Raw genomic sequence first — 58,721 nt, 5'->3', positions numbered from 1 at the left:
TTTAAGTTTTAGATTGTGCTCCCAGCCTCACCATTCCAATTTTAGAGATGGTGACTTAATGCAGTTTCACAGCTCAACGTCCTTGCGTGTTCTGCAGGTTCCAAACCCCTGGCCGAGATTGAGCCAGACCACCCACACCTTTAAAAGTACCAACAGCAGAGGTGCTGAAAGGGTTACAGGACCGCCGGGGAGTATGGGTAAAGCAAACCAGAAGCCACCATTTCAATTCCAGAGCAGGAAACGACTGTAATAACATAACATTGTCAAAGGGCTAGCTGGAAATAAACAATCTACAGTGATATTCTGGTGTATTATTCATAATAACAAATGTAAACAGGGAGAAATAATGGTTCAGCAGTGTATGAGTTCTATAATTGGTGCCTAATCCTGTCGCTCCCAATAACTCAAGGCTGTGCTGACGGATAATGGGACAGAAACCTACTGTGTTAGGTGTTTTGATGATGTTGTAATATGTTGTGTGTAAGGAAGGAATGAAAGGGGTTTCAACACAGACCTGCACATATAGACACTAATAAAATGTTGAACCAGGATCCATAATATTGCTTTCCATGTTAATGCATGTGCTCTACACCATGAGTCCCACTATTGGGAATTACATTAGAAATCTATTGCACCCAACCCTTGACCTAACACCATCTGGTAGAAACAAAACTTTAGAAAAGTAAAGTGTTTCATTTGAAGGTTTTACAGCTCTGGGGAGTGCAATAGAAAGAGGGCGGCATCATTCCTTGCCCTGACTTCATCCTTGAGAGTTGAAAGAGAGGTACAGACTAGAAAGTGAGGTGCAGAAATGGGGGGGACGGGGACGGGGGCGATGACACGAGAGAGAGGGGCAGAGAGGTAACAACACCAAAAGGGGATTAGCATCAGGACCCCAACCCCCCCCCCATTAAATGAACACAACAAAATCCTCTCAGTCATCCAGAGAAGAAAAAGAAAATCTCATATGTTCATGCATCCAGACTCCAGGTGTTTGAGCTTCTGAGCCATAGAAATATAATGTCTAGAATGGACATTCCCATCTAAATCAATGGTCCGTAATGTGCAAGTGACTCTTTCAATGCTCTTCACTTCAGTGCCTCAGTGATCTGTTATTGAACATGGCGTCCCAGAAAATATCTCACGCTCAGCATGTCTTAACCACAATGGCTTTGTTGGGACAAAAAAGGCATAAAACATGCTGGAAAATTCTAGTAATTTCATAATACTAAAGTCTATAATAACTAAATGTATATTCCATGTTGTCTCACGAAAGACGTTACCCAGTGCCGGATCATTCTGACCTGACAGAATGTGCTCAATAAAGAAACAAACATTCACATTAGACCATTGTGAGCGGGGGAATGACTCATTGCTCATACAATGTGTCCACTGAGGTGTGTTATGCACACTCCTCATTTAATATTTCCGTGAGGTTGAGTATGAGTTTACCTCAGACATCCATATAATATGGGAGGAATCTATTCCGCACCATTGGCATAAAGGTACGCCTGAAACGTCCCTCACAGGAGCAGAAGCTTCAACTTGACAGTGGACACATACATACATAATTAACCCGTCTAAAAAAAAATAATGAATATTTCATTTCAAAGCATTTCATCTCCAAACATCAAAACCCCCTCACTGCACTGACATAATGAGCATGATTCTGCAGCCTAAATCCTTTTTATTTGCGTAAGGAGAACACTGCCAGGGGAATATTTTCTAAGATCATCCTCCGTCAGTGGTTCCCAATCTGTGGTCCGGGGGTACCGCAAGTGGTCCAGAATTTTAACGTTTTATTTTTAAATCCCAGAAAATAACCTGGTACTCATTGTATTATCACCCATTTAATGTACTTTTCACAATAACAATTGTTCAGTTGAAAATGTCTCAATTAGAGGAAAAGGATGAAAAAGTATGAAATGGACCACACCCACTTACTGGACAAGAGTGTCTGGAAAATGTACAAGTAAATGTAATAATCGGCAATAGAATGATTCCTTTACTGCGAAGATTTATTACATTTCATGGGCAAGTCCAATGCAATGTAATAACAGTTACTCGACTTGGCAAATAGTGATCCTCAATAGGTTAACCCTCTTGGGCATGGAGTTCACCAGAGCTTCACAGGTTGCCACTGGAGTCCTCTTCCACTCCTCCATGACGACATCACAGATCTGGTGGATGTCAGAAACCTTGCGCTCCTCCACCTTCCGTTTGAGGATGCCCCACAGATGCTCATTACGGTTTAAGTTGGCCAGTCCATCACCTTTACCCTCAGCTTCTTTAGCAAGGCAGTGGTCGTCTTGGAGGTGTGTTTGGGGTCGTTATCATGTTGGAATACTGCCCTGTGGGCCAGTCTCCGAAGGGAGGGAATCATGCTCTGCTTCAGTATGTCACAGTACATGTTGGCATTCATGGTTCCCTCAATGAACTGTAGCTCCCCAGTGCCGGCAGCACTCATGCAGCCCCAGACCATAACACTCCCACCACCATGCTTGACTGTAGGCAAGACACACTTGTCTTTGTACTCCTCACCTGGTTGCTGCCACACACACTTGACACCATCTGAACCAAATAAGTTTATCTTGGTCTCATCAGACCACAGGACATGGTTCCAGTAATCCATGTCCTTAGTCTGTTTGTCTTCAGCAAACTGTTTGTGGGCTTTCTTGGGCATCATCTTTAGAAAAGGCTTCCTTCTGGGACGGCAGACCAATTTGATGCTGTGCAATGAAATGGTCTGAGCACTGACAGGCTGACCCCCCACCCTTTCAGATCCTCAGATAGTTCTTTGCTATGAGGTGCCATGTTGAACTTCCAGTGACCAGTATGAGGGAGTGTGAGAGCGATAACACCAAATTTAACACACCTGCTCCCCATTCACACCTGAGAACTTGTAACACTAACGAGTCACATGACACCAGGGAGGGAAAATGGCTAATTGGGCCCAATTTGGACATTTTCACTTAGGGGTATATTCACTTTTGTTGCCAGCGGTTTAGGCATTAATGGCTGTGTGTTGAGTTATTTTGAGGGGACAGCAAATGTACACTGTTATACAAGCTGTACACTCACTACTTTACACTACTCACTACTGTAGCAAAGTTTCATTTCTTCAGTGTTGTCACATGAAAAGATATAAACAAATATTTGCAAAAATGTGAGGAGTGCACTCACTTTTGTGAGATACTGTAGCTTCCCAAGAGCCGTTGACTGTGATTTGATGGTCACAGGGACAGAAAGGTTTGGGGACTGCTGCAAAGCTACTTAAAAATGAATAAGAAATGTAACCTGTTACAGTGAATGAAATGAATGGCTGATGCATATATAGGCCACGGCAGAGGCGTCGCTAGGATCCCAATACATTTGGGGCTTAGCCCACCCTCCCTTCCCGCCCTGGACTGAAAGTACAGGGTTTTGAATGTACATGAGGAAAATTCAGATGTACATGCTAGCGGGCTACACTTATACATTGTCATAATGTGCGATCTGAATTATAGATGAATAGATTAGGGGATATTTTTTTATTATCATTTTTTTGGTCAATTTGAGATCCGGGGCTAACGACGCCACTGGGCCATGGCATTCAGCGTTAGTACTTCAGCTTGGAGAGGGTAGAGTAGTGGTGCATTATGAAGCGGAGAGAAATACACTGCAGGATGTCTGCTTGCATGTGACTGTTAATTGAAATACCTGACTTAATGGGCAAACTAAATGGCCAAACCACCTGTCTCTTTCTGTCTCACTCTTTCTTTAACCTATCCCTCCATCCATGACAGCCACTTTGTTATTTCCAACCAAGCGCCTGAAAGGGTTTCTGTGAGCCAATCAATACTGTCATTACCAGAGCACAGCCCATTCTTAATTCTATTTAGTGATGAAGCAAAGATTCAGGTATTGATCCCAAAAAGTAGTGCAGTACCACCATACTTCTCTGCATTTTCAAGTGTATTGTGCATATGCACACAACCTTCAAATGGCCGCTTTTCTCAACATGGTAATGTTAAATACAGAAACACCCTCAGGAATCTAATCATTTTAAATGATCACATTGATTAGTAATTTGTTCGGCAACAATAATCAGTCTGATGGAAGAAAAAAAATACACGAATACAGCGTCAGTATTTTATTTTGAAATCATTCACCAATGTTTTTGTTCACTTCCGGCTTGGGGTGATGCGAAATATTGATAAGTCGCTTCTGGATCACAATCAGCAAGAAAGATAACAACACAGCAACACATCGTTCATTATACAATACCTGCTACTCTGTTGCTGCAAAACGACATCCTATTGGAAGTACACCCCGGTTTGGCCTGTGATATGTGTATTTGATTGTAGAATTTCTAACACCATATTTTGTTTCTGAGACTGAGAGAACATATGTGTGTGTGTGTGTGCATCCTTGCTTGTATAGTATATATATTTGAAAGGGGATTCCTCAGCAGCAGGGCAGCCCTAATGTGTTTTTCTCAGCCTGAGACTGTGAAAAGCCCCCCTCTCCCTTATTATGCCTCACAGCAATGAGAAACACCACCTGCCAGGGACCATTCACCACAGCCTGTGACGGCGGTTAACAGAACAGGACATGTGTAGCCCGAAGTGACTGTGATCGCAGCAAAACTAACAACGTCACGCCTGAATACTTCCAGGAAGTCAACAGTGTACTGTTCTGAACCATCAGGGAGATGCCAAGTACCCAGAAACTGTGAATGTGTGTGTGTGTGTGTGTGTGTGTTTTGTTACAGAAGCAATGATAGACTTTTTAATTTAAATTGCTCCTCCTTGTCCAACTACTACTGCTACTATTATACAGCTGGAAAATCAGGCTTCTTCTTATTTGATATAACCTACTAAATTATGTAATATCAACTAAAACGAATAATGTGGGTCCAACTACAAAAAACAATGCCTATGGTAAATCCATCAAATTCTATGATAGGCTGGTAATGGGATATACACTATATTATACATGCAAATTTTTTTAAAAGCTGTCCATCAACGAATGTTCACATGCTGACTGAATGTAAAACAACTGAAATAGTTTTTTGTCATCATACATACTATTACCACTATTTGAAAGCGTTAAACGCAGCGGACCACCCCTTTATCTTGACAACATTGGAGGGTTACATTTCAACGCCGCTGATTGGCTACATTTGACGAGATAAGCCATACCATTTGACTGGAAAAGGGGGTTTTGTTATCTGTGCATTTGCAACAGATGATATTCTTAAAAAGAATGCATTGAACACAATGTAATGAAAACATACTACGTTTTCAGTGTCGATTTGGGTCAGTTTTAAAAGTTCACATTTCACGAACATTTGCACTGAGAGAGAGTCGACTTAATACTCAAACCCCGCCTTCCTCGGCTTCAGGTACAGCTCAAAATGGCTGTAGAGCAACAGTTATGAAGATCGGCCGTTCTACAAAAAATTAATATGTCGCAATTTACAAATTAACGAAGAAAGCTACAAAGGATACAGGTGAGATGTCTAAAACTACCTCGGCAATTTCATCCAAGCACTTTGCTCTTTTGAATAGGAATATGAAACCCACGGGCTTGCAGTACAATGGTATTACGATTGTAATTTCAGCCAATAAGAATGTGATAGAGCATTTGCAGGCTTTGGCCTTTCCATAACATTGTATATCATCGAAAGCATAAACTGGTAGTGCACTGATACAAGTGTTTATGTAGACATCCGGAAATGCAACTAATATTTGCTTTCACACCATTTAAGGACAGCTCTATGTGCATTTGTTTTCGTCCATGCCTTTGTATTAGTAGACAAATGTATGAGCTCACGTTATATACAGTAGGGCTACTAATGGTTCACTATCGGCTTCTGATCAAGTCAACATAAAACAGATTAGCTAAAGCTTTAGACATTCTTAGTAGGGAAAAACCTTTATGATAGCAAGTATGTATTTAGGTTGTTTAATGCATGGCAAAGTTCTAGTCTACAACTTCTTGCTATCTGGTATCTGATAATACAGATGGACAAATTAATGGAAACACCAAATGGAAAAGGGCTTTTACTCTGAAGTAATAAAAAAACTACACATTTGGTTGATTGCCAATTAGCAACATAGGTATCAGCTATAAAATGCCTCTGACAATCAGCACTTTGATGTTTGAATTTTCAAAGCAACATCAGACAACTGAGTTCTAAAGAGGCCAAATTGATGGTGTCTGAATGATTTAATGTGTCTAAGGGAACAGTCTCAAAAATCATGACCGAATATGCCGAACATGGACAAATTGCATTGGCAAAAAGGAGCAGAGGTTGCAAGTTGGCACTGATGTACTAGAATACACAGATCGTATAAGATTGTAGTTGCTGAATGCACAAAAAGCAGAGCCTAGAAAATTATACAGAAATGAATCGGCACCTCTGTGACCCAGTCTCAACAAAGGCTGCATGTTGTGAGCAGGGCTGCCATTCTGAAATCCTATACAATGTCAATCCACAAAGACACATTATTTGAGGTGAAGAGTGCAAAACCTGCACCCCAATACCGTCTGAGTCATCTTTCACCCCAATTCTTACATCCGGATGGGTTTACGTTTGGAGAAAGCTGAAGTATACGTTCAACTCACAATGTCTGCTGGCAACTGTTAAACGTGGTGGGGCATACGTAAAGGTTCGGGCAGCCATCTCGTGGGTGTCTTCTGGTCCAATGATTGCTCTGCATGGTTGTATAACATGCAAGCACTGAGGCCCTCTTACATGACCCTGTGCCCCCTATGGTGCAAACACATGATGTGTTGCCTCATGTTCCAATATTCCAGGATGATTATGCCCCATACGCACTGCCAAACAAATTCAAGAGTGGTATTATGAATACCAGGATGATGTCAGTCGCCTTCCATGGCCTCCCTAATCACCAGATCAGAACATCATTGCACCTTTATGGGATGTTCTGGAGTGCAGTGTGCAAAGTAGATTTCCATCTCCTTCATCCCTCAAACAACTGGTGGCTTTTTGAGTAATGGTGCAAAGTCCCACTAAACGCTTGGAGCTCTTCTGATGGCAGAAGGTGGCCCTACTCCTTGATATAAATGCGTTGTTAGGTATTTCCAATATTTTGTCCACCAGTAGCTAGTTAACTCCCAAGTGTCACGGTTAAAGTGGCAAGTTGAATCATTACAGAAAAAGCTCCCCTCTCTCTCTAAATTTCTCTCTCACTCAAAGTGAATATTATTGTATTTCCTAATCCATCAGAAGGAAAGAACAGCATGTCGTCATGGTAGTAGGCCTACATGTCAGGTGCACACAGAACATGCGCACTCAGTGATTCTGAGGACATGGGGTGATTCACTCATTGTGGTAGATTTATGATGGCAGTGTCGAGACGGGAACAGTTTCCATTAAAGAGCCATCTCATTCAGTATCATAGGCCAAGAGAAAAAGGTGTCTTCTTCCGTGGTTGTTGTGCTCAAGGCGAATTTCCTTACCAAATGTAGGTTTGTATGAAATCTATGTTGCCCTGTGGGATTTAATTGAACCCCTTTTAATTTGACTGAACCTATTCAAAACTGTTTGCCCATGGTAGAAGTAGTCAGAACCTGAATGCCGAAACATTCTGGAGATTGGTGTTTAAAGTTGACTCTTTAAGCTTTGGTGGTACCGTGTCGATGCCCACTGAATGATGTGTCTTAACAATGGAGGACACCCGAACACCACTGATTATGTGAAATAGTGTTTTGGTGTTCAGGTCCACTGAATGCCACAGGTGTAAAAACAACACCTGGGCTCATTTCCCAACATCCGGTTTTCAGAGGAAAAGGATGTTTGTTTGAAGTCGCTATATCTCTAAAAACTGAATTAATCCTGTTTCAGCCAGCAGCACAAACTTGTGCGGTCTGTTTTATTCAAATCAAAACATGTGCAGCCAGGATGTGCTTGAAATGGATATATACAGTGATGACTCCGCTATTAATTTATGATGCAAAGAAAATCCTAATGTGCAAGGTTTTCTTAATTGTGCTCAGTGGATGTCACATACAGCCAATGGTGTACCACTGTGAAGGAACTCCTTTGGTTTTGTGTGATTAACCAAGTCCAATATGGGACAGTCTTTTCAGGGGAAGTGTGGGATTCTGATCCAGTGTAAACACCGTTGGAAAGATGTTGGGCGTTTACTTTGGCATGTAAGGAGCTACAATGTGGTTTCACATGTGGCGAGGAGGAGGCGGAGGAGGATGAGAGGGTTGAGGTGGTGGGGAAGAAGGTTGAGAATGAGAGGAAGGAACAGAGGGATACAGTGGTGGGGGAGAGGGTTTAGGAGTGCAGAGAAGGGTGAAAGAAACATGGCTGTTTATTTAACATTGTCTCTTTATCGTAACCATGTTGATATCACTCAGTGGTTGTAAGGCAGAAGGGAGATCTTGTGCTAAACTACTGACTCTCTGCCGTCCTAAGTCCCAACTCAAAGTGGAAGATGCCTCCCTGGAATGGGCCTGCCATTTTGCTCAGTATTTAGCCCTCCTCTGTGCGATTTTTGAACGTGACCATTGTATTTTACTATGTTATCCCATCATCAGTGTGAGACAAAAGTTGTCCAGACTGACCCTAAAATGTATAGATTGTCATTGAAGGTGTTTTCTGAGTAATTTTGTGTGATCCAGCCCTGACTTATTCGAAGGGCCTTATTCAGGCCAGAGGAACACCTTGTATGAAGGAGTTCTGAGGGACCGTGCCGATCTGGTACAAGGAAAGTGCATATAAGTCTGAATAATGGATAATGTCCATATTGTGGATATGAGAGGATACGGTGCAGGTACATTAGGCTAGTGAATGTTTTATTCGCTTGTTGGGCCTTGTTCTTCCTAGGTAAAAATGCATGAAAATTGAGGTCTGGACGTTTTGCGTCAGGGGGTGTACTTCGGATGAGAGTTTGTGAACTGTGGACAATGTTTCATGTTCTGACAAGAATGTGTGTTTGTATGTGGATAAGGCTGGGCAATGGGATGGCATAATCTGCTAACGACAAGGTTAGACTGCTGTTCTCAAAGATCTCACTCTCTGACATCATTCCATGCCAAACTAAACCTTACCATGTGCTTCCATGAATCCAGTTGGTGTAAATGTTACCATGACAAGATAAACGTGTAGGCTACTTGTAATATTTATTTTTGTTTTGTAATTGCATTGTGCTAGGTGCTTTCGATCCCCCCTACAATTTTTTATAATGCTCAAAATATTAACAAATTGTTGAATAAGACTGGATGAGAATCAACATTTTCATGTTCAGTTCACTCAAGGTGGTGAAATCTGCAATCTAGTCACAGAGTTTCAATGCTAAATGATTGTTAGGTTAGATGAACAATAAAAACAGTTCTGAAACTCTTGGAACTTGGAAATGCTGTGCATTTTGTTGACTTAAGGCCTATGTTTTTTTTGCCTTCAATCTACACACTACCCCATACTGAAAAATAATAAAATGTATTAAAAATGAAGAGTTAAAAATGTAATGTTGACTTACACATTAACGTTATGACCACCTGCCTAATATTTTGTAGGTCCACCTTATGCCGCTAAAACAGCCCTGACCTGTCAAGGTATGGACTCCACTAGACCTCTGAAGGTGTGCTGTGGTATCTGGCACCAAGACTTTAGCCGCAGATCGTTTAAGTCCTGTAAGTTGAGAGGTGGGGCCTCAATGGATCGGATTTGTTTGTCCAACTCTTCCTACAGATGTTCTTTTGGATTGAGATCTGGGGAATTCGGAGACCAAGCCAAAACCTTGAACTCATTGTTGTGTTCTTCAAACCATTCCTGAACCATTTTTGCTTTGTGGCAGGGCGCATTATCCTGCTGAAAGTGGCCAGTGCCATCAGGGAATACCGTTGCCATGAAAGGGTGCACATGGTCTGCAACAATGCTTAGGTAGGTGGTGTGTGTCAAAGTAACATCCACGTGAATGGCAGAACCTAAGGTTTCCCAGCAGAACATTGCCCAAAGCGTCACACTGCCTCCGCCAGCATGCCTCCTTCCCATAGTGCCTCCTGGTGCCATGTGTTCTCCAGGTAAGTGACACAAATGCACCCGGCCATCCATGTGATGTAAAAGGAAATTTGGTTCATCAGACCAGGCCAACTTCGTCCATTGCTCTGTGGTCCAGTTCTGATGCTCACGTGACCAATGTAAGCGCTTTCAGCAGTGGACAAAGGTCAGCATGGTAAGCTACGCAGCCCCATACGCAACAATCTGTGACGCATTGTGTGTTCTGACACCTTTCTATCAGTACCAACGTTAACTTTTTCAGCGATTTGAGCTACATTAGCTTGTCTTTTGGATCGGACCACACGGGCCAGTCTTCGCTCCCCACGTGCATCAATGAGCCTTGGCCACCCTGTCGCCGGTTCACCGCTTTTCCTTCCTCTGACCACTTTTGATAGGTACTGACCACTGCAGACCAGAAGCACCCCACAAGGGCTGCAGATCCTTACGCTTGCCCATTTTTCCTGCTTCTAACACATCAACTTTGAGGACAGAATGTTCACTTGCTGCCTAATATAACCCACCCACTGACCGATGCCATGATAACGAGATTATCAGTGTTATTCACTTCATCTGTCAGTGGTCATAATGTTATGGCTGATCGGTTTAAGGACAATATCATACAATGGTAAGTATTCAGATAATTTATTTAGTACTGTGTAGAAACACCGATGGGAGCAATCACAGCTTTGTGTCTACTTTGGTACTCTACCAGTTTTGCATGCCTGGATTTGGAGAAATGTATATAGTATTTTTTTTTTTCTACTCATTCTTCCATGCAGATCCTCTCAAGCTCTGTCAGATGGTGGCTGTCCGTGAACTGTGATCTTCAGTTCTCCCTAGAAGTTCATTGTGTTTCAAGTGAGGGCTTTGGCTGAGCCATTCAAGGTCACCTAAAGAATTGTCCGGGTGCATGTGTGTGTGTTTTAGGTCTTTCTATACTCATGGGGACCAAATGTCTTTTTTCAGGTCCCCATGAGGCAAAAGTCAATTTCCGGCTCGGGCTTAATTTTACTTTTAGAATTGGGCGTTTCTTTAAGGTCCAGGTGTTGTTGGTTACGTTTAGGGTTAAGGTTAGGCATTCCATCTAGGTAAAGTTTAGGCATACCTGTTACTTTATTGAGGTTAGGTTTAGGGTTAAGATTATACATTTTTATTTTCAGGTCCCCATGAGGATAGCCAAACAAACGCGTGTGGGTTCGTGTGTGAGTGGCCAAAAGTATACATTTTATAAATGAAGTCCATAAGACAATGTGGTGAAAGTGCAGGTGTCTAAATACTTTTCAAAGGCACTGCATATCAGTTTACTTCTCAGGAAAAATTCTTCAACAGTCTTACTAGTTCTCAGTTAGATTTAGTATATTTGTGATTTTAGTGAACTATACCTTTTAACAAGTGTGTACTGAACATAAATATATTTGATATTCTTCATTAAAAAGACTGAAGGGTATTCTTTGTCCCATAAAGCTTAGTTGGTAAAACATTGTGCTTGCACTGCCAGCATTCCGGGTTCGATTTGACAAAAGTGAAAATGTATGTACTCACCACAGTGTATTTCTGGATTAGCATGTGCTAAGTTATTAAATGTAAATGTATTCCCTTTATTTAATCATTAAGTATTTCCACCTTTCTGTTATAGTGGAAATAATTGTAACCGCCTGTGCTGTTACAATAAGAATCATATTACTAAACCCAGGTTGACATTTCAGAATCCTAAGGCCATGAAAGAAACAGATTTACAAATGTGTCAGGTTTTTGATAGTCTGCAGATCAGTTACCCTTAAGGTGAGAACCTTATTGGGTTATGAAAGACAGATTCACTTCAAAACAGTTCTGAGGTCTGGGAGTTAAACTTTGATGCTCAATATCTTAGAAATATGCTTTGTGCAGATATAACCACCAAGGTCTCAAGAAGTCAAGGGATTACATGTAAGGAGAAGCAGAAAGACGATATCTTGTTTAGTTAGGATAGGATTCAGGTCAACATTGGTCCATATGGGCTAATAGAGAGACACAATAATAGCCTACACATGCTGGGCTTTCCCCGTCTAAATCCTCTATGTTGTACTTATTCGTATTTTTTTTTAAATCTATGCCTGTTAAGTCAATCGATGGCGTGAGCAATGGAGAAAGCGTAGAGCGAGTCCTAGCTCATTTTATGTGGGCTTTTTCTATTTAAAAATCAGTCTTTGCTGTGGCATGGCATGCGGTAAGGTTGAAATCCAAGCCCACTCCCTGTCATGTCTCTGAGTACCTCCCTAGCCCAGCTGTGGGCGCGGCACGTGTCTTCTCAGGGGTAGAAGGGGGACGTTATGTTTACTTTCATCCTCATGTCTCCAGGACCCCCCCTCTCTCTTCTCCGCTCCTCCATCTCCTGTCTCCTCTCTCCCCCCTCTGTCTCTTGCTCATTACGTCTCTCCCCTCTCCGTCCATCCTCCTGCTATGATTCAGGCGTCAGGGTAGCTTACCCTCCCTCGCATCCAGTTGGATCAGGTTACCCTGCCATTACTCAGACGTTCCCCGGCGCGGGTGCTGTGTGTCAGGGGGTGGGGAGCCTGCCCTGCCGCATGCCTCACCGGCCCAGTCCCAGACCACAGACGCCCATGGCCAGCGGATCCTCTCAAGCTCCGGCACAGCCGCCTGTAGTTTGGCAAATGGCATTTTCTCATGGTTCATGTTTTCAGTGCACTGTGCTTGAGTCAAATTTTTCCATGTGCTTTTGTAAAAACGTTCTTATTTCGCACAGTGTTTCGCAGCTCAAGTAGGCTGAGACGGGGCGACACCGAATCTCGGCGTTGCAGTGGCATTCGAAGACACCGCCGCACGTTGAGGACAGCACAACAAGGGCCCGGCTTTCAATGAACCACCAGTCAGATTTGTGAACCTCATAGTTTTATGGTTGTGTAATGTCAGGTCCCTTGACGAGTGAAATGTCTTGTTAAACCCTACACCGTTCTACTCCCATAAAAGTGAGTGATGTTGGCCATAGATTGAGGCCATCTCACCACTCCAATGAGAGCGGTCCTGCTGCAGTGCTCTAGGGTTGCAGCTAAGGAAATGTGGGATATGATGGCTTTTGGTCGGTCCGGACAGAGGCTGCTTGTTGAAAGCGTGACTCTGCTGGATTTTCACTGGCCGATCTTTATCGGCTGATAAATGGAAGCTGAATGGAACTGTGAGCGCCGGCCCGAAGATGCTGTGGTGTGTGCGTGAGTCTGAGCGATTTTAGGTTACGTCCAGGTCAGACGACAACTGGGCCATCCATTCTGCGACGCTGGAGGGAGTTTCTTCTGGGTTACCCTCAGTAAGACTCTCGTCAGCTGAGCTCCGTTCTCGTCTTCGGTTAAGTCCGTCACTGACAAGTAGCGCGCAACTTCAACAGCCGAGCTGCACCGACAGCGATGTCATAGGGTACCGCAGCCGCACTTCCTGGTTACAGGGCGACTGGTTACTTCCTGGTTACAGGGGGACTGCCAAACGGGCCTAATCCAAAGGAATCAAAGAGCGAAGCCATGTTGCGTCGTTTGGGAGAGGGAGGGCTCGGGCAGTGATATGCTCATTCCCTGTCTCTCTCGTTGTGTCCTATAGTAATTAGACATCTGTGTTTGGGAGTAATTGCGTAGTAGCAGGATGGAAGGAGACGGTTCCTGCGCCGAAGGGGCTGACGTTCTGTCACAGACAAAACAATGGGGCAGCAGGCAGACTCACCGCTTGTTTATTATAGTCCGTTTCATTGCCTCCCCTGTCTTCCCTCCGTGTGTTTGTGTGTTCGCGGTGCAGCCTAATGTGTCGCAAAGCTGCATTATCTGGATTTAAAGATGGGGTCCGGAATATATAGCACAACCTATACCCTGGACTTCTTTATGTCATGAGGAGTTTCGCTTGACCGCAGGACGATTATTTGCTCTCTCAGATCTTAGAATTTATTGGTGGCAAGGAGATCTTGTTTTTCTCTGATCTCGGTCCAGAATAATGCCTGATTGCAGTGCTGATCTTTCTGCTGATGATTAGAAACCAGGCTGTTAATGTCACCGAATGATAACGACAGTTTAATAGTTAAAAAATGCTGCATCTGAATGTTTTCGGAAGACATTTTCAGATAATAGCTGGGCCTTTCCTTGTTTTGGCCTTATTGTGATAATTCCCTGGGTCTTGGTGTTAATGGATGATGAAAGTCTGTGGTCACTCTTTTTATGGCCTTTTGTTGCAGTCAGACTCATTCTGTAGAGAGAGCGACTGTAGTCCCTCAGATCCAGTACCTGGCATGTTGGTTCAGCCTTCCTCTGTGAGTGAGAGAGCTGGCAATGCATTAAGGCAGGCCTTCAGCTACAACCCAGTTCAATTTGGACACGCTAAGCCTTCTACAGCTCACAGGAGACCTCTAAATTACTGCTTTTCACAACCAGAAAAGTGCTTCAGATGTTTTAGAAGTTTGCTATGTTTTTCCTGTCTCAGAGGCAACAAACATTTTGACTGACACACACACACACACACACACACACACACGGTAAAGGTATGAGACCAACCTTGGCAGTAGTAAAAGGTTCGGGGTTAATGTTAATCTGCTGTAATCCATTATTTGGTAGGTTTTAGAGCAGAGATAGTGAGGTTCAGCATGTACCTGTCAGAACTAAATGATTGCTCATTTCCTGCGGGGAGGGGGGGGCTGGAGTAATAGCATACAGCTGTCTCAGCCGGACTTCACCTTTCTCCTCCTGGATTTGCTCTCCCTCTCTTTCTTGTCTTTCCAGTCTCCGTTTTGGGCAAATTTTGCCGGATGGATTTGTCTTAAATGTTAATGTGTCGCTCAGTTCTCTGCGTACGTTCATGTATATACAGCTGACTGATGTGAGCGGACACTGCCCCTGTCCCTGGCTCTACGTAACTAATTGATTTCACGCTAATAAAGTACACTTAAAACAAACTCCTAGGTCTTATGTTGGCTATGTTGATGAGCGTTGTGACCTTACCAGGCCATCTGCTGTTATCGGTTCCACCCGGCGCAGCCAGAGGGGTCCTAGCCACCACCTGGAGCCTGGCTCTAGGTTTCCATTTGGTTCTGACCCTTTCTAGGGAGATTTTCCCAGCCACAGGGATTCAATGTCCTATCAGAGCTTGTGCAAGACACCTTAACATATCGCCCAGCTCTGCATCTGCAAAGATGTAGGTCACAGAAATATTTATATACCACATTACTTCTAAATAGTAACACATTTAAAAGCATGTTCATCTTTTTGGTTAAAATATATTTTTGGGGTCCGGTAAAACAAAATCAGTTGCTGGCTGAAGCCAATGCAATATTACCACAATAGGTTGTTGCTGATATGTATTGCAATTGTCATACTCCGATATGTATTGTGATTTCATACTCTGGTTGTTGGCAGTTTGATGTTCCAATACATTTGCTTACTGAATATCTGCTGCAGAGGTACTAGAGAGCCATAATCTAACTTTTTAATTCTGTTATTTTACCATGTAATTATGCACTTTTTTTTTTTCTTTTACAGCAACAACCTGGAAGCAATTAAGGTTAACTCTCTTGCTCAGGTACAGAACGACTGCGGTTTTTCACCTTGTCTGCTCGGGTGTTAGAATCAGCGACCTCTCGTTTACCCAACACTTTTAACTGAGGAAGAAATGTTGGTTCCCTATATAAAAAAAGGGGACAACAAGCTGTGAAACATGGAACAGGTATAGCCATCTAGCCCGAAAATACATTATGCTATTACCACTGTAAAGACCTTGAGTATGTCTTATCCTGGCCCTCCCCATATCAACCCACAAAACCTAGTATGACACACTTCTAGGTCATAGCTTCACTAGTAAAGTGAGTTTTTGTAACCTACCTAAACATATCTCATTCTGTATTACTGAGAGCCTGTACTACTGCAACCTAGTACGCACATAAGAAGGGCAACCCAACCCATCTGACCGGTTCATTTACAGAATTAATAACAAATAGATTTGCTGAACACCTATTGCTCTTATGCCTATTCCTATTTTTCCTATGGCCACTTTCCTCTTGATTAGCTAAATGCTTCATTGATCTGCCAGGGGAAATGTTATGTGGCGGTAGGACCATATCACAGGCTCTGTTTCAAGCATTAAACAGGAAGTATGTTGCCTGCCTCACCACAAGCCGGCCCTATTTCATCGGAAAACGATAAACGTAAATCCAGAGAATGTGACCGTCCTATAAGTCTGCAGAAGTGGACACGGAAAAGCTGATTCGTTCACGTTTCCAAGCCACTGGAATTAGAGATGGGCTATTATTACAGATCTTCTATGTGCTGAAGGTGGGCTTTTTCCTCCAAATGTCAGCAAAAGACCGAATTGAAAATAAGTGTAAATCTGAGAGGATGCAGGGCTACATTTTCCCCGGCCTCCGATTTATGTCAAACCGACATGACTCATGTTTTCCCTACGAATCACAGCTAATTAAGAAAGTAATTAAGATTGTCATCTTTGCAGAGACAGACTGTTTTCATAAGATAGAGAGCGCCAAAAGTTCCATTGTCTATAAATTCAAATCAAGTTTCAAAAGGATATCCCTACCTCATTCACGAATTAAACCGCAAGAATCCCCTTTTCACTTTCTGTTCTGTCCATTCCTGTGTCATCCAGACAGGACATCTTTTGAAGATAGCAAGCCAATGTTACGCCCCAGTAAAATTCGCTCTATGGACTCACTGAATAACTGTTCCTAATGCATTCGTTATACTGTTCAACTCAATTTAATTCATTTCATTAAATTGTCATTCCAAGGACACACTTCAATCCATCTACCATAGTCCTATATACCCCAAACCATTTTATAACCAAACCGTATGGTTATCTCATCCATAATCCTAATGTGCTAAATGATAGATTAACAAATGTATTTGGGAGCTGTTTATAGGGCATTCCTTCTGTATTATCATCGCTATGCTCTGCCAAAAGAACCTCATGCTGTCCTTCCTGAATGAATCTGTCTGCTGTTTGTCTCAGTGCTATATAGTCAATTTCAGGGTTGTAGGGAATTCCAATAGGTATGCAGCCTAAGTTTTCTCTGTAGGGATCTACTTGATCATGCAAAACCTAGCAATGTCTTTGGCATGATTGCATCAATGATGCAAATGTGATCCTGTAAATCGTCTTTATTGTGATTTTGGCAATGTAATCAGTATGCCTGTAATGTCTTTGTCATGGCACAGCAGGCAGATTTACTCCAGTCTTAAGTATTAACATTGTACAGTGAGTGCTTCCTTACTAAAGTCTTATATATTTTTTTTTAAGTTCTTTTTGGGTGCTTTCTGTAGTGTGTTTTGCTTTCAAGTGTGCTGTGTACACACTGCTGTATCTATCCCACAGAAGAACAATTGTATATTTTGTCTGAGGTGCAAGAGTGGTGTGAAGTTACTGGTTGAGAAGAAAAAGTGATAAAATACCTAGGCTACTAGGCTCAATCTGAAACCACATTTTTATAAAAAGAATTGACACCGACATTATTTTCATTGTTACAAGTTATTGAACGTCAGAAGTAAGCTTGACAAAATGAATGCGGCATTCAAGAGAAAGCAGCGCCCAAGCTTGTGTGGTCACACAAGGCTCATTAGTGTTTCACAAATCTTTTTTGGAAGAAATAGTTGTGATTTTTAAAGCGCACCAAAAATGTACCATTGATATTTTCCATGTGTTTGTGATGTTTAATTACATATCTGTAGTACAAATCCAAATTTCAAACAAGTAGTGGCAGCAACAAAATGTGTGCATAGCCTTCCAGAGTGTAGTGTTAAAAGCTTATTACTTGTGCAAAAACATTGGAATGTGAAAGAAAGTCAGCCGGACCCCTACTGGGACAATCAATGCCGTAGGAAACACTGCCTCAGGTTGTCAATATTTCACATTTTCTTAATGGTTTGGTTTCTGAATGATACCACTTTAACCTCTAGTTCATTTGTCTTTATTTTTAACTCTGCTAAAATCCCCTAGCCTGGGGCATTTAAAATTGTGGCTCCCACTTTCTATATGATTTTTGTTTTCTTTTTATTGCCTGTTGCACACTGATTCCCCTGTGTTACAGTAAGTACTGTCACATGACTTTCTTAGCATTGGGCTACTTGGAGCAGGACTTACTGATGATAAGTGTTCTCTGCCTGGTTTACAAAGAAAACCTCTGTTTCCTGAAATGTCTTATGCAATTTGTGTCGTTCAGTAAAGTGCCAGAACATTTTCCCTATATGACTTGACAAAAAACACATTGTATATGTAAGGACTCCAAACCAATAGAACAAATTTAATAAATAATACAAATACAAGCCATTAGGGAATATCATATAGGCTGCATTACATTTACTATACATTCATACACATTCACCTTTCCATAACAAAGCAACCGCAAATCTTAGGGGCTACATTAACCAGTCTAATGTAAAGTGCTAACCCAGCTCAATATCTATATTTTTCTCTGTTCTAATGTTAGTACCTATAAATGCTGACAGGCTTTAATTCACATTAGTTCGCATTTAGAAATAACTTGAATTCCCTGTAGTTTTCCTCTTGCTTTTCCTTTCTTTTCTCTGGCAGGCAGGAAAGGGTTACTTTCTGTGTTTCCTGGCATATTCCCAGTGCTCTTGCTATGTTCTGATTGCCTTCTTGATGTTAAACATTCCCAGGCTCCTATAACCTTCTAGCTAGCCTACACTGGCCAAGAGTTGTCCCAGGTGAACGAGTGGGCGAACCTCCTGCTTTTTAAGGATAAAATCTGCCTTTTTTTTGCGGGGGGTAGGTGGATTGTGAAAGCATTCTCTTTTATTGCATGAATTCCTTAAAACCATTCCATGGGAAAGCATGTTTCTTGAGCTATGTTTCGTTGAATTGGCTTATGTTGACAGTTTTGTTGAACTATACCTTAAATAAGTCCAGGTTTTTGTGAAAACAAGCAATGTAGTACAACACTAGTAGCATACACTGTCACATACTGAAGTCTGTGCGGTTTTAAAAACATCTAGGGTTAATGTGGTAGAGCCCAATGATGAAGAGCCACTCATTGACTCAGCCAAGAACTGTCAAAATGAAAAATGGGTTGCATTGACTAGCTAGCCTAACAGAGAGAGGTTCTTCTGACAGAGCAGAAACACATTTTTGCATATGTCTGACAGTCAATAGAAAATTGACAAAAATGTAAGCGTGACGTATGGCTATGCTAAATTTCAGTAGAGGTCAATTTAATGCGCAATGTAGGGGATAAACGAAGGATGCTGTCATTGTCGCACAGTCAAAAAGCATTTTAACGAAGTCGATTTTAGTCAAATCCGTCATGATTAATTTATTGTAACAGGCACAGAATGTGGTTAATCAAGTCTGATTTTGATATGTTTCTGTTTTCGCTGCATTAAATTTGGAAGCTCTTCCTGTCAAGTTTAGAAGTGACTGCTAAATTTTACATCACATTCCTTTAACCTGGTAGCAAATAGCTAGCATACAGATATCGGTGGTGGTAGTCAAAGTAGTCTTCAGATGTAATGCAGTTCATTGGATACAATGACATGAACCAACATTATTTTGGAATTGACCTCATACTATGATATTATCTCAGAAGTCTTTCTCCCATGGCTTTTTATGCCTATGTGTTTCCATCATGTTTCTGTTGCTTTTGTGGAGTTCCATTTACCTCAACCGCATCTATAGATAATCTAAACCAGAGACTCCAACTGGACTAAAGAGCAGATCATCCTTGAGAAACCCAGGTTCCTCTGCAATTTGAGACAGCTAAACTACATTTCTTTCTGCGTCTTAACATTTCCTGAGGTCTCATTCCCACGTTCGTTCGTTCTTTCCGCCAACTGCATTTTTTTCCCACGCTGCTCCTTCTCTCTTGGGACACCTGATGGACGGAACTACGGACATATTTGGGCTGTGCTAACGTTGTTTTGTATGACTTAAGTAAACAACCGGAGGATCGTTTCGGCATGGACCGCGGACCTCACCCAGGACCCGACCTGCCAAGGAAGCCTGCCTATATTTAGCTCAGTGATGATCTAGCTAATTGCCCTAATCATTTCCAGGCTCCCGGAGCAGCAAACTGACTGCAGAGACCAGAACACTGACTGCTGCCTTGACACGATCTCAGGGCTCTGCAAACGTGAGAAGCAGATTACACCCTCCTACATTTCCATCCTTTGTATGTGATCAAAATATACATCCCTCCCGCCTTGCATATAACTGACCCACGTAGGCATCATTAAGAATGACGGTATTGCAGGCCTTGTGGGCTTGCTCTATTCTTGCTAGCTGACTGCCAACGTACGGCCTGCAATGTGGTGGTTTGCTGGTTCTGGTTGCAAAGTTTACTTACCGCTGTAGTTTTTTCTCCCCCGTCCCCGCCCCCCTTCCGTGTGTTGGGTTACAGCAGTGTTTCCTGTGTGGTTCCTGTCCCCGCTCTCGCCCCGGTGAAGCCACGGACACATGAGCGTCAGGGTCAGTGGGTGAGGGGTTGTGGAGGGAAGAGTGAAGAGGGAGAATTCCGAGTGGCGGCCTTGCCTGGAGCCTTCTAAAGCCCCAGGAAGGAGGGTTTCCTTCCTGGTCCTTCTCTCACAGGAACTCTGGTAAACCTGCGGCCTGCCAGGCTTTTCCAAGGGCATGATACCTGCCTGCTGGTAGCATGATTTTTTACGTGTATATCTTAATTTTTGATGAATAACAAATACATTTCATGCTTTATTGTACAGGAATGTGAAGAAATATTGAGCGTTTTTTGGTGAAAGAGCATTAGGCTGGATTTGAATCCAAGCTGCAGCAGTGCATGTGCACCAGAGGCAGTGGCTTACCTCAGGACACTTGAACCTACGTGTTAAGTCATTTTTAGCCCCTTTTTACCAGCTTTTGCCTCTTCCCCAATTTCATCACAATAAATTGTGCATATGGCCCATGCGCGCCAAGCCGTTTTGACTCTTTGTGTTCTGCTCATCCAACCAAGCCGTCACATTGGTCAATGTGTGTGAAGGCACGCTTACTCACCTGACCACCTCGGTTAGCTTTCCTGAGCCGCCTGAGGGAATTGCTAGAAAGCGATGAGACCAGGAAATCCCTGCTGATGAGGCCTCCTCCTTCACATGCCAATAGGCTAGCCAATATGCATTGCCCATGGATCTTCCCAGCCTCTCGTCAGCTAGCGGCACAGTTAAGAGAGCACCTGTGACCACTACACAGCCTGGAAAGCACCGCCCTAGAGTTTGATTTCCCCTAGGTCATGTTGTCTGAATAAATGTCCTTTTCCTTTTCTACAACAGACTGTATTACGTCCTTACTTACGGCCGTACCCGGCTTCTCCAGGCATATCACCTTCCCTCATGCTCAGTACTGTGTGGTACATCAGAGCTGTCAAAAAGAGGAATGCCTTAGGCTAGGGGAGGAAGGAGGGAGGGAGAGAGTAAACTGTTTGTCAGCTTTTTCAAGCCTAGAAATTGATTCTACTCTCCTCTGCTCCTCATCCTAATGACAAGCTAATCCCCCTCTCCTGTTCTTCTCCTCCTCCTCCAATATAGAGGCCTCTTCTGTTTTGTTTTTTTCTACCCAGCTCCCCCCGCCTTGCGCTGAAAATTAGCAGAGATGTGGAGTCTGCTCTTGCAAGCAATCAATTCTCTGTGCTAACTCTCTCAAAAAAAGGTCACCTGTGGCAATAGGGACAGAGGCGGTTAAGGAACTCCAATGCTGCATCTCCTGCCAATTTCTGTTTAAGTAATTAAATAAGTGGCATCGGCTTGGTGAGTGAGCTGAATGAAACGTCAAAATATTGATATTTAGGTGATGTGATTTTAGGGCATTTGTTATGTGGCACGACAGAAGCACTGAGATGGCAGGTGTACGGGCAGAGAGTTGGGCTGGTCAATGGGTAGATGGGCAGGGAGACAGGCCGGCAGGCAGCATAGGACGCTGTGTGGAGGGATTAAGAGTGGCTGTGCCAGCCAGGAGGTACTTAAATGATATTAGTAGTGATCTGGTTATTTATGAGGCTGTAAGTTATTCATGCCCCTTGCTGGCTATCCGTCACAGCTTGAGCTGAGTGCTTTGACTGGAGCCAATTATAACCGGCTAAATACTGCCGTCCACTGCACAGCACTACCTGAAAATCATCTGCTGTCTTCACTACTAGTTTATCACCCGTCTGCATCTGGCGGTGGCCTTATGCTCTGCAACCAGCTTGCTGAGAGGAAACGTTTTTAAACTGGGGGAAGTAGTATCACAGTCTGATAAGAGGTTTTAGTTTTCAAGAACAGCTCATTCTGTCTTTGTCTTATTTTCTAGGTGTGGTAGTAGTTGATTCTTCCCGTATCAAATTTACCCATAAGCCTCCTCTCCGAGTTTGCACTCCCCCTCACCTTTTAGCTGACCCGGCTGCTAGGTTTGCATCTGAGGTGTGTTGGAATGTTACAGATCCAGTGACGTGTTATAGGCCTCAAACTTCATCCTGCCCTCTATAACACAGCCCCCCACCTCACCTCCGGAAAGAAGATCGTACTTCACAGGGGCAGCTCAAAGGCCTGAGGAGGGAGAGCACGTGTTGCAGCCATGGAGAAGGCATGTAAGCCTCTACCAATAAAGGGCCCCCACCAAGATGGAGTTAAAAACACAAACTGGCTTTTGACCTTTCACCCTTTCTGAAAGGTAGGCGTCCTATTACCAGAGACAGCGAGTAGACGTTCAAAAAACAACACTAAAACACTTTTGTTAGCCAAGGGATGGAAGAGGAGGTTAATTTAGTTGAATTAGGCCTGAGTGTAACAGTACATACCACCTCACACGTGCACACAAATGTGTGTGTCTGCTCAGATGTGTTGGCCACTGGGCCAGCTGCGTGATGGGAGTCTGGCAGCGTACGAGGTCTCCGGTCTCTGTACGGCAGCGATACGGTTATTGCTTGGAGCTCCTTGTACCTCGGGGATTAAGAGAACTGGCCAGGGTGGTCCAGAGTCTGATCTCGGTCCAGGCTTTAATGAGCCAAGGCTTAATCTACCAGAACGGGACAGAGTGAAGAGACACTGCTGCTGAAGTACATCACTGGGACATGAAACATCGGTTAGGTTTGACAGTCGATACTCCAGACTCCATGTCTCTGTCTATTGGCATCATATTTAGCACGGAGGGCTTGGATGCTCTCTGGATTCACACTGAATTGACTGACTACCACAGAGACTCTCTGCCTGCCTGTCTCTCTGCCTGCCTGTCTGTCACTGTGTTTCTATCTTGCTCACTCTTCTGTCCTTGCTTCAACTCTCTCCCTGTCTCCTCCTCCCTTTCTCTCCCGTGTCTCTGTTCGGCATGTCTCCTCAGATCTGTGGGGCTTGGAGAGTTGTTGTATCTGGGAGTCCTTGGGAACCGTGAGGGTCTCTGTGGGATCAATTTAAAAAGGAAGCGCTTGTCTCTCCTCTCATCCTCCTCTCCTCTCCTGGCCGGGCCCTCCTGGCTGATTGGTTCCGCTTGCCAGGAACACAGGCTTTTGATCTCTCCCACTTTAAGTTTTCAGAGGTTGGCTCTCCAAGTCGTGTCTTCATAATCCAACACAGTTTCTGCTCCACTTTAGGGTGTCCCTGGGTTTGCACCTGTCTGAGGCTAGTTGGAATGTTCTAGATGTTGTTTTTGTATTGGGTGGTACATCTCTGAGTCTATTGCTGTTTGTGTGAAGACAAGATGTACCTTTTCTAGGTAGATGGTTGTTGGGTTAAATCTGTGTTTCTACACACATTTGGACATATGAATGGTATATCCAGTGGAACTTGAAGAATGTAACCTGTAACTGTCTTACCCAATCCGAACCCAAAAAAGCTGTTTTAAAGATGCATTCTGATATTTTGGCCACTGGTTAAAGTGACGCTGTTCAGACAAAAGAAGTGTCCTCAAATTGTGTGCTATGGCATGTGCCCCATGTGATCAGAACTGATCGCATTTAAACTTGAATTTAAGTGTTATCCAGAGCAGCTTAAAGTAGTGAGTGCATATATTTTCATGCTTTTTCTTTCTTGGACTCCCATGGGAACTGAACCCAGAACCATGGCTTTGCAAGTGCCTTGCATGACCAACTGAGCTGTACAGTACCAAGTTGTAAATGTAAATAAACATTTGTAGTCTCAACATGGTTAATACTTTTTATATAGTGTTAATCTCTAAAACACAGAAGTAAAATCTTATTTGGTCAGCTACATGTTACTTCTGTATTTTATAGACTCTGCCCACTGGAGATGGATATAATTAAAATCAAAACACAAACTGGCTTTTGACCTTTCACTTCTCAGAAAGTTAATCTTCATGTTACCAAAAGAACAGAGACAGATGGTAGCAATTAGAGAACTGTTTGCTAAAGCACTTCTTAATGCAAGGAATGGAACAGGAGGTGAATTAGATTAATTTGGCCTATGTGTACTTAGTCAGACGCACATACACATACGCTCTGATCTGACTTGTTGGCTACTGGGCGAGCTGCGTGTTGAGGACAGCAGTGATACATGGTTATAACTAGGGGTGAGAATTTTTTTTCGAATTGTTGACATTTCAACGAGGATGGAATTTATCGAAGTTAATCAAATTTTCGAAAGTTACAAAAAACAAATGTACCACCGACTGACTCACTTGGTGGCAGTAATAACGTGTTATTTCTTATAAATTAAACAAATCTGGCTAAAACCAAGTACATTAAATTATCACGGCTAGTGAAAGCATACCTGTGCATCCCGGCAACATCTGTACCGGCTGAAAGGGTTTTCTCAACTGCCGACCTGAATGTCAACAGACAGCGTAAGTCTGATCGTTTACTCCCGGAGCACTTGGACATGCACATTTTTTAAGGAACTGTACATAAAAAAAATTGCTGGCTATAAGGTCTAATACATTTAGTTTTTTGTTGTTATGGCCTGAAAACATTGACACAAGACGTTAGCTAATGTAAGGCAATTCATACATCCCAGCTAACAATTTTCCGTTGTCACAATGTTGTTACGACGTTATCCTGCGACCGAAATTGGGTAGCAGCTACGTTGTCACAACCGGAAAAGTGAAACTTTTCTTGTTGTGGCTACAACGTAACTAATTCACGTTGTCAGTTGGTCGCTAGCATGTCGTAGCAACGTAGTATTCATAAGGTTGTCGGTTGATAATCGCGAATCTCAGGCATCCTATCCAGTTGACCATTTATTGCAAAAATATTTATATTCATACGTACAGCTAAGTTCATTTCTGTCCAGTCAACATCTTGACAGTTTTCTCCAACCTTGTGTTTACCTGCTCCAACCTTTCCATGAAATCTTAAATGTGCACAACACATTTCAGCAGGATTCTACTCCAACGTTTAGTTTCACAGTGAGGTATTATGTATAAATATTATACAATTATTTTATCAACCCCTTGCCAGATATAATGGACAGACATTTTCTCCTAGCAAATTACATGACACATCCTGTAATATACAAGAGCCCCATATATAGCTATATATATATATACATTTACAAACAAACCAGAACATTTATTTAATTAAAAAAATATTTTATCACCCACCTCACACTCCCAAGTCGGTCAACAGCACAGAAATTAAAATCAGAACTGTGTGGAACTTCATAACCATCAGGAAGGATAAAGTAGCAAATCTAGTTAACTCCAATGAAACTGTAGGTCTTCAGTGGCAATAGCCATGATAAACAGTTTTTTTTTTTCCCGCCAGTAGAGTTCTATCCTTCTCCAATCATTGTTCCAGCTATCAACTGATCAAATTTAGAAATACTATCAAAATACCATTTTACAAATAATTAAAATATAAGAACACAAGCCAATATGAATGATTTACTCTTCATTGGGTTATTTTCTTTCAAATGGTGAACAAGTGTGAAATCATGAAGATAAGGGGAAAAAATAACAATAAATTTAAACAAACTATTATCCAACTGACAAAATACGATCACACAAGCAAAGACCGTCACTTTACTCTTCCTAGTGGTCACAAATAAGTCTGAGTTGTCTTCAATTCTGTCTTCACCTTCCTCTGTCGTTGGGGCACCTGGACATGGACAATGAAAATCTGTTTAAAAACAGTATAAAATAGAGTCAACCATTTGATGACTTTTACAATTTTGTCAAATATCTTGTTGAATCCTTACTTTTGGAACTCATAGGAAAAATCCTTACATTTGAGTACTTGTGAGGTGAAGCGATGTTCATCTAAAAAAAAGTCAACCAACCAAGCTAGTTAGTAGTTGACTTACTGTACTGTAGCTTGCTAACGTTTGAGCTAATGTTAGTTGGGTTCTAAGACAGTACTGTAATTCGATGGGTACTACCAAAGTGATTTTAGCTATGACAGATAGTTATCTGCTTTGTAAAGAAGTTAAATACGCTAACCTGAGAGTCCTTGTCCAAAAATTGACGGTGCTCCAGAAATGATGTCGGCTTAACGAACTAAACTGATGTTTGTTTAAAGTAGTAGTACAGTACCGTTTGCTAGCTGCAGTAGCTAGTTAGCCAGGTATACCTTAAGAAAACTTGCGCTACCTGCAGTAGTTAGGTATATTACAGTACTATAATGTAGGCTACATGACTATATTAGAAAATAACTACATTGGAAAATTGCTAGATTAGAAAAGGAAAGTATGATTAACATCAATGATTATAATATTTCTAAATAGCAATAACTACTAATGACAGTAGCAGAATAGTACTGGTGAAAACTCACAGACATGAAAAAATCAGAACATAAATCAGAATTATCTTAAACTGCAGTAAAATAAACGTGCTATAGCCACTGGTAATGTCTACTGAGATACTGTTAACTTCTGAAGACAATTTAGGAGCACAAACTACAACAAACAGGAAATGGCGGGACGCTCAAGGTGTGGCACATCAGCGCGTGCACAGTTTACAATTTGTGTACATATTCCGTCTGTATTGTGGGAGATTATATAGAACTATTTGAATTGGTCTGAATTGCTGTGATTGGGGAATTCTTGTGATTCTGAAGATCTTCAGTTGAACTTTGAAATATTTGGAATACGTGGTTTCCAATGTGGTGACCGTAATGACATTGTAAGCAGTGTGTTCTAGCAACGAAAATAGGAGTTCATATTTCCCGGTTGTAGTTACGTAAGATCGTTACCAAACTGGTATGAATGTATTTACATTTTCAGTATGTCCTGTAATTACGTTTCTGCTACATTCTGAGCAGGTAATGAAGATTACCAATTATGTGGTCATTCATTTCCTTTAGATAACGTTAGCAGTGTTGCCAACTTCTCAGTAAGGAAAGTCGCTGTCCTAAAAGTCGCTAAATGACGCCATCGCCTAATTTGCATAATTTCCCATCAGCATCATGAATGGATATTTTTATTTTTTTAACATACAAAACTCTCTTTGGGGAAAATAATATACATGCGTATTTACAAATGTTGTCATGTACATGAAATAATCACCTGAGCAAAAAACGAATATAAAAAGAACAACAAATTAAAAAAGGGGCGCTATTTAAGTCAAAATCAAAAGGCTAGAAAAAAAATAAACATGTAGGGTGACACACAAGGGGAGATATCATGGTCATGGATTAAGAGAACTGCACCAACTGCAGGTGATGGACGCTGCCTGTAGGAGAGGAATAACGTCGTAGGAGAGATGAAAAGTGAGTAAAAACACCCTAAATATGTTTAGAACTACAAATTAATTCTTCTGTTGATTCATTATTTTTTTAAACCAACCCTCCTCCTTGGGACTGGCAAAAGTTACCCAAAAGAGACACTTTGGCGGAGCGCATGCGCAATTAATTTTCAATCTGGACGCAGAGGAGTTAACATCTCCTGCTCTGACAGCAGCTCGGAGGAACTGCTGTGCGAGGACTGGACCGCCTATGAGTGCTTTCAGATGGGGGAGGGGCCAATGGCGGCACCCACTGCTCGTTGAGAAGAGTAAGAACAAGTCTCCAATAACACCACAAAAAGTCGCTAGATTTATCGCTAGTCGCTTTTTTGAAAAAAAGTCACTAAGGGGGTCTGAAAAGTCGCTAAATCTAGTGACAAAGTTGCTAAGTTGGCAACACTGAACGTTGGAGTTACGTAGGATTGTTACCATATCAGTACGCAAGTAGTTACCTTGTCAGTACGTCGTGTAATTACGCCCCTGCGACGTGCTGAGGAGGTAAGGTAATTATGTGGTCATGATAACGTTGCCACAACGTTTTGAGAAGGTAATGTTATGACCTTACCAATCCATAACGTCACGGTTGGTCGTGGTTACGTAATGTGTTATCTCTGCGCTGATTCATGGGATACAGTGCATGTTTTTTGAGACCTTTAGATAATTTGCAATTGTAATTAATGGTAAAGCTTATAACAACAATTAGAAATAAATCCCTTGTTATAAAATACTAAAGACTTGACAGGCCTATGCATTAGGTTATTTGCTGCTGTTATGGCATTTCTGAATTTGAATGTCTCCCGAGTAAAAGTATATCTAGCCCAATTATTTATACTTAAACATTGAGGTTGCGAAACTAAATTTTTAAATAAAACGCTTAATTTATTGCATAACATATTACAATTTAAATTAATTAGTTTTCAATTAGGACCGCTCTCTTTGGCACAAGTGGGTGGGGAAGACTCAGGGGCGTAGGTTTGATTTAAAATGTGAGGGGGACAAACGCTAGCATAGCGTGCTGACGCCGGGCTGGTGTGCAAGCTTTGCACAGCTTGCATACCAAAAATAGCGAAGTGGAATATACGCATTGAAAGCAGATCCTGAAATCTGACTGTGATAACCACATAGAAACATGCTAAAAAAAAAAATGTATAGAGGTCAAGCACGGGCCCCCCACCCACTATCCTGGTGTCACCGCACCCCGGATAGAAACGCCAGTGGGGACATATGTTATTGCAAATGGCCATGTTTTGGAATGGGATGGCCAACAAGCTCATATACAGTGGGGAGAACACGTATTTGACACTCTGCTGATTTTGCAGGTTTTCCCACTTACAAAGCATGTTTGTAAGTGGGAAAACTTCCATTTCTATCATAGGTACTCTTCAATTGTGAGTGGCGGAATCTAAAATAAAAATCCCAAAAATCACATTGTATGATTTTTAAGTAATTAATTTGCCTTTTATTGCATGACATAAGTATTTGATACATCAGAAAAGCAGAACTTAATATTTGGTACAGAAACCTTTGTTTGCAATTACAGAGATCATACATTTCGAGTAGTTCTTGACCAGGTTTGCACACACTGCAGCAGGGATTTTGGCCCACTCTTCCATACAGACCTTCTCCAGATACTTCAGGTTTCAGGGCTGTCGCTGGGCAATACAGACTTTCAGCTCCCTCCAAAGATTTTTTTATTGTGTTCAGGTCTTGAAACTGGCTAGGCCACTCCAGGACCTTGAGAGGCTTCTTACGGAGCCACTCCTTAGTTTCCCTGGCTGTGTGTTTTGGGTCGTTGTCATGCTGGAAGACCCAGCCACGACCCATCTTCAATGCTCTTACTGAGGGTTTTAGGCCAAGATTTTGCGATACATGGCCCCATCCATCCTCCCCTCAATACGGTGCAGTCGCCCTGTCCCCTTTGCAGAAAAGCATCCCCAAAGAATGATGTTTCCACCTCCATGCTTCATGGTTGGGATGGTGTTCTTGGGGTTGTACTCATCCTTCTTCCTCCAAACATGGCGAGTGGAGTTTAGACCAAAAAGCTCTATTTCTGTCTCATCAGACCACATGACCTTCTCCCATTCCTCCTCTGGATCATCCAGATGGTCATTGGCAAACTTCAGACGGGCCTGGACATGCGTTGGCTTGAGCAGGGGGACCTTGTGTGCGCTGCAGGATTTTAATCCATGATGGCGTAGTGTGTTACTAATGGTTTTCTTTGAGACTGTGGTCCCAGCTCTCTTCAGGTCCTGCCGTGTAGTTCTGTGCAGATCCCTCACCTTCCACATGATCATTGATGCCCCACGAGGTGAGATCTTGCATGGAGCCACAGACCGAGGGAGATTGACCGTCATCTTCAACTTCTTCCATTTTCTAATAATTGCGCCAATCACCAAGCTGCTTGCCTATTGTCCTGTAGCCCATCCCAGCCTTGTGCAGGTCTACAATTTTATCCCTGATGTCCTTACACAGCTCTCTGGTCTTGGCCATTGTGGAGAGGTTGGCGTCTGTTTGAGTGTGTGGACAGGTGTCTTTTATACAGGTAACGAGTTCAAACAGGTGCAGTTAATACAGGTAATGAGTGGAGAACAGGAGGGCTTCTTGAAGAAAAACTAACAGGTCTGTGAGAGCTGGAATTCTTACTGGTTGGTAGGTGATCAAATACTTATGTCATGCAATAAAATGCAAATTAATTATTTAAAAATCATACTATGATTTTCTGGATTTTTGTTTTCGATTCCGTCACTCACAGTTGAAGTGTACCTATGATAAAAATGACAGACCTCTACATGCTTTGTAAGTAGGACAACCTGTCAAATCGGCAGTGTATCCAATACTTGTTCTCCCCACTGTAGGTGTGACGGTCGGGTGTTCAAATACCTTATGCCATATGCTGTATGTGCACTGATGGACAAAACATCTCATTTATTCTGCTACAACGAACACACAAAATAGAGCCTTCCGCCCTTTCATTTAATATTAGTTAACATATTGTCTATGATGTGTGCTTTTAGATAAAAGCTATTACAGTCCTCTGTATGTGATCTTCATGTACATTTTGCCAGTACTGTCCAACCTCACCTCCCAAGCTCCACCACTCTCTTGCATGACTACACTGGTTGACTCAACATCCTTCTGGTTCTGCTAATAAATATGAACATTCAAGATATGGGCTACACATAACACATTTTTTTAAGCTATCCACCTTTAAAGACAACATTTCACCTCAGTTCCACGGCTGACCTTTTCTCCCTGGCTGTCTGAGCCTAATATGACAAGGACCTTCTCACAGGCATTATCTGATCCTGCCAAAATGCAGGACATATTACATGAACAACTTGATCTAAATTGACGCCTGCATAACCTAATGGCAATGTTTGATCTATAAGACCCACATTAGGTTGAAATGTCAAATGCAGCTACTTATGTAGGAAACTACAACTTTTGCCTACTTTTCAAGAGATCAACTACAGTATTAAGCTTGCAAGTTAGCTATAACTTATAATGTATCATAGCTAGCCAGCTGTACCACTCTCCATCTTTGCATAAAAAAAAAGGAAGTACAGCGTTTTGAATGTACATGTGGAAAATGTCGATGTACATGCTAGCAGCCTACACGCCTACGTTGTCATAATACGTGATCTGAGTTATAGATGGATAGATCAGGGGCTATTTTTTTATTATTATTATTTTTGTTCCATTTGAGATCCGGGGCTATTCATAAAAGATCAGTGGTTACAGCCCCGGACTCCCAGGGCTAACGACGCCACTGGATTTATCAATGTGAGTAGGCTAAGTTGATGCCTAGACTGTCTAACCAAATCAGTTTGGATGGGAGCACTACCTCCATGGCTTTCCAAGGAACGACACGGCTCACTACAGTTTTCCAGCGACACAAAACTATGTGGATCAATGGAATCCACTACGAGGAGCCGCCTCTCTCGTGACAAAACACTGTACACTGCAACACATCACTGAAAACGCTGTAACTTGCATTCCCTTAAGGTCTGTACAAGCTTTTAGGCAGCTGTTTCTTGTGGTTGGAAGTGCGTGGCAGCTGTATTATTCACACCTAGTGGATCTAGTCTTCTCCTGTCCATCACAAAAGACAAGGAAAGGAAAGCTGCTGGTGCCTGCGAGCATTCTCATGTCCCTGGCGGAGCGGTTGAAGTGTGTCTTTTGTTAACCATGAATTACCAGTGACCCTGATGTACGAACAAGTGGCAGAGGAAACCAGAGAGACTGGTCTGTCAGGCTGGCCTTGGGGAGCGCGAGGTGGCTGCTTTATACCCAGGGGCCTCAGGGGTCCTCTACATTATTATAATTACCCAAATTGATGGCCCCTATTTGTAACAGGTAGCGCACTATGTAGTTAATATGGGATTAAGAGTGTTCTATTTACTAAAGATGGTACTGTCAAGGGTCAGCCAGCCACAAAGATGGTGTAATCTGACAATTTGGTAACCAACATTTTTTTATATAGACAGTCCTCACTAGTAAAATGCTATTTCTAGCTTGGGGTTTGGTTTAAGGTAAAACTTACAATTGGGATTTTAGAGGTTACCTTAGGGATTAGGAGTGAGGGCTCTTAAATTTAGGCACAGAGGTTCGTTTATGCGTTTCAGAATTTCTCAAAAGTAGAGTAACGATATTACTATATCAGTCAATCAGAACAATTTTGTCAGGCATTAATTACAAAAAGGTTGGTTTCAGATTGTCATTCACCGTGCCATTAGTTTCCGGCGAGGATTTGGGAGCTTTACTTAAACTTATTGGAGGCTGATCTGCCCTGAAGGAACAAATGAATGTGATTGGCTTACTCAATAGAAATGGCAGAGCTTACATAGCAGAACTAAAATATACACATACTAACCCTGGTCAAATGTCCAATTGCAAGGCAAGTTATTATTATTTGTTTTATTATTTTTAACACTTCCAAAGCAATTACAGCATCCAAACTGTGCACTCTCCAACTTTTCTTCAATTTGCTTGTGGCTGAAACTCACAGGGAAATCACCCAAGTGAGAGAAATGGTAAACCTGATACTTTAGTATATGTAGTCTGTTCTCTGATGGTGTCTGGCCAAAAAGAGGATGACATACTGTAGTCTTATTGGCCAGAGATTCAAATTCTGTACTGACGCAGAGGGGTGTTGTTTTGCTCACTTGGATGCTTTATCCTAGATTTGTGTCTTGGTGTTGGTGCATTTGTCAAATTCATTTTCAATAATTACATATTTTGGTGCTAGGACTAGCCAGTGAGACTTCCTGATAGCCAACTTCTTGGCAGTTGGATGAGGTCAACAACCTTCTTTGTACTACTCAAGACTTTGCATACACTAACCCTCTACACACAGTTAAGTTTAACTTCAGAGGTGTTTTTAGATGCAAATTTATTGAAACCGCCTGCCTTGCTAACAGAAAAGAACCCTTAGCCCGTCTTTCACTGGTGACATCACTGCCGTTCACTAATTGAGGTTTAATACTAGAGCACAGCGTGGCGGGGCTGTAATTTTCCTCCCCTACCCGAAATAGAGATGGCTGCTCTTCATGTGGTTGGGGTTAATTTAGGATGCAGTGGTGGGGCGCAGCTGTACATAATGTTAAACAAACACCTTGCTCTTTGTGTTTCTCTTCGTAACGACACGACAATCACGAGAGGCACAGGGTAAGTGAAGGGAATTCAGATCACCGGCTGACCTGCCATTTTGTTTTTTTGTAGTGGAAACCATAAGGTGAATTGTTCTGTTACTTATAAATCAAGGGATTTCAGACTGACCTGACTGATCACGTAAAAAATAAAATAAAAAATGTGATTGGATGTCTACTTGCACCCCATACCCTATTAGTGCATTACTTTTGACCAGGGGAATAGGGCTGTCCTCCAGACATTGGCGGAGATGTGAACCAAACAGTTTGGCCTTTACTCAGTTTACCAACAGACAGGAAAATGGTTTCAGGAGCTTTTAGATTAGTTTCACCTACAAAATGAAAGGCTACGGTTTCCTCTGTCCTCTCATAAAAAAAACAAAAAAACAATCTTTGAATCCAGATCGACAAACGCCAATCCTGTTTCCTTGCCCTGCAGCTTAGTTGATATTGAGTTCATAGTCTTGCAACTCGTGAGGCACAACCCTGTAATATGTAGATAGAATGGCATTTGTTTTCCATTATGGATACATACGCACACATCTTCAGCTTAGACTAATGACATTCAACACGCCCAGGAAAACACCCACGCCCAGGAAAACACCCATCTCTCTGGCTCCGGTTGCTCGCTCTTTATCCCCGACGATATCAGGGCCTCAACAACCGACCTGTGTGAAGTGGAAGGCTTTAATCACAAATGTAATCATTTACATTTCATGGTGGTTACTGCCCTGTTTGGATTGGGAGCGGTAGGGAGAGACCGGTGGAAAGGCCAGGCCGTGCTTGTCGAGAAAGGATGAACCTGATAGCATCGTGGCATTGTGGGCTGGGGACGAAATGGAAATTGAGCTACAGTTCCAAAATGTGTTTGTTCAATGTGATGTCATAGTATTACACAGGTAGTCTAAATTCTCTTAATATTTCAGCCATCCTGCTCTAGTAGTCTGTTGCGATGTTGGAACTGTTAGCCTCCGGGAAGACTGTCGTCATGGAGTCCGCTAATGGAGACCCTTATGAAATGAAGGAAAAATCTGGTTCATCCAGCAGTGTTTTAGTGACAGTTAGACAAGCTACTTTGGTAGCTATCGGAGTAATGCTCCAGTCATCATGACAAGCCTAAGGGGCTATTTGGAATGGTTTGTGGTTTTTAAGCTGACCCCATTCACTGCTCTTCTGTACAATGTCGGGATGTGTAGAAAGTAGTCGTATTTATAGTAGTTATTTTGCTGGAAATATGGGATAACAAACAATTTAAAACAATTGTCTCCAGATTACTATATCAGCCTGTCGATCAGGGGTCGACAAACTGAGGCCCGGGGGTCGAATGCCGCCCGCAATCCAATTCAGTTGGGGTGTGGTAGCTTTGTGCATGAAATAAAATATATTTGGTGTGGTTAAAAATACTCCAGCCCACTTTTGTGTCAAAATCTACATCTAAAGTATGCATACATACTTATGGACCTAAAATATTTTGCCCTTTTCTGGTCTGCAAAAAGACTGACAAATTGTGTTTCAAAATAAAATATATGCAGGCCTCATTTGAATTTCAAAACCCTGATATGGTTTTTGAAATAAAGTTTGCCCACCCCTGCTGTAGATGGTATGAGCCTACTCATCATTATGGCTGTCTTTCTCATCTTTATGTCGAATCCGGGACGAGACTTAATCTGGGAAGCCGGAACTGAATGTTCCTTCTATTTAGGCTACATACTGTATGTTGCCTATGGGTTCACGTATTAGGAAAAAAACGTAACTAATCTTTGCAAAGTAGAATTAAGGCTTTTTAGCCCTGACAAATCACATTGTGCTAAATTAAACCAAGTGTTTAGCATGGCAGAAAAACAGACAGCATTGTAGCCTTGCGTGTCCACCTCTCTCATCCTCTATAATTCATTCTGACGTTTATAGCCATTATTCTATGAATACTGAAAACACTGTTTGTGTGTGTGTTACCGTTACTCTAAAACAATGGAGGTGTCAGGGTGAATTATCTTTCCTCTCTGGCTAAGCACTCAGAGCTTACCATGCGTATTGCTGAGTTGCCGGTGAATGATGGTCTCTGAGTGTTTTTTCTGTTAGGTTTTACTCTTGAGGTGCTCTAACAAGGTTTTTGGAAGTGTGTGTTGTGTGTTATATTTCAAAGAGAATAAAAATGTATTTAATACAACCATATTGTGATGATGCACAAAAGGCAAATGTGTTAGACAATGTGCAAATCATTTACCCGCATATGGAATTTAAATTGATCCCCTAAACTTATTTCATATTATTTGGAGAAAAGTAGTCTTTGCATTTTGCAGAGTCATCGCTTACCTTTTTGTTGTGTTAAAAATATTATTGTCTAAAGTAATATCAAATTGATCTGAAATATAGTGTAGACATTGTTAATGTTGTTAATGACTATTGTAGCTGAATTTTATATGGCTGCTTTTAAATGGAATATCTACATAGGCGTTCAGAGCCCCACCCATTATCAACAACCATCAGTTTTGTGTTCCAATGACACGTTTACTAATCCAAGTTCATCATTGTGCTAACTCATTAGAAAACCTTAATTGATCATTTGAAAACCATTTTGCTATTGTTAGCCATTTCTGCTAAATTTTTCTGTGGTGATAACTGCCAATCAACATTTAGGATTCAAACTACACTTAATAATTAGCATTATTTATAGTATGTACTCCAATACATTATTGTGTTTGTATTTCAGGGCTCTGTGGAGAGGGCCAGGGTGAGGAGCTGACCCCCATCCCCGGCCCTGAGAGAGACAGAAGCCTCTACACAGGAAGGACGGGCCAACAACGGGAGGAAGACGAGCCACTACACAGGAGGGACGGGCCAACAACGGGAGGAGGAGGGGCCACTACACAGGAGGGACGGGCCAACAACGGGAGGAGGTGGGGCCACTACACAGGAAGGACGGGCCAAAAGCGGGAGGAGGAGGAGGAGCCACAACACCGGAAGGCCGGGCCAGCAGCAGGAGGAGGAGCCACAACACCGGAAGGACGGGCCAACAACGGGTGGTGGAGCAGGAGGAAAGAAGCCCATTGGTAATAATACTTCTGTTTTCATATATTCTGCATGTTTCAAATCCATATTCTTTACAGGTTTATGCAGAATATAGTAATGTTACAGAATCAACAGTTTAAATGCTTCTTCAGGCATCACATCTGTTGTACACCAAAGTAAAAGAGGAAAAGCCTCCAAAAGCCTTGTGGTTAATGTTCGGAGCAGAGATTAGTTTCCTGTCCACGCTCCATATAATATCCTGTTTACACAACGTCCAGAGCAAAGGAGCGCCAAGTTAACGCATCCACGTTATCGCGTCCGTTATCGCGTCCACGTTATCGCGTCCACGTTATCGCCTCTTGTGTGCGTGATCCTCCTCGTGGCTCCTCTCTAGAGAATCAAATCCCAAACCTGACCTCGTTTTAAAAATTGATCATCTAGCTCAGCCATCATGTTTCACCATATTTCTCTCTTTTCCTTTTTGCCAATGCTGAACTGCAACTGTAAAGACAGGTGGAGTCTGTCCAGAATGGCACTCTTTTGCCCTGCTCAGACAGGTTTATAAAATAAAAACTTTTTCTTTTCTTTTAAGAAAATATGTTAAACTGTTAAAGCAACAATCTGCGAGCAATTAGGTTTAACTATCTTGCTCAGGGACAGAACAAGAGCTTTTCACTCTTCGTAAAATCACAGAATGCTCCTGACTATGGAACTTTGGTCTTGTTGCATTGATCCCTACAGTATTTTGCATTGAAGAGGTGCACGCATTCTGCGTGACTGGAAAACAGTCTTTGCCAACACGCACTGTAACAACCCTGTCCAAATTTGGATGTGTCCATATCCTTAAAAGGAACATATTTTCCAATGGGTCCCATGAACTCTGTCATTATGGATTTTGGGCAATTTTGAAATGTACCAAAAGGCAAGTCTTCATGTAGCTTGATATTTTGCATCTATGGAAGGTTTTTAATAATTGCATAAACCAAGCCGGAAACATGGCCGCTATTGTACAATAAACATTCAAGTGGGTGTGGTTTTCCACATGTATGCATATATATATAAGACACCAATAATCATATAATTTTAGTTAGTTGAAAGACAGGCTATATTAATTTCCATAACTGTATTATGATGCAGTCTTCTCTCTGTAGACCAACCTAGTCCTCTCCTCGCCATAGACTTCCTTCAAGAGTGCATGCTCAGCATGCCGGGGCGGAGAGGCGGGGAGAGATTGAGGGAGGCGGGGAGAGAGGCTGGAGGCAGGGAGGCTTGATTCGCTCGTCACTAGCTGCTTGTGGGCGTGTGCACTTTGTTGTGTTTATCAATGCCGGAAGTTCATGTTAACTAGATCCTGTCATTGATTCTCTTCATGAAACCCACAAGGTACACTAATATCCTCAGGCATCTTTACCCATGCCGCTGTCTTGGCATTTATGTCCCTGTAATTGAACAGGGACACATTATCGAGTTCAGGCAATCTGGACACCGCAATGATAAATCTTTCGGCCGTTTTCCTGTTGGAAAGATTGTATGGCGGGAACTATTGTAAAGAGAACCAGTGGGAATGTGTATTGGACACGTCTTTTCTGGCTGTTGCCCACCGCTGGCAAGCGAAATTCATCTCACATTTGCATAATATAGCCTGTGGCTCTATTTTCCAGCGCCTCCAACGCTTACTTCAAGCTGCTCGGTGTCCCACACTGCCCTGTGCACATGGTCACGTGATTCAATTGAAAATGAATTGGAGGCGAAAATTACACCTAGCCACATTGCCTAGTGGACAACCACCAGTAGGCAGCCCTTTTACCAAAAGTGCACTAGTACTTGTCACAGTGTTTTTTTTTGGGAAAGATCTGCCATCCATTTTAAAACCTGGTCAAATAGTTTAAAAATTTTCTGGTAGTGACTTTTGCGAAATCAAACCATTGCGTACATTTAGCTCTATATAAAAGTTATGCAGCAAGTAATTGCATGCTTCTAAACTCACTGTAATTGGCTAACAGCATGTCATTTCCTGACCGTAGCATTTCAGATCATCATGTAACATTAGATGAAAAAATATCTTGCCTTGTCTCTTAGCTTGCGTCATTTGGTTAGAGCTTGACATTGTCATGTAGCCTATATCAGTGGTTCCAACACATTTTTGATAACTGTACCGCTTACTGAATTTTTATTTGAACTGTGTACTCCTGTAGTACTCTAATGTTCATTTGACCAGTAAGTCTTTGGTCTAGCAGGCTTAATTGAATCTGAGCCAAACTGTGTCTTTTAAATTCCTATTGAACACACCCACAAGATCTGTCAGTTCTTTTGCAAAATCTATACCTAATCTGAGTGGGTTACAAAGTCAGCCTCATCGGATCCGAAAATATGACAGAGATGAGATCAAATCTAAATTGTATCAGATATGTCACCCAAATGTATTTGAAACACAAACAATGCTGGCATTTTTCCCAAGCAAGCTTGCCAAGTAGTCTGGCAGTGATCTTTAACGTTTCACATGCATTTTATGTTCTAGATTGGCTGGTCTAACACATGGCTAATGCTCTATAGTTTATTTTATCAGAAAGTTATCTCTAATTTGAAATGTCTATACAAGTGTTCTGTGCGGTAAGAATGCATTACTCATCTCTCTTTCTCAAATGAACTCGACCTTCCACTAATGTGTGCTCTTTATTTGTTACATAGGCTATTGGGCATGTGTTACCTGACTTGTACACAAATGTAGGCCTATAAAAGCGGGTGTGGGATGTCTTATAGTAGGCTGAAATAATTATACTAACTTCCCTTCAGAGCAGTGGAGCTTCTGAAAGTAATTTTTTGTCACCTCACAAAGTCAGGTTTTGTTTTATAAACATTGCAAACAGTATCTTCCCAATTCTTTTGCAGCAGTCTGAACCATTATTATTTTTTGAGCTCTGATGACAACATACTTTTTTTTTTTTTATTTGAACACTTCAGACTTGTGCATATAGCTGTCAGGCAAGGCAAGTTTGTTTAGCTCATTTCACATACACGGAGGCAATTCAAAGTGCTTTTACATTAGAAAAAACAAAAATCAAGCATACTAGAAAGGAAAAAGACCTTATTGCCGAAAGAAAATAGCCAATTGAAACAATATTACAAATCCACTAACTAGTGCTCAAACCAGACAAGATGAGCAGAGAAGAGAAATGCTGAAATAACCACTGCGAAATGTAGCAGAACTGAATTATATGTTGTCATCACATTTTGGATAAACAGACAAAGTCATGTGTATAGGCATAGATGGCAAGCAATTCAAACCATATTTACAGATAACTAAATAAATACTACTGACTACCTGAAAGCTAGCAGCAGTATGCAAGTTGACACAATTTTCAGTAAGTTGCCCATTTGACAGTGTACATATATGATGCTTTGCAGCAACAGTTGTGATTGAACAGTAAATTGATGCAGAAAGAGGTATAATATTAGCCAGCAATGGTATGTTGGTTGGAGAAAAGACACATACCACTTACCATATTATTTAGTCAACTTTCTTTATACATTTTCTAGCTTAGACATCTAGCTAGTTACTCCTTAGAATATACAATGGCAAAAGCACTCTTATGCTTCGTCACAGAGCCTGCTATTGATGAGAAATCAACCTTTCCCACATACTCATCAGGTTAATTAGTGTCATTTTGTATCACTCAAATATACAATTAGACAATGTCAATATTGAGAGAGTGATGTTTATTTTTCAATAACACACAATACCATTAATGTTTTTACAGCCTAACAATATTTCAAAATCTACAGGAAATGTACTTAACTGTTTCTTTTTTACTCAGTCCCATTTCAAAATATGAGGTTGTTGTCATTGTGGCCTAAAGAAGAGACTCTAAAATGTTTGGTTTGAGCAGGCTTGGAATTTAGTAATTTTAGGGGCAAGGCCATTTGGCCTTCAGTGTCACAAAATTATTAGGGCACAAAGGCCACAAGCCAAGGCACAAAGGCCAATGAGTGAAATAGGAGGATTTGGAGCTTGCAAATAAACCTGCTGATATGAAAAAACACGCATACATTATTAACTTTTTTAATATCATACTTTGAATAATAATATATAACTGATATGGATTTTCCACATCATGTTTAATCCTTGAAATGACATCTGCTCCTCCCTCAAAATATGTATAGATTCTGGAATTGGTTTCATTTCAGAAGTTTTAGTTAAGTGTGTTCACATGTTGACACCAAACAGGCAAAGTAACTGACAGTTAAGTAAAGTTAAGGCTAGCTAGCCAGAAGGCTAACATTACCTCAGTTACACTAAAACAATCGCCTGCGCTAATGAGTGCGACCTAAATAAACAAATGTGGTGACTTATGTGGACTTGTGTGGAGCAAGTAATTTGTGTTTTTTTTCACCACAAATGCTGCCATGTCTAGTGATTTCAAACCTAACGTTACTTCTTAGAGTTTTCAAAAGGCGTTTGGGTGTATTGTTCCACTTGGAGGTCCGATATTTCCCACTTCCCAATTGCTCATGTACGCACCTTCCAAAACAGAGGTTTGATTCAGTTAAGCACTAAATAAGTTTGCTATCTGTCAATAACTAGCTAGCTTGCTTACCTGCATGTAGTCCGTTCTTGGTTGTTCTCATTTCCAAATAACAACTACCTTCGTAAAATTAATACGTTGGGTTGGGGACTATGCCATTGGTCACGGCCCAAATGATAACTTTGACACTGATGCTGAAAGAAGTCCTAGGAGAAACACTGAGCAGGTTTTAAGTCCTGATGTTCCAGGCTACTGTATGTTAAGCAATAGTACTTCCTTGCCTTGGTGACCTGCTTTTACAAACCTCCTATTACCTTGTAAAGGGGAAGAACCTGTGGGATGATTTGCATATCCTTTGATCTTCATCGACCAGGGCTCAGGGACCAAGCATCATTAAAGACAGGAGGACAGAGTCAAGGCGCCTCTGCTACCCATTCCTATACCTGGTGCTTAGATTGGCCTTCTTCGAGGCTTGACGCTGCTCTTCACTTCAAACGGCTCGCCGAGGTCTCTGGGTGCGGTCAAAGCTGCTCTGTCCTTCACCACTCTATCCTTGGATAGAGGGATTTCTCCTCCTCCCTGTTTATCTGTCTCTGTGTTAGTCACGTCCCTGAACCCTCTCTAATTAGCATCACACAGACAGCACTGTGTTTATTTACCCAGACACTGACAGAGGAGGGAGTGGGAAGGGGGGGGGGTCGGGGAGAGAGAGAGTGAGTGAGAGAGAGAGGAGGGGGGAGAGGGATAGGAGGGGGGAGAGAAGGGGGAGGAGAGAGAGGGGGACTGTGTGAGAGAAGGGGAAAATGGAGGGAGAGAGAGAAGGGGCAGGAGGGGAGAATTGGGGAGAGAGGGTGGGAGAGGGAGAGAAGAGGGGGAGAATTGAGAGAGAGAGAGGGGGAGAGAAGAGGAGGAGCGTGAGAGGAGGTAGAGCGAGAGGAGGGGTGAATTAGGGGAGAGAAGAGGAGGAGAATTGGGGGCGCGAGAAGGAGGGGGGAGAGAGCGAGAAGAGAGGGAGAATTGGGGGGAGAGTGACAGAAGGAGAGAGAGCGCGAAAGAAGGGAGGAGGGAAGAATTGGGGGAGAAGGGAGAGCGGGAGATAAGAGGGGGAGAATTGGGGTAGAGTGAGAGAGAAGTGGGAGAGAGAGAGCAACAGGGGTGAGAGAGGATAGTTGAAGAGTGATTGTTACAGGCAGGCATGCAGCATGGAGAGAGAGGTGTATTTAGAGCGCAAGGGAGAGCAAAAAGATGAGAAAGCTGGGGAACTTCCCCACCTCTTTGACATCGCCCACCGCTTTAATTTTGGCTGTGTAGCATATACACCACCTAAAATCATAACGCCAATCAATTCCTTCCCTGTGGGTTCCCATTAAGGAGTTTTCCCATAGCATTGTACTGTTGTATTGTCATGACTTGTTGTTATAATGCCTTGTCATGTTGTGCTCTGTTTTAAGTCATGTGTTTCCCTGCAGTGTACCATGTTGAGCTGTACTGCGTTGTGTCATGTTATGTGGTGAGATCATTAAGGCGGGACTAGAGAAGCAGGTGTTTTCTTAGTGGCCCTCTCAAGGTTGCTGTGGCTTGGGTTTCCCCAGTGGGGGGCTTAATTAAAATAGTATGTGAGCCTGCAGTGGAGAAGGTGCGTGTGCATGCGTGCGTGGGTGCGTGTGCATGCGTGGGTGCGTGTGCGTGCGTGCGTGTGTTTGCGCCTGCTTTGCAGAGTGTCTATTTATGAAGGAATGTGTGCTAGTGCCTTTGGTAAGGGGACCGGAGAGGAAAGGGAAAGCCAAGTTTAATAGGAGAGCAACATATCACTTGGAAGCGCACTTCCTGTGCTGTCTCATATTTCTATAAAGCTCATATGGATGTATTTCTCTGCCTCCACTGACAACTGACACTGGAACCACCTCTTCCCTCTCTCTCTCTCTCTCTCTCTCTCTCTCGAAACTCTCTAGTCATGTCTGAGCTGCTCCACGTCAGCGTCCCAAAGGGGCACTGTGTTCACTAGTGTGATACTCTAAAAGTAGCACCCTGGGTTGGGATTGGTGTTCCATTTTAGATGCGGTGAGTCCAAGCGGGATGGAGAACTGAAAGGTCAGCTGGAGGTTTAGGGTGGAACACTGCAAGATATCTGAAGACATTTCCTGTTCCGTGACCCTCCGGGGATGCACTTAAATGGCACAATTTGTCCTTTTATCGTGCACTGCTTTTGACCGGAGTCCATAGGGCGGGATTTGGGACATATCCAGAGAGCTGAGAAAAGAACCACATCTCAGTCTCCACCCTTTGTCGTTCTATTCCCCTTGCTTACTCTTCTTCTTTCGCTCATTTTTCCTCAGCGTGTGTGTTGTGTGTGTGCGTTATTTGTGTGTGGCCTTGACAGAGCCTGACAATGTTATGGAAATGACACACACATGTCTTTGTCAACAGCAATATTGGGTCAAGGGTGATTGGCCAGTGTACAGCATCCTGGCTCCTCAACTCTGTTCCGCACAGGAAATGAATACCTCTCTGTCTAGGTGGCTCCGTCTGACTGAATTATCTCTCTGCGGAAGTCAACAGCCATATTTGGCCTTTTAGAATGTAGGAAGAAATGACATACAGGGTTCAGCTGTAACTAATACAATTGTATTTTCATTAAGGCAGGGGTGAAAATAGATGACATTTTTTCTAGTACAGGATCGATGGTAGAAATGCATACAGGAGATGACACACAATTCCTCTTAATTAGCCTAGGCCTATTTATCATATAACTTTTAACATGCATCGTGGGAGAACCAGTCATGTTTTCATCTGGTTGTCAAACAAGAGTTTGATTAGGCACTCCCATTCTCTACCAGCGCACGTTTGTCCACTCTAAAAATTATCCCGGCCTCTAAACGGTGTACAAGCAATTGGATGATTATCAGGACCACTTCTAGCCTGAATTGATGCGTCCACTAATGTGTGCACGCACTCAGTCTCAACCACTTATCTCCCGCTTTGGCAACATGTTATTGTTCCAGACGAACCGCGGCTCGTTTTGCCTCGGCTGCCTCCCATTTCCCAGTCGGTTCACTAATTGTTTTGCAGCTGACGTTCGTTAATGTTAAGTAACTGTGAGGTAAAAGTTGTGTATAGCGTCTTTTTTTTTTTTTTTTTTTTGGGGCATTTCATTGAAATGATTGTAAATGACCGGCATTGCGCTTCCTTTTGAGGGGATGGTGTACCGGTTTACTTCCGCTTACGTTCACGCCTCATAAAGGTAGCTAGAATAGCTTCGCTGCTGTAACAATTAGTGTACATGCTAGCTTAAATGACAAAATAGTTGGAAACATCATGTCAAAGTTTTTCGGGGGGATTTCTTCGGAGCGCTGAGGGTTCAGCCCCCCGCCGCCCCCCCCCCATCCAACCCCATTTGAGATATTGATTGATCCACATCCCTATTCAGAGCCAAGCGGCTGGATCATAATTGAAATGGATTTTTCACTTATTGATCGGTTCAGGTGACGGCTAACGACATGCGGCGGTGTGCATCTGTTCCTGTGTCCACTCGGCTGAATGCCACCGCCCGCATACCGAACAGCACCCTCTTCCGTATGTGGCACACTGCCTTCCACCATCGAGTGTGTGCGCTGTGTAGGGAACGGGGTTCCATTTGGGACACCAATGTTTTGTTCCCTTGCATTGTACTAGCGTAACTGGCTGTGCGTCAGTCCTGTGAGAGGTACAGCTGTACATCACCCCCCCCCCCCCCCTCCATCTGGAAGAAAACAATGAGTTCTGCAAACACTGATTTCATTTTCCCCCTGACCGCCCCCTGCGCTCCTCAGAGAGACAGCAGAGATCCTACTACACACACAGATGTACACACACACACACACACACACACACACACACACACACATATGCCTACCTCCACCTCAGGACGCAGCCCTAACCTCCAGAGGAGAGTAGAGTGCTTAGTATGCACGCAGGAAGAAGCAATCGAGAGCAGATCTGTCTTGAATGCACTGGTAAACCACGTGTGAAGACAGGGTGATCTGATTTCCTCCTTCTTGGTGGACACCTGACATTAAAAAAAGTTAAGCAGAGGAGGAATGAAAATGTTTGAGCAAGGCTGTAATTTCTTTGGAATTCACCTGGACCGGTTCATGCAAATGTAATCTAGATTGTAATAATCCAAGGCTTCGGTACCACACACACTCGGATCTGCATTTGCCTGAGATGTGGGAGGTGTTGCTGAGAACAGAACCATGATTACTGGGGCGGGGGGAAACATGCCCGCTGGACATGGCTGGCTATGGAAGCTGGCCCCTCGACCCCCCCCCCCCGCATCCTGCCCTTATCTAGCAGGGATCCAGAGCTTTCATCTGAGCTAAGACCTGGGGGAGATTGGCCTGGCCTCTGACTGGCCGGCTGCTGCGCTGCTCCCCCTCTTCATGCCCTCCTCCTGGTGCTCCATTCCAGAATCCCCCCCCCCCTTTCACCTCCAGCCTGTTTGCATCCCCAGGGGCCCCCTATTCTACTCTAAGGTGCACTACTATTGACTGGACCCCTATGGGCCATGATGAAAAGTAGTGCGCCACATAGGAAATAGGCTAGCGCTTGGGCTGCGTGCCCCACCGTTCAGCCCCAGATGAGCTCTCACCTACAGGCAAGATAACATGTTTCTCACAGAACCTGGCTCTTTGTGTGGCAGCCGTTCCCTCTCTCTCTCGTCTGTCTGTCTGTCAGGCAGTCCTCTGTTTGAAGATTCTGTTTGTTCTAGCTCTGTGTGAAACACTGTTTTCTTGAGGGAGGCTTTCTTCATTCCACTGACTGAGACATGTGAAGCACAGCCCTCGCTGGGGCCACATGTATCTACCGTTAAGGAGTAGGACCGCTGATTTATGATCAGGCCCACCCAGTCTGGGGGATGTCATTTATAGTGATCTGAATTAAAAGGCTGATCCTATATCGATGCTGTTACACTTGAGACGCTGCCACGCCTGGTTGACAGCTGTCCTGTCCTGTCGGGAACTTTCACACGTTGCTGCGTTTCATAGTCAGTAATGCTGTGTACTGTTGGTTCTTGTTGATGCAGGACATCTGCCTTGGGAGAAAGCCATGACTAGTCTGGAGCTGGACAGACCACTGGACTCTGGCTGGACGCTCATACTCTGAAACCTCAAACCCCAAGCACAAAGTAAGTAAGGGCCAAAAACCTATGATCAAGGGCCAAACTAGTGGAGAGAATGCATGGCCGATGTGTCTGGGCCACAACAGTGGGCTTGATATGACTGTTTATGACTGGGTTGTCATTATAACCAATGACAGGCCTATGTTCCCACGTTTAACCTAATCAGGGAGACATGAAAGCATTGGCCGGTCAAGTCAACTGTTGAACTGCTGGCACTGTCTCAAAAGGCACCTAAATACTTCTCTGTAAAAAAAACTTTATTCAGATTGGCACAAGCCATATGTTTGCTTAAAACAGCAACCATCATTCTATTTTCCAGCATGTTTTCCATACATTGTTGATTTTCAAAATTATTGTAATTGGTTGATTACTTGCTACGCAAGCCTAAATAACATACTCGTTTATCTGATCGGTTGGATCTGTTTTTTATTTTTGCACCTGTAACAGTGGCTGTTCGAGGATATTTTTTACCATTTATGTAATCACTACTTTGTTACAGTCATTCTTACTGCAAGTTGTTTGATAAAAACTCCACGACAATTGATTTGAAATGAAACAACTGAGATGCAAAAATGCAGACTTTCAGCTTTAATTCAAAGGGTTGAACAAAAATGTTGTATGAAACGTTTAGAAATTGCATCCATTTTCATACAGTCCCTTTATTTCAGGTGCTCAAATGTCATTGAACAAATCAACAAAATCATAAATAAAATGTTCATTTTTAATACTTTGCAGAGAATCCTTTGCAGGCAATGACTGCTTGAAGTCTGGAACGCATGACCATCACCAAACGCTGGGTTTCCTCCTTTGTGATGCTTTGCCAGGCCTTTACTGCAGCTGTCTTCAGTTGTTGTCTGTTTGTGGTTCTTTCTGCCTTAAGTTTTGTCTTCAGCAAGTGAACTGCATGCTCGACCAAGTTGAGATCAGGTGATTGACTCGGCCATTGCAGAATATTCCGAATATATTTGCCTTAAATAACTCCTGGGTTGCTTTCGCAGTAGGTTTTGTGTCATTGTCCATCTGTAAAGTGAAGCGCCGTCCAATTAACTTCACTGAATTTGGCTCAATCTGAGCAGACAATATATCCCTATATACTTCAAAATTCATCTGGCTGCTTCTGTCTTCTGTCACATCATCAATAAACACTAGTGACCCCAAGCCATCACAATGCATCCCCTGTGTTTCACAGATGATGTGGCATGCTTCAGATCATGAGCCCTTCCAAGCTTTCTGCTTACTTTTTTCCTTCCCATCATGTTAATCTTAGTTTCATCTATCCAAAAAATGCTGTTCCAGAACTGGGCTGGCTTTTTAACATATTTTTTTGGCAAGGTTTAATCTGGCCTTTCCTATTCTTAACCTCATGACCAGGCTGTCCATTCTTATGAATGGTTTGGACCTTGTGGTGAACCCTCTTTATTTGCTCTCGTGAAGTCTTCTCTTTATGGTGGACTTGGATAATGATATGTCTACCTCCTGGAGAGTGTTCTTCACTTGGCTGGATGTTGTGAAGGGGTTTTTCAAACTGTTGATTTGGCCACTCCTAATGTTCCTGCTATTTTTTTTTTTCAGCGTAAGGATGGCCTGTTTCACTTGCTTTGAGAGCTCTTTAGACCTCATGTTGTGGGTTCACAGCAACAGATTCCAAATGCGAATGCCACACCTGGAATCAACTCCAGACCTTTTACCTGCTTAACTAATGAAGGAATAGCCCACACCTCTCCATGAAATAGCTTTTTAGTCAATTGTCCAATTACTTTTGGAAAAAGAGGGAGCTACATATTAATGAGCTGTAATTCCTAAACCCTTCCTCCAATTTGGATGTGAATAACCTCAAATTAAACCTGAGAGACTGCACTTTAAGGCCATATTATTTAACTGTAACCTGAATATATTTTAGTGAAAAGCCAAAATAACAAAACATGTGTAAGTGTCCAATTATTTTCTGTTTATTAAGTAAGGAGTTTACTTTTCACTTTAAACTGGGAAATATCCAAATGAGGTCAAATACATGTTTCAAGTTTAATTTTCAACTTGTCAATGTGTGTGGTTTTAGATATATGCCAGAATGTTAAGCAGATTCATAGTCCTATGTCAGCTTGCTGCTTTGGAAAAATATGTTGATTCAACATCCAACTGTAGTGTGCCCAACACAGGTTATTAGTACTTCACTGTAACTGGAATAGGTAGCTAGTTGGCCAGCAGCCTCATCTGTCAGACTGCTGCACAACCAGCCTCACATGACCCATTGACCGCTGGGCCGTATCTATCCACCGTCCATCTGATCCATCCGGCCTCCTCAGCACATTCCATTCCACGCGGATGGATACATCAAGTGAACTGTCCCACTGGTCACAGCGCTGCCCCGGCCTTACCGTAACCCTGGCGACCTGACTGTTAATGTAAACACCAAGCTTGACCTTTCACCCTTCTGGCCTTATCTGCTAATATGGCTAACCCTGGGATGGGTCTAGTCTGGCTTGGACTGCATAGCCGTGATTTCTGGTCTGTCTTTCCAATGCGCTGTCTGTCTCTCGCTCTCTCTCTCCCCAACACCTTTTCTCTCGCGCTCTCTCTCTCCAATGCCTTCTCTCTTTTTCTCTCTCTCTCTCTCTCTCTCTCTCTCTCTCTCTCTCTCTCTCTCTCTCTCTCTCTCTCTCTCTCTCTCTCTCTCTCTCTCTCTCTCTCTCTCTCTCTCTCTCTCTCTCTCTCTCTCTCTCTCTCTCTCTCTCTCTCTCTCTCTCTCTCTCTCTCTCTCTCTCTCTCTCTCTCTCTCTCTCTCTCTCTCTCTCTCTCTCTCTCTCTCTCTCTCTCTCCAAACGCCTTTTCTCTCTCTCTCTCTCTCTCTCCAAACGCCTTTTCTCTCTCTCTCTCCCTCTCCAAACGCCTTTTCTCTCTCTCTCTCACTCTCTCACTCACTCACTATTTTTCCTCCTCCCTTGGTTTCACTCCCACTCTATTTTTCTCTGTTCTTTCTACTAACAGAAAAATTGTGTTGGTCTGTCTTCTGCCAATTCCTGACCCCTGACAGATTAGTGACAGACATTTTCGAGCCTGCACCAGATTAAAACTCTGTTAACAAATGCATGTGTTGTATCTAAAGCATATAGCGCGTACAGAAGTCAACTGTCATTTAAGAGCGATTCCAAACCTAAGAAGGAGAAATGTCAAGTACATTCTAATCCAAGTAACATTTCAGGATTTTTGGCCCTGCTTATAAAAGTTGCACTGTCGAGCCTGAAAAACTGTACTACAATATGTCATATGTGCCTTATGTCATCAAAACCCTTTTCAAACATGGAATTTCATGACTCATTGAGGTAGGACTGTTATTCTACTTACAGATTATGCCAATATAAACAACATATTACATAACCAGCCCAAAATGGGAAGTAAAAAAATATATATATCTACATAATGCAGTCGCGGTCTTTTGCGAATTATTGAGTTTGCCAGAAGTTCTGTAGCGTACTTTGGATGTGTGGGAGAACAGGTTTCAGAGCAAATTTTATTTTTGTGTCTAAATGGTTCAACTCTGTTCCCCTCTGGGCTCGGGTAGAGACATCTGTTGAGGAAGAGAAGTAACATGGTGCAGACATGGAGAAGACTCACTGTAGATGCGATCCTGTCCTCCAATCACATGTACAATACAATTCCAGGTGTTTGTTTTTCTGTTAAGAACCAGACTCCCTACACTGATGTCACGTGACACTAACCAGACGTGTATTAGCATTGCTTTCTTGCTCTTCCCTGTGCTCAGCCAATAAAAATGCTCTGTGCCGCAACAACAACAATTTCGCTTTCTGAAATGAGTCGAGGTTGGGGAGAACATTCAGAACGCTGTGTTGGGACTCCTCTCGCCCCTCCCGTCCTGCTCTCTCGCTCCAGTTAACTCCACCAGCTCCCCCGTGGGCCTGTCGACCCCACGTCTCCTCTGCTGCTCCCTGCTGTAGTTATATCATGGTCATCAGGCACAGGTGTGCAGGGAGGCCGGTTGTACCACCACCTTACTCACCACCAGATACCCCCCTGAACACACTGGCAGAATGGAGGCCTGGCTACGGGCTTTACAACCCATTGGGCTTGTTTTTTTTTTGTTGTTGTTTTTTTCGCTTGCTTGCCCTCTCCCTCTTTCTCTCTCATTATCTGTTGTGGCGCTAGAACATGATTGACACCGGGGCCTCAACAGTGAGGCCCGTTCCCCTGAAGCGGGCTGACATGTGGTTAAAGGGGGAGGGAGGGATGTCGGCATCTTCATTATGCAGATATTGTAGGGATGCACACGGAGAATCCCTGAACGGGGAGAGGGAGAAACAAAGAAGAGAATTGCCTGGAGAAAGGCAGTGGAGGAGAGGAAATGAGGGAGATTTACATGATGAACAAAACAGAGAGAGGTGGATGATAAACATAAGAGCTAGTGGAAGAGATGCATGAGGAACAGAAGGAAGAGGGAGAGAAAGTGGAGGTGTTTACTGTGGGGGCGAGGAGCACGGTTTAAAATGAAATGGAAAGTAGAGCTTAGAGATTGGTATTTTTCTTTTGCTCATGAATCTTGATCTGGAATATGCAGTTCTGACTGGACTGGACAACAGGATGTAACCAGTCTGACGCTGTAGTCTTCATCAACACTGCAGTCTGTCCGTTGGTCTGTTTCCATCCCGCCACTGTACTTCCTCTGGCAGCCTTGGTCTGGCGGGGAACTAATCTGACTAGTTTAACAAGAGTAGCAACTAGGCAGTCCCAAATGGCACCCTTTTCACTTTGTTGCACATTATTTTTGTCCAGGGTCTGTGAGACATGTGGTCAAAAGTAGAGCCCTTAGTTGGAGAGGGAACGTTTGGGTGCTTCAGCTACTCTGTAATGTTACCACACCAACTTGTCATCAGATGAGAAGATTGGATGGATACCCGGTCTCTCATTCTGCTTCCTCTTGTTCTCACACTATACATTGTGTCTTCACTGAGTTCTGGTTCTCTCTCTGTCCAGCGATCCGGTCTTTCCCTTCAGCAAAGAGCAGCCCCACACACTGACCTGGCTTAACGTAGCCCGGGCTTGGTTGCTTGGCTTCGTCTCTGCCGCATTGCTTTCATAGTTGAACTGGGAGTGCTTGGGAGTGAAGACGGTGGGCCCCACACTCCTTTCTGTGTGATTTGAGGGGGGCAGTGGTCAACTGACATTGTTGCTTTGTGCCAAACTGAGGGACAGGGTGTGGGATGAGGAGGGAGTGATGTGTTCACCCCTTTATTCGCTCTGTCCCTCTCTTCTCCCCATAAACTTGAGTTGATGCAAGGAATCTCCTGGGTTGCCTGGTCAGTACCAAACACATACACCATCCATTACCCCACTAAGTTCTGGGAGCATTTCTAGATGTTCCAGTGCTCTTACCTCTGTTGACTGAAGGCCCAACTGCCAAACTCTGTGGAATTGGAATCAACTTCACAAACAGTCTGGAAATATTCTGTTTTATGGAGTTAAGATGCTGTGTGGACATTGTATAAATAATCTCCTCTCAAATAGGAGAAATACTTCCAGGTGTTGAACAATGTGCTTCTGCAGCCTTGTCTCCTTGGAAATAAGACCCTGGTCCCAATGGGTTTCCCTGAATAAATAAAGGTTAAAAAAATGATAGAATTTGGTGTGGTGTGAGAGACATTATACCGTGAAATGTTTGCCCTTTACATCATGTCAAGAATGAATCAGAATCTTGCGTGGCTCATGCACCAAACCTACACACAGGCCCACAACAACCCTGCTTTTGGAATTGAACGTCAGATCAACTTTCTTTTTTATTCAACTCCTGTCAAAATCATAGATGTATAATCACTTCCATTTGAATTCCAATGTAATCCTTCTGTTCCAAGCTTCAGTATATGTTGAACTAGATCTACAAGACCAATCTAATACACTTTTCTTTTCATTTGAATCATTGACTACTCCAGTCAGAGCTTTCTCAAATCTTTCTTTGCCTTTTGGTCTTTGACATTCTGAATGTTTGGAACTTAGAAGCCTAGTCCCTGACATTGTGTAATATAATCTGTCGAATTGGGGTATTGTTTTAACCTCACGACCAGGCTGTGCGTCTGTTGGTCAGTAGAGGATGAGTAGTCAAAAGGTGACCCTTCTTTATGTGGTGGGCTGTCTGTACTGCCCTTGGGCCGCTTTCACGCTCCACTGACTGATCAGTCAATGAAGTACAGGGGGTACGTGTGGAGGGAGGTATAGCGAAGCACCCTGCTGGGCCACAGTGGTAACCAGGCTGCACGCTGGGCCCAAATCAAAGGGGGGCACTCTGTGCCTGGGGGTAGCGTGTCTGTGTGCCTGTGTGTGAAGGAGGAACTACAGCATAATAGAGTTATTGTGGAAGCCTCAGACATGTTTGTGTTAGTGACAGCGTCTGTCTACTGTCTCTCACCTCAGGATGTGTCCAAACTGGCTCCCTAACCCATAATGCACCCTTTTTGACCCAGGCCCTATTTCCTACATGGTACACTCATTTTGACTAGGGCTGTATAGGCCCTGGTTAAACGTAGTTCACCATTAAGTAAATAGGGTGCCACTGGGGATGCATTCTGTGTCTCTCCCCTCAGACTGTATAACACCATTAAAAAGTCTAGGGTCAGCCCTCCAGCTGAGAGTGTAATGATTGGGGTCTGAGACCAAAGATATGCCAGAATGTTAGGTTGGAGCCTGGGGGCATATTTCTACAGTCGTGTGTAGTAATGTTGACAGCCAAGTGAAGGCAATTCTGCAGTCATTAAAATATATGCTAAAATGTTGGTTCTGATTTCACTGTTGTTGTTCTATTGACAGATTGAGACGAGTCTGGACCTCCATACACATCTGGATGATGAAGAGTCTCCAGTTCAGAAGCATAGCTCCCAAGGCCCCAGTGGCGGTGGCTCATTCCCCGGCCCCCATCCTGGCCTGCAAGCCCCCCTCTGCTCTCCCGGAGTCGGCTACCACAGCCGTCAGCCCCAAATCCATCCTGGTGCCGGCCCAGAACTACGCCCTGATGCAGGTGGCAGGTCAGGAGGGTACCTTTTCTCTGGTGGCCCTGCCACCCTCTGTACCCCCTCAGTCTCCACAGCAACAGCCACAACAGCAGCAACAGCCAATCCAGCAGAATCTGAAGCTACCCATTTCAAGGTACCAGCCAATGAGGACCAAAAGCACCCCGGAGAAGGTCAAAGGCATGCTCACTGCAGGCACTGCCAGGGGGGCTAGAACTCCCACCAAAGTTGTCGGGACAACTCGAACACAAAGGTCGATAGCTGGGGTGAAGAAGAAGTTGTCCACGCTGGAACCAAAGGAGGAGCCAACAGATCCTGTCATACTGATCGACTCCTCTGCCTCATCTGAGATCTCAGGCCTTACAGCCCTACTCCCAGACAAAGCTGTGCTTTACTCTGCCTCTCCACTGGAGCAAGTAGCTGTGGTGGACACCACCACCACCACTGCCGCCGACCTCCGGTCCACTCCTGCCCAAGGCCCTGCCCCCATCACCAGTATGCTGCAGAACCTTCACTACCCATCTGGTGCTGTTACTACCAGCTCACCCGCCAAACTGCCACCGGAGGAAAGTGGCGGTAAGGCTGGCTACAGGCAGTGCCAACCAAAGCCTGGACCTACAGCACAGCCCCATCCACATCCAGGGAGTAGCAGCATCACCGTCCTATCTCCAGCCATCTTTAGCAAAGCTGTCCAGATCATCCCCTCCCCACCCAAAGGCAAGTTGCCCATCCTGCCCTACTCCAAGATGAAAAGCACCCTAATACCTGCTGCCAAACTCCAGCTTAACACCCTATCCCCCAAGAAGGCTTTTCCCAGCCAGCCCGGCCTGCCTGGCCTCACCACTGCTTATCCCACTGATCCCCTGTCCAAGACCCCGGAGACTGCAGAGGCCCTCACCCAGAACCACGTGCCAAACTCCCTTCTGCAGAGCCGACCTCAGACCAAGACCACAGGCACCCTGTCACTGTTGGGACCGCTCCAGGTCCAGAAACCACCCGGCAAGAAGCGGGGACGTAAGAGGAAGACAATGGAGGACATTCTGGCTTTCGAGGCGAGAAAGAAAAGGTCCTTGTCGTTCTTTCGGAGGAGGGTCCCAGAGAAGCCTTCTCCTTCGCCCGCCATCTCTTCCCTGGGGTCCAGGCAGCAGCAGGGGGAGGTGGACATTTCCAAGAAGTACCGCAGCATCAGACCCAAGCCTCACCACATGCTCCTTATGGAGACAGTTCCTCAGTTGGTCAGCCTGCCCTCCCTTGCCTCTTCTGACAGCCTAGAGCCGGAGCTCCTTGTGGGACACCAGTTGTCCGCCAAAGTCCTGCAGCCTGGTCCTCCCCAGTCCCATTCTCAGCAAGCTTCCCCCTCGATCCACCCGAGAGGGGTGTCTTCTCAGAGGGTGTACCTAGGTAACAGCCGGCCTCTCCACCGCTGCCCAACCTGTAGCCGCTGCTTCCAGTTCAAACATCACCTGCAGAGCCATATGAATAGCCACACCAACAGCAGGCCCTACATCTGTCCGGTGTGTCGTAAGGCCTATGCCCACTCCGGCTCCCTCAGCACCCACATGAAGCTACACCATTCAGAGGGGAGACCCCGCCGGACGCTGCGCTGTGAGTTCTGTGAGAAGGCGTTTGGCTATGTGGGCGTCTACTTCAGTCACCTCAGAGAGGTGCACAAGGTGATCCTGACGGTGGAACCGTCTATCAGCCAGCATGAAGACGACGTGCCTGTAGAGGGGTGAGCACCTTCTTATTTAGCATTATAAAAACTTAATAGCGTTTGCACTTTTTATTAATATCTGCTGATGAATTTGCCTTAGCTGCCCCATTCCTTTTCATGAGATACCACAATTCTGTTTCCATCTTGGCTCCATCTGTCTCCAGGGCGATGTCTCCGGACTCGGGGGACGAGCAGGCCCAGGAGGAACGCGAAGACCCCGTGGAGCTTCAGATCAAGTGCGGCCGCTGTCAGGCAATCACCCCCACCTTTGCCGACATGAAGCTGCACCTGCTTTATGTGCACGGGGAAGAGGTACAGGTGCGCCTTCGGGACGGGGGGGCAGGAGGGGCCCCGCGAGGGGGTCGGGAGGCCGAGGATGAACTGGTGAAACACGCCGCGCACTACTGGCGACAGCTCAACGAGAAGAGGAACCTGGTGCGATGTGGCAGCTGCGACGAAGAGTTCTTCTCTTTCTCAAAGCTGAAGCGACACATCCTGTCCCACCACCAGGGGGGGGCGGAGGATGACGGGGGTGTGGAGGGGGACCCGACGGGACACTTGTCCAGGGGAGGGAGAGGGGTACTGGGACATGACTCAGCGTTTAACTGTGTGCTATGCAGCCAGGTTATGGACAGTAAGGAGGAGGTGATGGAGCACTGGAGGGGCCATCACAATTGCGAGGATACCCATGTACTCTGGGAGGCCCTAAGCTCCTACTCAGGGGAAAGGGAGATCGACATTGACAGCCCTCCCTCTCAAAGCCCACATTAACATGGCACTGGCTACAGAAATATCTCTGTTGCAGTCACGCTGCACATCTCAGAAGATTTAACTTACTCCTTTTAGCTTCTAATGAAGTGAAGGGCCTTAACAGTGCATCAGAATATTGCCATAGAATAGCTACTTGTTTTGGCCAGATCTGATAATCAGGACAGCAACTGCAATCAAATGACCTGAAACTGTCAGTCTGAAGTCCTGTACTGTGGGCTGCTATCAAATACCCCCAGTTAGGACCTTTTTACACTATGGAGCCCCATTTGTCTTTTCAAATGGTATTTTCCAGCACAGTTTCACCAACTACCGAATGGTGGATGCCTAACCACTAACTTACCATGCCAGTGCAGTACAATGCAGCTTGGCTCGGCTCGGATCAGTAGTGTGAAAATGGTAAAGGCCTTGAAGAGGTCAGAGATTATAGTATAGGTTTGCTTGTTTGAGAATCCACTTGCTGGGTTAGTCATTACGTCAGTATTTTGTGGACTGCACTGTTGGTTATTGAATTTTTTTGGTAATATTTTGTTAATGAATATAGAAAGATTTTGGGTGGACATATTTAAGTATTTTATTTTTACATAATTTGTCAACACAATGACTTAAGTAAGCAAAATACCAGTAGTAGTAAGGTCATACAATATCTGTCTGTTAACAATGATATTACTTGCAGTGGTTATTATGCTTGATAAAACAGAGATGGACATGATCCAGTGAAGTCTAGGTTGGATATGACTTTAGACAATAACATTTCTATTCAACCAAGTATTACGGCACTGTCTTTCTCTGGTCATTTTCACCTAGAGAAGTCAGTTTATCTTTTTAGTACTGTACACCAGCAATTGACATGCATCTGAGGCCTTCTGACAAATGTCAGTCTAGTGATCGGCACCTACACAATCTGGCTCAAATATTACATCTGGCTCATCTACATGGATTTACCAGGACTTTTTTTGAAATGTATTTATTTGCTTGCTCTTTGGTAATGGAGATAGTGATTGATAACCAATGACAAAAGTTATATTTGTTGCTATTATATAATGTTGTGATGAAAGCATTAAACTAATGCTGCCAGCTGATATTCAGTTTGTTAACCTGTGATCGAGAGGAATCCAACTGTCATCAGATAAATTACATTTTATAGATCCTGAGGTAAACGTATGCTAGGGCCGCACGATTAATCATATTGATTTGTATTGCGATATAAACGTGAAATATTATAATCCCAAACTTCTGCGATTTTCGGTTCCATAAAAATGTGAATGGGTTGTCCATTAGTCATTCACGCCAACGTTTTTGTCATGGATAACAAAAAGTCAGTGACAGCAGTTCTGGAACCATTGTATCCCTTAATTGTATGCACCGAAGCACAGGAGTGGCAGACTCAGACCGTGCAGTATAGGCCGCCTGCAAAGAGGACCGATGTAACATTTTCCCCTTTGTGAGACTTATTGTTTTGTTCAAACACTTGGGGTGTACACACTGATCGCATTAGGAATGACGGCTCAATTCATTGAAATGAAGGGATGCCCGTCAATTGAGTGACTCGTTCGGAGATGCGTACAAGGCAAAGAGAAATTCTGCTTTTCCCAACTTTATGCAAATCAACTGCACCGATAGCTGTGGACTGACCAATCATGGGATTGCATGTGGCTATGCTTAAACCTTGATACACAACTAAACGTGCCGTTATGATAACAGCACGCCCACTAGCGAGCCACAATGGGCAACGCTAGTGTGGCTATCAGAATTTTTGCAGTGTGTACACACTGTAACCACTGGCAACTGAACAAATGTAGCAAACGCCTTCGCATTGAAAGAGTACTACAATGTTTTAGACACCGGCTTTACCATGAAATTGGTAATGTGTTGCATGTTTCAAAAGCACTTACGTTTTTTGAGTGGTTATTTTGTATTCAGTTAGTACATTATGTAGGCTATGATTTCAATGATCTCATTTTAGAAGGGAGGTTATGTATGCTGTTTACACCAAAGTGTTTGAAAATCGCAATTCCTAATAGTAATTGAAATATTTGGCAAAAAAAGATTCTATATTTTAAGCAAATCGTGCAGCCCTATTGTATTCTTTATAAATGTTATTACTCAGTCATTGGAAATCTGTCAGAGAACGTGTCTGTTTACCTGATGATGGGGATCTTCAGTGTTGTTTTGCTTGGTTGAGAATGAACTGTAAAGGGATGTAGATGTGGTTTAAACATTTGTCAGACTAACTTTTGTATGGAAAGAAAATTACAGGGTAAGTGAATGTACCTTGAATGTTTTAAAACCCTACCAAATTCTCTCTCGCTAGAATATATAATATACACACACACATTGAATATAGATGTAAAAATATAATTTGATTATTTATAGCTATGTATAGATACAGTATATTGAGATTATATATTTGCATAGAATATATAGTGAGTATGCTGCTTTGTTCTAATGGAGAAAAACTCGAAAGAATTATTATTGTCAAACCGGTAATTTAAGCTGAGCGAAGCATTCTCTGCATGTCTAACAAAAACCAGGGTACATCCCAAATATCAGCCTATTCTGTATCTAGTGCACTAATTTGACTCCCACAGGACACTATTAGGGGAACAGAGTGCTATTAGGGATGCAGAAATCAACAAAGAACTGGCCTCCGTCACACAGACTTGAGGCTACAGAAAAGTGACTTGCGGCACAAACAAATCAATGGTGTGAAAAGTAATCACATAGTTAGTCTGTCTCACAAAATGACTGTCAAAACCTGTCAAAGTGTTTGTGATCGTGTCTGTGAACCTGAAAACCTTGCCTTTCTTAGAATTATACAAATATAATGCTTTATTGAATATGACAAGAGGACTGTGTGATATCTAACAGGATAAAATACATTTTAAAAAGTTTATATTTATTTCCAGTAACTGTATGTTTTCCCCTGCTCAGGTAACTGTAGAACCAACCCTGTTGTACGTAACAATAAAGTTGAAGGTTGTTGTTAACCCATGTAATGGTTCCTTCAACTTCCTCTTTTCTCTGCATTTCTTTCTCACACACCCCAGTACATTATAGCAGATAACCTCCATCAAAGGCAGCTAGGGAACGTTGGCGAGAGAGTCGGAGTGTGAGCGCATCCATCAGAAGAAATGTTGGGAATGGGATTAATTGACAATGTGCAGTCAGCTGTGTGCGTGCGTGCGTGCGTGCGTGCGTGCGTGCGTGCGTGCGTGCGCGTGCGTGTG

At 43.3% G+C, this 58,721-nt stretch overlaps 1 protein-coding gene across 4 annotated transcripts; it reads left to right on the top strand.

Annotated features, from left to right (window-relative positions):
* Positions 1-5,386: 5,386 nt before the first annotated feature.
* znf438 (zinc finger protein 438) lies at positions 5,387-58,485 on the top strand. 4 transcript variants are annotated; one of them, XM_029116290.2, is made up of 6 exons: positions 20,056-20,141; positions 20,412-20,604; positions 36,020-36,359; positions 45,904-46,005; positions 52,810-54,741; positions 54,888-58,485. In XM_029116290.2, exons 5-6 carry the CDS (start codon positions 52,844-52,846, stop codon positions 55,492-55,494), a joined length of 2,505 nt encoding a protein of 834 aa, XP_028972123.1. In that variant the 5' UTR covers positions 20,056-20,141; positions 20,412-20,604; positions 36,020-36,359; positions 45,904-46,005; positions 52,810-52,843; the 3' UTR covers positions 55,495-58,485. The 4 variants fall into 4 exon arrangements, with proteins under 4 accessions (XP_010883881.1, XP_010883886.1, XP_028972123.1 ...); XM_034289367.1 differs by having other exon boundaries at positions 20,409-20,604; XM_010885579.3 differs by lacking the exons at positions 20,056-20,141; positions 20,412-20,604 and adding an exon at positions 5,387-5,494.
* Positions 58,486-58,721: the final 236 nt, after the last annotated feature.

This window comes from Esox lucius, chromosome 21, assembly GCF_011004845.1.
Source record: "Esox lucius isolate fEsoLuc1 chromosome 21, fEsoLuc1.pri, whole genome shotgun sequence".
Taxonomy (NCBI): Eukaryota; Metazoa; Chordata; class Actinopteri; order Esociformes; family Esocidae; genus Esox; species Esox lucius.
The sequence above is the reverse complement of the archived record's forward strand: the minus strand, read 5'-3'. Positions and strand labels throughout refer to the sequence as shown.

Coding starts and splice junctions, on each gene's coding strand:
- znf438 (XM_010885584.3), top strand. CDS start 52,844: ATGATGAAGAGTCTCCAGTTCAGAAGCATAGCTCCCAAGGCCCCAGTG. Junction 54,742..54,887: donor GACGACGTGCCTGTAGAGGG/GTGAGCACCTTC, acceptor ATCTGTCTCCAG/GGCGATGTCTCCGGACTCGG.